Raw genomic sequence first — 71,270 nt, 5'->3', positions numbered from 1 at the left:
TAGGAGGTTTATCCTCGACTGGGTCTTCTTTATCATCGCCGTTACCCTCTTTGGGTGTGTCCACCATGTACATGTCATACGAAGAGGTGGCCATCCAGCGTCTGGTAAACGGTGGGTTTTCGGCCTGCTCCTCTCCGGCATCGTCGTCCATACCCTCGATGTCTTCGAAGCCGTAGTCGAGCATGTCAGTTAAGTCCTCGATAGTGGCTATGAAGTGGGTGGTGGGTGGGATGTAAATCTCTTAGCCCCTAGTCCGGGCTGGGCGTAGTTCGGACATTGCTCCTCTATAATGACGAGGGATCGCATCAAGCCTAGAGCCTCACTTAAAGGCGAGGTTTGGCCAGGGAGAAGAAAATCCGTGGAGTACGGCGGGAAGGAAACTTCTTAGCCGAGCTCACATGATGCTGACTCCAAGGGTTCCGAGCCAGTGTCCAGAGAAGAGTCCGGCTTCATAATGGTTGCGAGCGACACTACTTCCTCCGGCTCTCCCGTACTGGGTTTAGTGGCAGCAGATAGTCTGGCGGGCTCAGTAATCCCGTCTTCGAACCTGGCGATGCACTCCGGATCTAAGGCCAAAGCGGAGGTTGGGCTCGCGAACCCTTGGAAGATCAAGTCTCCTCGGATATCAGCGACATAGTCTAGATTTCCAACACTAATCTGGTGACCTGGGGCGTAGCTGCCGATCTGCTCTAGATGGCCAAGTAAGTTGGCCTGCAGTGCGAAGCTGCCGAACACAAAGATCTGGCGGGGGAAAAAACCTCCCCCAGGGCAGCATTGTTGTAGATGACTGATGGAGCCATTGAACCTTCTGATGACGTCACAGTGGAACTCTCAATGAAAGCACCAATGTCGGTGTCAAAACTGGCGGATCTCGGGTAGGGGGTCCCGAACTGTGCGTCTAAGGTCGATGGTAACAGGAGACGGGGGACACGATGTTTACCCAGGTTCGGGCCCTCTTGATGGAGGTAATACCCTACTTCCTGCTTGATTGATCTTGATGAATATGAGGATTACAAGAGTTAATCTACCACGAGATCGTAATGGCTAAACCCTAGATGTCTAGCCTATATGATTGTGGTTGCCTCTACGGACTAAACCCTCTGGTTTATATAGACACCGGAGGGGCCTAGGGTTGTACAGAGTCGGTTTACAAAGGAAGGAATCTACATATCCGAAAGCCAAGCTTGCCATCCACGCCAAGGAGAGTCCCATCCGGACACGGGAAGAAGTCTTCTGTCTTGTATCTTCACAGCCCATTAGTCCGGCCCATGTTACATAGTCCGGACGCCCGAGGAGCCCTTAATCCAGGACTCCCTCAGTTGATGGCAGAGGCGGCGCTTTGGTGGCTTGGCATTCTTGGAAAAGGTGGATGTGCTACAGGCTGCGCTTGTTGCCTCCGTGCGTTGCGTGCCGCCTAGGTTTATGCGCAATATTACTGGGTGGCGGGAAACAGGTGAGGAAATGGCGGGAAATGGTGGCATGTTCATAAAACACCATCGATTAATGGAAACTTAGCATAGAAGGAACATCGAGCTTGCACAAGAAGTAGATGATGATTAGATGATCATTTATCCTAGTTAATTATGCATGTAATAGTTTACTTTGGTGTGTGGAAATGTCATGTGTGCACTAGCCACCTATGTAATTGGATGCTTGCCGCGTATTACACACATCTTGTTTATCTGAAACGTTTCCGTTCTCTTGGCTCAACACAAATAGTTTATCGCAATGAATCGTATGCCGTATATAGAACACACCTTGATTTGGCTAACCCTTTCTTTTGTGTTGCCTAATCACAAACAATTCACCGAGTGAACTATATGTCGTATATCGCACAGACCTTCATCTGGCTGCCCGTTTCTGATGTTCCGCCTCATCACAAACAGTTCATCCGAGTGAACTGTATGTCGTATATCGCACACGCCTTCATCTAGCTGCCTGTTTCTGTTCTTCTTTCTCATCTCAAACAATTAATTAAACTAAACCATATGCCCTGCATCGCACACGCAACTAAAATCAGAACCGTGTTTGATGGCTCTGCCATCGCAAACATTTTGCATATTTTTTGACGGTTTTTTTACATCACCATTTGCGATTAATGCATCGCACGCAGTTTCGTCAAAGGGTCTCTGATCGTAGTGTCGCATTAGCAGCATCCTACAGTAGTGTACATCTCATCAAAATATCGAACGAATACCAAATTCACATGATTACTTATAACAAGACTTCTCCCATGTCGTCAAGAACAAACGTAACTACTCACAAAGAATACTCATGTTCATAATCAGAGGAGTATTAATTATCATTAAGGATCTGAACATATGATCTTCCACCAAATAAACCAACTAGCATCAACTACAAGGAGTAATCAACACTACTAGCAACCCACATGTACCAATATGAGGTTTTGAGACAGAGATCGGATACAAGAGAGGAACCAGGGTTTGAGAGGAGATGGTGCTGGTGAAGAGGTTGACGGAAATTGACCCCCGCTCAATGAGTGGATCATTGGTGATGATGATGACGATGATTTCCCCCTCCTAGAGGGAAGTTTACCCAGCAGAACAGCTCTGCCGGAGCCCTAGATTGGTTCTGCCCAAGTTCCGCCTTGAGACGGCAACGCTTCGTCCCGAAAGCTTCCTCTTAATTTTTTCCAGGTCAAAACACATCATATAGCAGAAGATGGGCACCGGAGGCCTGCCAGGGGGCCCACAAGGCAGGGGCACGCCCCCACCCTTATGAATGCCTGGTGGGGCCCCTCTGGTACTTTCTTCGTCCAATATTTTTTATATATTCCAAAATAATTCTTCGTAAATTTTCAGGACTTTTGGAGTTGTGCAGAATAGGTCTCTCAGATTTGCTCCTTTTCCAGTCCAGAATTCCAGCTGTTGGCATTCTCCCTCTTCATGTAAACCTTGTGAAATAAGAGAGAAAAGGCATAAGTATTGTGCTATAATGTGTAATAGCAGCCCATAATGCAATAAATATCAATATAAAAGCATGATGCAAAATGGATGTACCAGCCCACTCTCGACCCCATGTGTAAGCCGCCTAATTTTAGTTGAAAAAATACAATGATCCGACCTCGGAGATGGTATAAGTCTCACACATGTCGTCAAGTATATCTGAATAAAGGTCGATTCTACCAGGAATCTGCCAAGCCAAACCTTGACGTTAGCCTCTCCATCGTGTTCGTTATCCCATGTAAATAGCACACCATTAAACCCTATATCTTGGAAGTTACAGAAATCAACTACCTATGTGAACCCTTGGATTTTCCATTCCACTCTTTCATTGGCTCCAAAATACTCTGAGTTATCAAGTATCTAGTACAAATCTCATGCCACAAAGCCACGGGAGGTCACATTGCCCTTGTAACCATCTCAACAACTCCCAACTCTAGGATCGCTTGCTTCTTCGAGCTTTCGCATAAAAGCTTGTAAACGCCAAGTTTTCATATCTCCTCCCACATTCTGAACCTTTGCATCTATGTGTTGATTTTTTGTGATGTTCACAATTGTGACATCCACTTCTCCTGGCCGAAACAACGCCAAACCGCCACTTAAGCCATCACTTCTTGCGAGCATACAACCTACAAAACCCAATCTAAAAGTTAGGTCAGCTACTCATTTCCCCTCGATCTTTGTATCACACAAAAAGAACAATGTGGCCCGTTCAGCGTCACAATTTTTTGAAGCTCGCGAACTATCTCTTGGTTCTCAAGCCTTTGACATTTGCATGCTAAGTAACTCATTGGTCTTTGTGGGACTGCCACGCAACCTCCGTCAAAAAAACATTGTTCTCCTGCATATTCTCAATTATGTTCTTCTTTGAGTCTATGCTTCTATCTCCCGATTCATTAGACAGCTCATTTTCCCTCGCCATTTGTTATTTAGAGTGTATTGATGCACGAGCATCAATTGTGTGTTCGACTCTCCATGGCTGGCTACAATATTCCCATCAAGATCCGCAAGGCGATATACCTACTTGTTCCCAGGGCATGACCTCAGATATCATTGGCATCCCAGCCACCGAGACCTCCCTAGCATCATCATCTCTAACTGTGCTCCTGCCAGGTTTCTCTGGGAAGGTTACTTCTTCCCCTTGTTCAACCTTATCGTGATCCCACTCATCATTCACCTTACTCGCCCCGAAGGGCCAACCTGGTATCTTGGCGGCACACTCCCCCAACTTCTCCTATTTCTTTTCCAACGTAATTTCTCACTGTATGGGAGGTGGCTTTGTTCATCCCTCTCCGTTGGATTTGGGAAGAAACCATCTGCATGCCCAACTAAACTACATGAGAAGCGGAAGTATGGTAGATTTTCATCGGTTATCATAGAACACCCGCTCCCTCGTTCGAGCTAACTCGAGTTGCAACAATATTATAAATGGCTCATTAACATTGATTTTCTTACCCTCAATGACTCACCATAAGCGAATCCTTTAGCGCTGACATCGACTTTAATCACCTCACCTAACATCTCCACAATCTTCAATGGCAATGGATGGTACCGAAGATTAAAAGTCTGCTTAATAATTCTAACTCCTATCTACAATTTCTCAAATTTCCAGTCTGCTGGACAAGACCGACGATCAAAAATCTCCAACACTACTGCATACATCCATGGGCCTCCGTCCAAAATCCTATCTCTATCCTATTTTCCCTCAAGATTGGCCACGAACATGATTTCTCCAACTGAGTTGAATGAGAAACCTCTCGGATTACCCCACCCTAGGAGTAGGGGATCTATAAATATTGTGTTCACATGTAGCATTTTTGGTGCAGAAACTTGCTAATTAATCAGCGCTCACTGCGGGAGCCCCTGATCCTCCACCTGGTCATCCACTATCAATTTTGTGCTTTAGTTCTCCGGCAGATGCACCCTTCCCACCATTCTCTCCACTCCCTCATAGTCCTTGCCCCGATTATCCGAGCTTACCATGTCTATCGCCCTCCACCAAAACCCTAGCTCTCGACGTGCCCACCAAGGTTGGATGGGACAATAGGAACCCCCCAGAATCACCTCAAGATCGACAACCCAATGGATGAGGCAGGAATTGACCTAACCGGTCAGATAGCACTATCACATGAATCACGATTGTGCCCCAGAGATCAGAAATCACCATCCGTGTTGCCGCTCGGAACCGTAAGAAAACGGTTCAGGGACTTGCCTCTGGAAGAACCTTGTTGAAACTCAGAAACTTGTAGAAGCAGTGACTGAGAAGTCATCGATGTAGAGAAGACACTCACAACTGGGTTCTGGACAGACCGTCATCCTAGAGAAGCTGGTACCAAGGAGGGTCCAAAGCTAATTCGAACTCCGTGGGACACAAACCTCGTAAGTTCCCCGACGGGTCCATATTGGGTTGAGCTTCATTGAATGAAAAATGGAACTAGAGAACCAAAACACGTAACGCCATGCCCTCCACAGGGAGCCGCTGCCGTGGACAAGCTCTAATCACGCCAGACCGAGTGTCTGACGATGGACACCATGCTTCCTCTACACTCCGAGGAAGAGTATCGACATGGGGAAAGTTGAGGAACCATTATTCTCGTAGCACCTGTTGTCCCAACTTCATCGTCGATGAAGAGCACAATTTTTTTCGTTCCCCCATCCCCTCCCGCCGCCTTAGCGGCCAGAAAAGGGAGGGAACCCATGCCACCGCCAGCGGACCGAGGGGAAGTGTTGGGTGCTTCCTATCAGTGAAACCCTTGAAAGTTGATGTGTAACACATGACAGGTCGCCTCCTCTGGCGCCACGGGGAAACCCCAGCCGCCGTCGCCGGGTAGCCACCCCCCCGCCCGCCCACCACCGCTGCCGCACCCCGGGATGGCGGCGGCAGGGCGGGTCCATCTCTCCCACTCTATTCGCTTCCCCGCGCCTGTCTCGAGTCGAGATCCATTTGCTGCCGCCGCCGGGAGGCACCCACTCCTCCGCCCACTTCTGCCACGCCATCGCCGGAGGGTCGGCCAGCTAGGCTGCGCCGTGCCTTGGGCTGGCTGCGGCGGGGTGGATCCGTCCCTCCCGCGCTTCCCCAACACCGCCCCTCCCCCCGCGTCCCCGAGTTCCTCGCGCGTCGCGAGCGCACCCTCCCAGCTGCTGCGTTCCTGCTGGTCTGGCTACGGGTGCGGCGTGCTAGGCCATGGCCTTATGCGCCCTTCCCTTCCCTGTGGTCTCCCCTTCCCTCGGCGTGGTCCAGTCCTCCTGGTGCTACTTGGGCGTGATTTTAGTTAAGCTGCGGCCGGTCACAAGGGTGTTCGCAACCTGCCTTCTATGCATTGCCGGACCCCCTTGTCTTCGGCGGCCCTTCCTCCCCTCGAGCCGCGGTGAAGGCTCACACGATGGCGATGAGGCTACGGTGCTAGTGGCAGTACCGAGGCTCCGCAAGGCGGGTACTTGCTGGCGCTGCTCTGGCCCCGGCGACCTTGGACCCGCGTCTCTCCGGTGTCCATGGCTGACGGCGTCCCTTGCCGGGCAGCTCTGGCCTCGGCGACCAGGCAGTTGCGTCCCTTCCAGCTCGTCTGGCTCATGACGTCCCGACGTCTATGGCCATGATAACATGGATCTGCGTCCCTCCAGTCCCTGCTTGCCGGCGTTGCTGATCGCCGTCGCCCCATCCCCTCGTGGTTTGCTTCGCCACATGCCCTACTCTGTACGAATCAAAGCCCCCCGTTTTCGCCAGATCCAACGCTTGTGGGTCGGGAAGCGGTGCCACCTGTCGGTGTCAAAACCGGCGGATCTCGGGTAGGGGGCCCCGAACTGTGCGTCTAAGGTCGATGGTAACAGGAGACGGGGGACACGATGTTTACCCAGGTTCGGGCCCTGTTGATGGAGGTAATACCCTACTTCCTACTAGATTGATCTTGATGAATATGAGGATTACAAGAGTGGATCTACCATGAGATCGTAATGGCTAAACCCTAGATATCTAGCCTGTATGATTCTGATTACCTCTACGGACTAAACCCTCCGGTTTATATAGACACCGGAGGGGCCTAGGGTTGTACAGAGTCATTTACAAAGGAAGGAATCTACATATCCGAACGGCAAGCCTGCCATCCACGCCAAGAAGAGTCCCATCCGGACACGGGAAGAAGTCTTCTGTCGTGTATCTTCACAGCCCATTAGTCCGGCCCATGTTACATAGTCCGGACGCCCGAGGACCCCTTAATCCAGGACTCCCTCGGTAGCCCTTGAACCAGGCTTCGATGACGATGTGTCCGGCGCGCAGATTGTCTTCAGCATTGCAAGGTGGGTTCCTCCTCCGAATACTCCAAAACAGCCTTTGAACACAGAAACGTGTCCGGCTCTGCAAAACAAGTACCACACACACCCGCAGAGAGTATAATATTTCACGAGTCCAATCTACTGACAACTTTTGTAGCGTGACATCACGTCGCTGCCTGGTCATTATTTCGAACCGTTTTTAGCCTCCCGCTCCACGTTTCAAGATGCGGTTTTATTGGCACGTCTTCTCGAAGCAGAGATCGTGTCCCCTTATTGCAGGATCCTCAGCAACACGGGCGTGGGTAATCCAACCGCACCGTCTGCACGACCCTTGGGGAATAGGCGAGTTTTAAGGCGAATAGGGAGGCACTTGATATTCGCAGCCTTTATAAAGGGATAACGATTTCACCTTTTCACCCATGCCTTCTTTCTCTCTGCCCATCCATTCTCGAGCTCCAGCGCCCAAGCTTCCATCCTTTCCACCTCAAAAAAACACTCCAGCCATGTCCGGATCTGGAGCGCAAGGCAAGTGGATGGCCTCCTCCGCCAAGCAGAAGGACATTATGAAGCTCCGAGAGGCTGGGTACTTAGCCCAGGAAATCGCCCACCGGCTTCCAGCAAAGGGGTAGATAATCCTCACCCCGGAGCTCCATAAGAGGGTGGTGTTCATCCCCCACTTCGTCCGCGGGTTGGGATTTCCTCTCCACCCATTCGTCCGCGGACCCATGTTCTAATACGGGCTAGATTTCCATGATCTGGCCCCCAACTCTTTCCTCAACATCTCAGCATTCATTGTCGTGTGCGGGGCCTTCCTCCGCATCCCACCCCACTTCGGATTGTGGCTAAAGATCTTCAATGTGAAGCCGAAGGTGGTGGGTGGTCAACACGCAGAGTGCGGAGGCGCCATGGTGAGCAAGATGCCCAACGTCTCATGGCCCAAAGGTACCTTCGTGGAGACCGTCAAAGGGTGGCAGCAGATGTGGTTCTACGTCACAAAGCCCCGCGACACCACCTGGGCCGCGGCTCCCGAATTCAAATCCGGGGCCCTGATGCGGCTCACCTCCTGGCTAGAGAAGGGCCTATACTGGGCGTCGTCGGACGAGGTGTCCGTGCTGCAGACGCGCATCAGGAGCATGGTGGACAAGAACATCAAGCTTGTCTATGTGATCCAGGTGATTCTCTTTTGCCGGATCCTTCCATGCCAAAGCCGGACTTGCCATTTGTGGGAGTTCGATCCGGCCGAGCACCAGACCTTGCAACAGTTCTTTGGCACTACACACGAAGACATCTGGAAGGTGCTTTTCAAGGCCAATGAAACATGGCCGGAGACGACCGAGGATCATGGGTACAACCTGACCCATCCCGCCAGTTCGGTAAGTTTTTCGTATTCCAAGGTGCGTCCTTCACCTGTACCTCCAATAAGGATGTCTAAGCTTCCCTTATCTGTCTTTACAGGTCTGGACAAAGAGGGTGGAGCGGATCCAGTGTCCGGCTCCGCTGCCTGAAAACCCATCAATCCCACTTCTGACGAAGATGCTGGTTCCGGCGCCCTACCAGGCGCCAGAGAAGAAGGCCAAGAAGAAGGCCAAGGAGACTAGAAGTGGCCTCCTCCGTAAGGGTACTTCGGACATGACGTCCGAAGACACCAAAACCCACTCCTCCCCCACCGAGGATGACGAGGAGGAGGAGGAAAGCAACTCTCCCCCTGAGGGGGGAAGGAAGAAAAGGGCGGCCTCCACGCATCTGGAGGCAGAAGCGTCCAAGAAGGGGAGAGCCTCCCTTGCGGACAACTCCGCGATGGATACTGACAGCAGCTCGGAGTGGCGCCCCAGGGATAAGCCCCTGGCCGAATCGTAAGTAATCAAAGGAACTGACACACTCATATATCCAACTCCTTTTGTTTCGCAGTTTTAACATGTTAAATCATGCATTGCAGTCCGGCTCGTTCCCACCTCCAGCGATCCTCATCTTCGGGGAATTCGCTGGATCCCAAGGTGATGGACAACGGGTCCCTTCTGGCGGCCTCTTCTCCCAAGGCCATGGATGACACCGAGGTGCTGTCCCGAAGGACCTCCCCAGGCCAGGGACAGATGCAGGAGGCCGTCAGGGTGGCGCCAGAGGGTGATACCTCGGCCGCCGGATACATGGGGGAGCGAATCCCCCTGGAGACTACCGATGGGGTCCATATTCAATTCGGCCCCAAGCCGAATACAATTCCGAAGACCTATACGGCTCTAGAATCAGGCAAGCAGCCTCCTTCGAAAGGAGGTGCACCGATTCCACCGGTGACCTCTGTCCATCCAGAGGCACCGGATACTCTACTGGAAGCGCTGCAAAGCACTTCCATTGTTGAGGAACATCGTATCCTTATGGGTACGGTGGTTGAGAGGGTTCAGTCGTTAAGAGCGGACTGACCGAAGCCTGCACCAGCCTTCTAACAGGCTTTGAGGTATGCGACGTAATTATGCAAAAAGAATGTCATAGTATAGACAGTAGCCCCCGAGACTCAGTCCGGTGTTCAGAAAGAAAAGCTGGACAGAGTATCAAATAAATTTTAAAGGAGACTAACCATACATGTCTATGTGAATAAGCAGACGTCATTGCTGGCTGCGACCTCCCATTCTGCCGAAGTCTCCGGATTGAAGTAGAGTCTGGAGTGGACCGAGGAAGAGCTCGGCCGTGTGAAAAAACAGCTGGAGGACAATCAAGGTATGCAATGACCTTGTGTAGATTTAGAAAGGATGAATGATTTGTGTTGACCATAGTGCCATGATATTATGTAGGAGCGGCTACCGAGGTGGAGACCCTCAAGAAGGCGCTGGCCGAAGCCTAGGAGAGAGCAACAAAGGAACAAGCCGCTCGCGAAAAACACAAGGCCAGGGTCGGTGAGGTCCAGCAGAGCTCCAGGACACCGTGAAGAAATGTGAGTCCTTGGAGCGCAATTGCGGATCAAGAGTCTGAACTTGCCCACGCCCGCCAGAGCGCACAAGATGCCCGGGTTGAAGCCCAGGGCACCGTCTAGGAAATCCAGGAGGCCAGAAAAATCGGGGCGGGTAAGGCCTTTATTATGCAGAGCAAGTATGTGAAGAAAAGGTACCTCTTACTGACTCGGATTTGGAGTTCTCCAGGAGCGTTTGCGGATCTGCCGCGCAGTGTTGCTGACGCTGCGGATTCTTCCGAGCCGAAGAAGGGAGCTCAACGGAGAAGCTGTTCTGGTCGCAATACCTTGCACCAGAGCATCCAGTGCCCTTTAGCGATCAGCTGAAACAGCAAACCGAGCTGCATAGGGTGGCCGAATTGGCCATGAAGGATTTGATAATCCGTTTATGACCTTCCGAAGCCATACCCAGCAGCTACTTCGGGCTCGTGAAGTGGCTGGTCAATGCCTGCCCTCAGCTTGATGCCATTAAGCGGTCGGTCTGGATCGAAGGTGCGCGGATGGCCTTCCCCCGCATCAAGGTGCAGTGGGCGAAGATGGACGCCGTCAAGCTCGAGACCGAGGGACCGCCTGTGGGCAAGGAGCACTGCACGCCCGAGCGGTATTTTGATGATGTCCTGAAGGGATCCCGCATTGTAGAGGGCCAGTGTTCAAAAGACATTATCTTTAAATGAAGTCAGTCATGTTATCCCTTCCTGTATTATGAAACAAAGCCATTATGTAATATAATATTTGTTGTTTTAAAATTTTACCTCATGTGCGGCCGTTTTGTTAAATCTGAGAGTTGGCCAGTCATCGGCTTCAGCCCCCACGTAGGTAGTGATGACGATATGTACCTAGGGTAGGGTCATAGGCCCGACCTAGACACCCACCCCAAGGACATCACTCTAAAGTCAGAAGCATTCAAGGGATATCATCACACTCGACCCGAAACATCCCACTCGGAAGACTCAAGTTCATTCGACCAGAAAGTACTCACTCGACAGTAACAAGAATCACTCGACGGATAGAAGATCTAAAGCCACTCTGTATGGCAACGGCCAGGCGTTACTCTGTAGACTTAATGGTCATTCATGTATCTTTATTGCTGGCGTTATCAGTAATTCCCTATCTTTATGTACCTTAAACCCTGTGTAACTCAGGGCGGGAGGGGTCTGGCGAACTCTACATAAGCCACCCCCCTCCTCAGGGACAAGGGTTCGCACTCCCTGTAACTCCACACACATAATCTAATCGACCAACCTCACGAGCACCGAGACATAGGGCTGTTACTTCCACCGTGAAGGGCCTGAACTCGTAAACCTTGTGTGTACAACTTCACCATAGCTGGGATCTTGCCTCCTCATACCTACCCCCTATTCTACTCTGAGTCTTAGAACCACGATAGTTGGCGCCCACCGTGGGGCAGGTGTCTTAGCGACTTTTTGGCGAGGTTGCGATTTTTCTGATTCCCATCATGATGGTTTCCGGTGGTGGATTGGATGAGGGCCACGAGATCCGTCTCGGTGCGCTCGTCTTCGTCGCCGACGACTCCGCCTGGCTTCAGGAAGCTCCCCTCGAAGTCGAGACGCTCCCCGTCTGTGGGGCGACGCACTTTTGCGCGTGCGTTCGCAGCGTCCTTCTCCGCAGCCGTTGACCCAGTATCGGTCGGCTCCCGTGGTGTCCCCACTCCCCGCTATTTGCCGACGCAAGCGATCCGGTCGGTCGCGGCTTCAGTGGTGGGTGAAACACGCGGTGGCTCGTCAGTCCGCCACCCCACAAGTCACGGCAATCGAGCCCGACGAAACTCTCTACGGCATGTTCGACCTGTCGACTGGCTCCGTCGAGACCGCATCCGAGTGCAATAGCAGCGATCCTGCAGCTGAAGTCTTGATGGTCGACGGGCCATGCAGTCCGCCTGGTTTCCATCACGATGGCGACGATGATGGTGGCGGCGATCCATCGCGCGTTCACGAGGAGTACCACCCTGAAACCCTTTCTTCGCAGCAGAGGGAGGAGCTCCACCGCCGCAACATGGAGGCGCTCCACACACCCATCGTTGGGGAAACCTCTGAGGCTCGGGCCTTGGAGGAGGCGCGCCTTGCCAATTTGGCTGAGCGCACTCGACTGGAGAACCTTTAGCATGCACTCGACGAGCATGCTTGGCAGCGGATCCCTGAGTGTAGTCGACGACAGCGACAACTTTTTCCGCCTCAACCTCAGGTATACCGCACTCCGATTCAAAATCTCGCAGCTGCGGCCCGTATAGCGAAGTCAATCCAGCCTTCCCAGTCGGAGGCTGGTAGGGGTTTGATGCAGATCCGGGCCTTACTCCGGGCAGCAGGAGAGCAGAACACAGCGGTGTCTCAGTCGCGGAATAGGATTCATAGCAGATCTGTGATGGCAGATACAGTTCAGTCGGCCCATAGCCCAAGATCGCCCCCGCGGCGTGAGGGACGTGGGCACTGATAGGATCATTACGTGGGACGGAACCACGAGCAGTATGATCACCGACTCGGCCGTGATGACCGTCGTCGAGTGCCCACACCTCCCCCGAGGAGTGGATCATATGTGCCACGACAAAATGATGACAGACGCACGCACAGTGGCGAGCGAAGAATACCAGTCGACCCAAGGGAGCGAGGCTTTGATGCGAGATCTATTCTCGTTTAAGGTCTGGTCGACAGGAACAGAGCACATAGGGAGGGCCTTGACAGAGATTGCCCGACTGGCAGCAGAGTTCATGTTTCAGGTCCAGAGTGTTTCAGCAGAGCCATCAGGGCTGCAGAGATTCCTTCCAACTTCAGGTTGGCGACTGGAGTCAGCAAGTTCACTGGTGAGTCCAAGCCCAACACTTGGCTTGAGGATTACCGAGTGGCTGTGCAGATTGGTGGCGGCAATGATGAAGTGGCCATGAAGCATCTTCCTCTGATGTTGGAAGGTTCGGTTAGAGCATGGCTGAATCAATTAACCCTAGGTAGTATATTCAGTTGGGAGGAGCTTGCCCGAGTGTTTGTTAGAACTTTTGAGGGTACTTGCAAACGGCCAGCAGGATTGACAGAATTGCAACATTGCATGCAAAAAACGAATGGGACTCTGAGGGATTACATTCAGAGGTGGACCACTTTGCATCACACAGTGGAAAATGTATCCCAACATCAAGCAGTTTGTGCCTTCAAGGAAGGCGTTCGGTATCGGGAGCTTAACCTGAAATTCGGTCGGACAGGAGATATGTCTCTGACTCGAATGATGGAAATAGCCACTCGGTATGCTAATGGAGAAGAAGAGGATCGACTCCGCAGTGGGAAGAGCAAACCAGTCGGTCAGGACACCGGTGGAGGCAATTCCAATCAGAAACAGAAACGTAAAGCTGAGCTTGCAGGATGTGGAGAAACTGCGGCAGTGATTCAAGGAAAGTTTAAAGGGAAACCTAAGGGGCCCTGGACCCCCAAGAAGGTAAAAGATCAAGCAGGAATGATGTGTTGGATTTGCCATGTCACATTCACACCAAGAAGGATGAAGAGGGTAATCTGATTTATCCTAAACACACCACTCGGCAGTGTCGACTCCTGATCCAGCAATTCCGAGAGAAGCAGCCCAGTGAAAAGGAAAAGGAGTCAGACAAGGATGAGGACAAGGAAGAAGGTGATGATGGTTTTCCCAACGTCAATTCCACTCTGGTGATTTTTCCTGATGTTGAGAGCAAAAGTCGACTGAAAGTGATAAACCGAGAAGTGAATATGGTTGCTCCGGCAATGACAACATACCTAAAGTGGTCACAAACAACTATCACATTCGACCAATCTGATCATCCTGCACGTGTTGCCACTCTAGGGAGGCAAGCGTTGGTAGTCGACCCAGTTGTCGGAGGCACTCGACTGACCAAAGTATTGATGGATGGTGGTAGCGGCCTGAACATTCTTTATGCTGAGACCTTGAAGGGGATGGGCATTCTGATGTCCAAGCTTAGCGAGAGCAACATGAGTTTCCATGGCGTTATCCCTAGAAAGAAAGCCGAATCACTCGGCCAGATCTCTCTTGACGTGGTTTTCGGTGATTCAAAGAATTACCGTAAGGAAAAGCTGACATTTTAAGTAGTGGATTTCCAGAGTGCTTATCATGCTATTCTGGGTAGGCCTGCATATGCACGTTTTATGGCTCGACCATGTTACGTGTACCTCAAACTGAAAATGCCTGGTCCCAGAGGAGTGATCACGGTCACTGGCAATCGGCAGAAGGCAGAAGAGTGCCTCCAAAAGGGTTCAAAAATTGCCGATGCGCAAATGGCAGCAGTTGAAATGCAAGAATACCAGAAGAATGCAGATCCGAGTGATTTGTTGAGAGCCAAGAAGCCTGCCACAGATTCTGCATTTCAGTCGTTCTGTGAAACAAAGTCGGTTCATATTCATCCGACCGATCCTAATGCTGCTCCTACTCATATCTCAACTTCACTCGATAGCAAATAGGAAGAAGCGCTCATCCAGTTCCTCCGTGAGAACTAGGACATCTTTGCATGGAAACCTTCTGACATGCCGGGTCTACCCAGGGGACTAGCTGAGCACCGCTTGCGAGTCGACCCCAAAGTGAAACCAGTCAAAGAGCATCTTCGACGGTCCGCCGTACAGAAGAGAAAAGCAATTGGCGAGGAACTGGCTCGGCTTCTGGCAGCTGAGTTCATCCGAGAGATTTACAACTCCGAGTGGCTCGCCAATGTTGTCATGGTCCCCAAGAAGGACGATTCACTTCGTATGTGTATTGATTTCAAACATATCAATCGGGCCTGCCCGAAAGATCATTTTCCTCTCCCCCGCATCAACCAAATTGTCGACTCAACTGCGGGATGTGAGCGTTTGTCTTTTCTGGACGCATATTCCGGGTATCATCAGATCCGACTGTATGGGCCCGATGAAATAAAAACAGCTTTCATCACCCCATTCGGGTGCTTTTGCTATGTCACCATGCCATTCGGTCTCAAGAACGCTGGTGCCACATTTATGAGGATGATTCAGAAGTGCCTGCTGACTCAAATCAATCGGAATGTGGAAGCATATATGGATGACATTGTGATCAAGTCGCGTAAAGGTTCCGACCTGCTGACTGACCTTGCTGAAACCTTTGCCAACCTGAGAAGGTATGATATCAAGCTTAATCCGTCGAAGTGCACATTCAGAGTTCCAGGAGGAAAGTTACTCGGTTTCCTCGTTTCCGAACATGGGATCGATGCGAACCTAGAGAAAGTTGGGGCCATACTCCGGATGAAACGCCCTGTGCGTGTGCATGACGTTCAGAAGCTTACTGGTTGTTTGGCCGCCTTGAGTCGATTCATCTCTCGCCTCGGTGAAAATGCATTGCCTCTTTGCCGACTGATGAAGAAATCTGATAAGTTCGAGTGGACTCCTGAAGCTGACGCAGCGTTTGCGAAGCTCAAAGCCCTGCTTTCCACCCAGCCGGTGCTCGCTGCCCCAATCAGCAAAGAGCCTTTACTGCTTTATATTGCAGCCACTGGACAAGTTGTCAGTACAGTGCTCACGGTCGAGCGGGAAGAAGAAGGAAAAGCCTATAAAGTTCAGCGCCCAGTGTACTATATTTCTGAAGTCTTGACTCTGTCCAAGCAGAGATATCTGCATTATCAGAAGCTTGTTTATGGAATTTACATGACCACGAAGAAGGTTGCACATTATTTCTCAGATCATTCCATTATAGTCATCAGCGATGCACCATTGTCAGAAATTTTGAACAACAGAGATGCAACTGGTCGAGTGGCAAAGTGGGCGATTGAACTCCTTCCATTGGATATCAAGTTTGAGGCAAAGAAAGCTATCAAGTCCCAAGCAATAGCATATTTCCTCGCCGAGAGGGTTGTGCAGCAACAACCGACTCAGATTCACTCGGAGCATTGGACCATGTTCTTTGACGGATCCAAGATGTTGAATGGTTCTGGTGCTGGGGTGGTATTGGTATCCCCCCGAGGAGACAGGCTCAGCTATGTTCTTCAGATTCATTTTGATTCCTCCAACAATGAAGCTGAATATGAAGCACTTCTGTACGGGTTGCGTATGGCCATTTCACTCGGCGTCCATTGCCTAATGGTCTACGGCGACTCAGATTTGGTGGTTAATCAAGTAATGAAGGAGTGGGATGTCAGGAGCCCGGCTATGACTGGCTATTGTAATGCAGTGAGAAAGTTAGAAAAGAAGTTTGAGGGATTAGAGCTTCATCATATACCCCGACTGAAAAATCAAGCAGCGGATGATTTGGCAAAGATAGGTTCCAAGCGTGAGCCCATTCCCAATAATGTGTTCTTGAAACATCTTCACACGCCATCTGTCCAAGAGGATCCCTTCATGGAAGAGCCCCCACAACCTAAAAGCCCTACCTATCCGACTGAAGTTGAAATCCCAGCCGTGGTCGACTTGATCATGGAAGTTTTGGTCATCATACCCGATTGGACAGTGCCGTACATTGCATATATTCTCAGGAAAGAACTCCCAGAGGATGAAGAAGAGGCCCGTCAGATTGTCCGTCGATCTAAAGCTTTCACAGTAATGGGTGGACAGCTTTACAGAGAAAGTGTTACCGGAGTCGCTCAGAAGTGCATAACACCGGAAGAAGGCCGAGTGATCCTCAACGACATCCACTCAGGGACCTGTGGTCACCATGCGTCCTCTCGGACCAATGTGGCCAAAGCATACCGAGCGGGATTTTGTTGGCCACGAGCGAATGAAATGGCAAAAGACATAGTCGACAAATGTGAAGGTTGCCAGTTCTACTCCAACATGTGTCACAAGCTTGCATCAGCCCTGAAGACCATTCCACTCGTCTGGCCTTTTGCTGTCTGGGGATTAGATATGGTTGGACCTCTGAGGACTGGCAAGAGTGGCTTCACCCATGTGCTCGTAGCAGTCGACAAGTTCACCAAATGGATAGAAGCCAAGCCTATCAAAAACCTCGAAGCCAGTACTGCTGTCAGCTTCATCAGAGAGTTAACATTCAGATATGGTGTTCTGCACAGCATCATCACTGATAATGGGTCGAACTTCGATTCCGATGAGTTCAGAGCCTTCTACGCTTCCCAAGGCACTCGGGTCGACTATGCTTCAGTCGCCCATCCCCAGTCGAATGGGCAAGCTGAAAGAGCAAACGGATTGATTCTCAAAGGACTGAAACCCCGATTGATGCGCGACCTCAAGCATGCGGCAGGCGCTTGGGTCGATGAACTTCCATCAGTGCTTTGGGGATTGAGGACAATTCCTAATCGGTCGACTGGTCAAACTCCATTCTTCTTAGTCTATGGGGCTGAAGTTGTGCTACCGAGTGACTTGCTTCACAATGCACCCCGAGTCGAACTTTTCTCAGAAGATGAAGCAGAACAGGCCCGGCAAGATGCAGTTGATCTCCTGGAAGAGGAAAGAGAGATGGCTCTGATCCGATCGACCATTTATCAGCAAGACCTGCATCGATTCCACGCCAGAAACGTGAGAGGTCGAGCATTTCAAGAGGGGGACTTGGTTCTTCGAGTGGATCAGCAGCGACCACACAAGCTCGCTCCTGCTTGGGAAGGCCCCTTCATCCTCACCAAAGTGCTCCACAACGGAGCGTATAGCCTCTACAATGTGGAGCACAATAAAGACGAGCCACGCGCTTGGAATGTGGAGCTGCTCTGCCCCTTTTATACTTAAGCATTAAGACTGTTGAGATGTAATAAGAAATACCTCCTAGTTCGATTATTAAAGACACAATTTTACAGTCTCCTAAATGATTGTTGTTCCTTTTTATGTGTTCTAAATCCCCCAGTGGGTGCCTTAGCTGCGAATCCGCTTCATCTAAGTTCCAAAAAATCCTACCGAGTGGTGAGCAAGCCTCTCACTCGGGGGCTTAGCTGCGAATCCGTTTCGCCTAAGTTTGAAAATCCTACCGAGTGGTGAGCAACCCTCTCACTCGGAGGCTTAGCTGTGAACCCGTTTCGCCTAAGTTTAAAAAATCCTACCGAGTGGTGAGCAAGCCTCTCACTCGGGGGCTTAGCTGCAGTCTAGTACTCGCCTAAGTTTGAAAAATCCTACCGAGTGGTGAGCAAGCCAGGTCGATTCCATCAGCAATCCGAGTGGTAGCAGCAACGAAGGTTTCCATGAAGGATTGGAAGTCGTGCTTTTTGGTATTGGCAACCTTGATCGCCGCTAGCTTCTCTTCTCACGCTTCGTTGAAGTGGACACGAACCAGAGACAGAGCCACGTCAGCACCACATCGAGCAGAAGACTTCTTCCATTCCTGCACTCGACCAGGGACCTCATTGAGTCGAACCATCAGAGACTCGAGGTCATTTTGGAGCGTCGCCCCTGGCCAGAGTGCTGTGTCGATTCGCGACACCGCAACTTTCAGCCAAGCAAGGTAGTCGACAACACCAGCGACACGGGATTCCATTCGGAGCACGTTCATGGCAGCTTCGTCCTTAACAGGAGAAAGGATGGGGTCCAAACTTGTCTCAATCCGCCCAGTCTCTTCCTCGAAGTTCTGGCAAAATTCTACACACGCAATACAACAATGAGTCAATAGCTATATATCGAGTCGACAACAACAAGTCAGTCGGACAAAGGAAAGCACCTTCAAGCATAACGAATAACTTCTTGGCAAGTCCCCCCCAGATAATTCTCCAGCTCATCTCTCTTGCGGGCGATGTCTTCTACCTTGTCAGTCAGGGCCCTCTTGTCCTTCTTCAGACGAGTTGCCTCCTTGTTGGCTTCATCCAGGGCAGTCTTCAGCTTGGCATTCTCTTCCTCCAGTTTACCGACTGAAGCAAGCTTCTGGTCGGCGAGTGCGGTTTTCTCTTCTGCTGCTTTCTGTGCAGCTGCAAGGTCCAGATCCTTCTTCGCCAGAGCCTGGTTCATTGTTTGTGAAAGAAATAACACTTGGTTCAAAGAAAGGAAATAACACTTGGTTCAGAAACAAATCAGTCGACAAAATTTTCATACCAACGGCTTCATCCTTGGCCTTCTGCAAGTTCGTCTTGGCCAACTCCAAATCGAGATTGAGCTGAATTTGTTTCTACTCCAGGTCAGCAAAATGAGCTCCAAGTTCACAAGATTTCTGTGATCAGAGGATGGTTAGTCGACAGACGCGATGATTGGTTACTTCAGAACAATAGGGTGACAAATTCAGCAACTTCTAAGACTACTGCCGAATCAAACATCCAACAGTAGTCCCGGGGACTACACCCAGTGGGTGCACTTAGCGTGCCCCCACTGGTCCAGTTTCCACTCGACATGGTCCGTCCAGGTCGAGTGTAAAAAAGAGAAGAGAAGAGTAAAAGCTGTTCTTAGACCATAGTCGACTGCCCGCAGTCCACTACGGTCTCGGGGACTACACCCAGTGGGTGTACTCAGCGTGCCCCCACTAGTTCAGGTTCCACTCGACATGATCCGTTCAGACCGAGTGAGAAAGTTCTGATTCTCAGACCATAGCCGACTGCCCGCAGTCAACTATGGTCTCGGGGACTACACCCAGTGGGTGCACTCAGCGTGCCCCCACTGGTTCAAAGACTCAATTGACACAACCTAGTCGACCCACGAAGCAAAACTATTCAGCAGTAAGTTAAACACCCAGTGGGTGTACAAATGCAAAATGCAGACTGATGAAAAGATGCTCAAGGAAAGTTTTCAGGTAGCATATCCTAACAGAACAAGCGACAAGCTAAAGGATCAGTCGGTAATCAACCAACCTAGACGTTGCTCTGGAGAGCTGAGCTAGCGTCGTAAGCAGCTTGATTGGCCTCCCGAAGCACCTTCATCTGCTCCATCATGATGCCAGCCTGGCGTATAGCCTCCTTGGCAGCACCCACTTGGTCCTCTGGGACGTGATGCGCAGTGAAGAGTGAAGATGGGTCGGCTAGAATCTGTGCAGTCGACGCTGAAGGTTGGGCACTCGACAATGGTACGGCAAAGGTCACAGAAGCCCGGTTGGCATCGCCGGTCTCCTGGATCACCGGTTCTGTCACTTGCGTCGACTGAGGCGTCTTGCCAGTTGATGTTTTCTTGCTCCTCCTTCCCATGGGCCTCAATGGCACATCCTCGTCGTCGTGTGGAAGATCAATAACATTGGGAGGAGCTGCAAAAGAGTCAATCGCCAGAGTTCAGTCAACCAACAAAATGGCTGAGAGAGTGGAGACAAGATTACAAGAGTCATACCCGGATTAGAGGTGACTGCATCTCCCATTTCCTCATCTTCATCTCTGTAAACAGAAGTCCCAGAGGTAGCAGCACTGCAAATCTCAAATTTCAGTCAGTCAGATCTTCCGAAATGAGTCGACCAAAGTTCAATTCATGCCAAACTAAGAAATTGAGTCCAACTATTACCAGGAAGCAATGGGAACAGCCACTTTGATCTTGGGCAAGGCCTTCTGCGGTTTTGACGGCGTAGCTTTAGATTGCTTCGGGGCCTTCTCAGTCGGCGCTGGAGAGGACGTCTAAGGGCGCTTTGAGGTCTGTCCAGTCCGTGCAGTCGCTTTGCCACGGATACTTGCTGGGTCATGGGTTTGCTTGGATCGCCTTTCGGTGCGAGGTGGTGAGTCGACTTCCTCGCCGTCGCCAGAGTCATCGCTCTCATCGTCTTCTCCTCCGTCAGAGTGCCACTCACCGCTTTCACCTTCGCTCGCCTCCCCTTCCGAATCTTGCTCCTGCCCTCCGTTGGGCATCGAGTACATCTCAGTGAAGGCCTGAAAGACAACAAGTCAAACAAATGACAGTCGATTGACAAGAGAAATTACACGATAGATCAAGAAGACACTCGGAAATTCATAGTTGGACCTTGTCTGGTTCATAAGAGTTGTCGAGTGGAGGAATCCTCCTGGACCCTCTGGGGTTATCCTTGTTACCAGTGATGCCCTTCAGCCACTGCGCCACCGTATCCTCGTCGACTTCTTCTGGGTGGATCCGAGTAGTGTCATCAATGCCCGAATACAGCCACATCAGATGGTCACGAGCTTGAAGCGGCTGAATGCGTCATCTGAGGAAGACCTCTAACATATCCATGCCAGTCACGCCATCGCGGACAAGCTGGACCACTCGCTCGACCAACGCCTTCACCTCCGCTTTCTCCGCCGGAGTCACTTTCAAGGTAGAGGGCTTCTCGACTCGAGCCATGGAAAAGGGGGGAAGTCCAGTCGACTGGCCCGGAGTCGGCTGGTCTTTGCAGTAGTACCAGGTCGACTGCCACCCTCTGACTGACTCGGGAAGAATCATGGCTGGGAAAGTACTCTTACCCCCTCATTTGGATCCCAAGACCCCCGCACATCTGGATCACGTGCGTCCTCTCATCACTCGGGTTGGCCTTTTTGACCGACTGAGAACGACATGTGAAAATGTGTTTGAAGAGACCCCAGTGCGGTCGACAACCCAGAAAATTCTCACACATGGACACGAATGCGGCGAGGTACGTGATGGTGTTGGGGGAAAAATGATGAAGTTGAGCTCCAAAGAAGTTCAGAAAGCCTCGAAAGAAAGGATGGGGAGGCAAAGAAAAATCGCGGTCAACATGAGTGGTGAGAAGGACGCACTCACCCTCCTGCGGCCGCGGCTAGGTTTCGTCCTCCGGAAGCCGCCAAGATCCATGGGGAATCAGCCCCCCCTCGGCCAAATCATCCATATCCTCCTGCTAGATCGTCGACCGAATCTAATCGCCCTCAATCCAGCCGGGCGGCAAACCAGATCTCGACGAGGACCCTCCCTGGCTCGTCTTCTTCCCCTTTGCCTTCGTCGTTGCCTTCTTCGCGCGCTCCAGAGCCACCATCTTCTCCTTCCCCATTGTGGAGGGTGGAGCTCAAGCTGAGCGGCGGCGCCGAGGGAGGAGGCGGATGCGATGGAGGAACAGAGGAGGAAGGGAGGAAATGGGGCGCACTGTGTAGAAAACCCCAGCCGCGACGCCTTCTATAAGGTCTTCTCCCGAGTGGCTGACCCATGGGCCCAGGCGATCCTGTCAAATCCCGCAACAGTCGCGCGTGCAGTACGTGGCGAAAAAGGTGGCGCGGAGATCAAGGCACCCCTGCCTAATCCACTCTGGTTACCGCGGCCTCCTCCGTCGCGCGCGCTTCCCAAAATTTTGAATCCCGCAAGATCCGGAGACGGCAGATCAATCTGTCAGGCCGAATATTTTATACCGCATCGAAACACTCGAAGCTTATCAACAAAGTTCACTCGACAAACTAAGAATGGATCAAGGCGACTGAAAAAGAAGTTGAAGTCATCACATGGTTCATTGATCTCAGCAAAACGCTTCCGAAGCGTAAGAACTGAGTCGGAATCACTTTCGACTCCTCTTCCACACGAACCCTGAACCATTCGGGGGCTAATGATGACGATATGTACCTAGGGTAGGGTCATAGGCCTGACCTAGACACCCACCCCAAGGACATCGCTCTAAAGTCAGAAGCATCCAAGGGATGTCATCATCCACTCGACCAGAAACATCCCACTCAGAAGACTCAAGTTCATTCGACCAGAAAGTACTCACTCGACCGTAACAAGAATCACTCGACGGATAGAAGACCTAAAGCCACTCTATATGGCAACGGTCAGGCGTTACTCTGTAGACTTAATGGTCATTCATGTATCTTTATTGCTGGCGTTATCAGTAATGCCCTATCTTTATGTACCTTAAACCATGTGTAACTGAGGGCGGGAGGGGTCTGGCAAACTCTATATAAGCCACCCCCCTCCTCAGGGACAAGGGTTCGCACCCCCTGTAACTCCACACACATAATCCAATCGACCAAGCTCCCGAGCACCGAGAGGTAGGGCTGTTACTTCCACCGTGAAGGGCCTGAACTCGTAAACCTTGTGTGTACAACTTCACCATAGTTGGGATCTTGCCTCCTCATACCTACCCCCCATTCTACTGTCAGTCTTAGAACCACGACAGGTAGTACGGGGGTGTTCGGGATGGAATCTAAACACTCTTGATCCAAGAGTTTGGTCCTTGAAGGAGGTGTTTAGCGCAACGAACCAGGCAATCCGACTATGTGGCTTTATCACCCTCACTTAGCCATAGGAGTTTGACAATAGAAATGTAGGCGCAGCCCCTAGTTAGTATTTAATCTGGACTAGGGTGCTATAGACACCTGATCGGGTAGAGGCCGATTCGTCGCATAATGCGGAAAAAATCGCAAAAGATTTTTAACCTCCGAATAGCTGACCAGCTCTCGCCGCATCATGACAGTCAGTTTTCGGCTTTCTCTACCGAGGTGTTTGCTCGGATGAACCAGAAACACAATCGCAGTAGTTCTCCCTTTACTACCTTAGCCGATAGGACGGAACGTAAGGTAGCAAGCACAGGAGCCGGGCAACCCAACTATTGACCAAAGACATGATTCGGAGCCGATGCATATAATGCTAATTTCGGGGTGCCGAACTATAATCTAAAAAGTGTTCGGACTTTGTTGCCATAGTATGGAGCACAATGAAGCCCCTGGCGAATTAAAGCGTACCAAAGTGTACGAGTGCACTCGATAAGAATAGCGAAATAAAATGAAGTAGTAAGCTAATGCCACATAAGTTGGGCCGCAAACTGTTTCCATTATAATTTGATTAATACGTCAAAGCGTATTTGTACAAATGGTGCGATAAGCAACAGGGCTATTTAACATGCCAAGACCAAGGGGGAGCTACGTGCGGGTCCTGAAAACAGGTAGAATGATCGTCAAGAAGAACATCTAGAGATTCCCCCACACGTCTGTGCTGCTTGTCGCCTTGGTATATCCATCCTTCAAAAGGACCGATGATCAGGCCTTCGGGAGGGCCCTGTAGAGAAGAAGCCTGAAAAGGGAAAAAAAGAAAAGGGAAGGCATGTGTTCCCAGGTTAGGTTAATCCGTATTATGGGCCACCATCTAGTTATGCCCCCGTCTCTGCCCATGGTATTTTGAGTGCGTAGTTATGTACGCGTGGTACGTACGCCGCCATTTGGTCGAGACTGAGACGGAGGCCGAATTGCTTGTCTAACTCCTGACGAGCTGGACTGTTATGCTGCGGAGTAGTCCGGACTCGTTTGACAGTGTCCGGGAGCTTGGCCGCTGAATTAAAGTTCTGCTTGATAAGGCTGCTCTGTACTTCCACTGCCAGGGCCGTGGTGTGCTCCTCGGTATGGAGGAGCGCTCCGTGTTTCCATTGATTGTTATGACACCGCGTGGTCCGGGCATCTTGAGTTTGAGATAAGCACAGTGTGGCACCGCATTGAATCGAGCAAATGCAGTTCGTCCGAGCAGTGTGTGATAGCCACTGCGGAAGGGGACGATGTCGAAGATCAAGTCTTCGCTTTGGAAGTTGTATGGGGATCCGAAGACAACTTCCAATGTGATTGAACCCGTGCAGCGGGCCTCTACACCTGGTATTACTCATTTAAAGGTAGTTTTTGTGGGCTTGATCCTTGATGGATCGATGCCCATTTTGCGGACTGTATCCTGATAGAGCAGGTTGAGGCTGCTGCCACCGTCCATGAGGACTCGCGTGAGGTGCAATCCATCAATGATTGGGTCAAGGAGCAGTGTGGCTGAACCGCCATGACGGATACTGGTCGGATGGTCCCTACGATCAAAGGTGATCGGGCAGGACGACCATGGGTTGAATTTTGGGGCGACTGGCTCTATCGCATAGACGTCCCTGAGCGCACGTTTGCGCTCCCTCTTGGGGATATGGGTAACGGATATCATGTTCACCGTTTTAACCTGGGGGGACTTCTTTTGTCCCTTGTGTTCGGTGGACGGGGCTCCTCGTCGTCGTCCTCACTCTGCGACCCCTTGTCCTTGTTCTCGGCATTTAACTTGCCAGCCTGTTTAAAGACCCAACAACTTCTGTTGGTATGATTGGCTGGTTTATCGGGGGTGCCGTGGATCTGACATGGACGATCGAGTATGCGGTCCAAGCTGGATGAGCACGGATTGTTCCTTTTAAATCGCTTCTTCCGCTGGCTGGATTTGGAGCCACTGAATCCGGCGTTGACCGTCGTGTCATCGGTATTGTCATCGTTGTTTCGACGCTTGTGCCAGTTGCGTCGGGGCTTGTCGTTGCTATTTCTGGCTTCAGAGGTGCCAGGTTCGCTTGCATTATTATTGCTACGGGCTAGCCAGCTATCTTCGCCCACGCAAAAGCGGGTCATAAGTGCCATGAGGGCTGCCATGGACTTCGGCTTTTCCCGGCCGAGGTGTCGGGCGAGCCATTCGTCGTGGATGCTATGCTTAAAGGCCGCTAGGGCTTCGGCGTCCGGACAGTCGACAATCTGGTTCTTCCTAGTTAGGAACCTAGTCCAGAATTTCCTGGCTGACTCTCCGGGCTGTTGAATTATGTGACTTAAGTCATCGGCATCCGGAGGTCGGACGTATGTACCTTGGAAGTTGTCGCGGAAGGCGTCTTCCAAGTCCTCCCAGCTGCCAATTGAGTTTTCAGGCAGGTTGTTCAATTAGTGCCGAGCTGGTCCCTTGAGTTTTAGCGGGAGGTATTTGATGGCATGAAGATCATCACCGCGGGCCATATGAATATGGAGAAGAAAATCCTCAATCCATACTGCGGGATCTATTGTTCCATCATATGATTCGATATTCACGGGTTTAATCCCTTCTGGGAATTCGTGCTCCATTACTTCATCAGTGAAGTAGAGGGGGTGTGCGGCGCCTCTATATCGGGCCAAGTCGCGACGTAGCTTGGATGGAGTCCGTCTGCGGTTTTCGGCCCGGGCATGATTATGCTTGTCACGTCCGGCTAGATATCCGTCATCGCGCATCGGGGCACGCCCACGTGATCTGTAGATCGATCTGGTCTGACCTGCTCTACTGTCTAGGTCTTGCCGCAGGTCATATGTATATCCCCGAGCTGTTATATCTCTACCTTTACGGTGAGGTAGTATGGGCTGGTGTTCGGCTTGAGTTGCCGTTTTGTCCCGACCACGAGGTGGTCGGCCAGCCGCATTACGTGCTGATGGTGCGGGCTCGAGGGCCTCGTCGTCAAATTGGGGCAGCAATTTACGCTTTGGGTAACTTTTGGTTGGGCGCTCGAGGCCGTATTCCTCGGCTGCCAGGACATTAGTCCACCTATCGTTGAGCAGATCTTGATCAGCTTGAAGCTGTTGCTGCTTCTTTTTCAGGCTCCTTGCAATGGCAATTAGCCGGCGCTTAAAGTGCTCCTGCTCGAGAGGTTCCTCAGGTACGATAAAGTCTTCGTCACCGAGGCTCACTGTGACGTTCCCATTTTGACCGTACACTAATCATGCACGCAAATGTGTACGATCAAGATCAGGGACTCACGGGAAGATATCACAACACAACTCTACAACATAAATAAGTCATACAAGCATCATAATACAAGCCAGGGGCCTCGAGGGCTCGAATACAAGTGCTCGATCATAGACGAGTCAGCGGAAGCAACAATATCTGAGTACAGACATAAGTTAAACAAGTTTGCCTTAAGAAGGCTAGCACAAACTGGGATACAGATCGAAAGAGGCGCAGGCCTCCTGCCTGGGATCCTCCTAAACTACTCATGGTCGTCGTCAGCGGCCTGCACATAGTAGTAGGCACCTCCGGTGTAGTAGGAGTCGTCGTCGACGATGGCGTCAAGCTCCTGGGCTCCGGCATCTGGTTGCGACAACCGGGTAGAATGGAAAGGGGGAAAAGAAGGAAAAAGCAACCGTGAGTACTCATCCAAAGTACTCGCAAGCAAGGATCTACACTACATATGCATGGGTATATGTGTAAAGGGCCATATCGATGGACTGAACTGCAGAATGCCAGAATAAGAGGGGGATAGCTAATCCTGTCGAAGACTACGCTTCTGGCAGCCTCCATCTTGCAGCATGTAGGAGAGAGTAGATGGTAAGTTCACCAAGTAGCATCGTATAGCATAATCCTACCCGGCGATCCCCTCCTCGTCGCCCTGTTAAAGAGCGATCACCGGGTTATATCTGGCACTTGGAAGGGTGTGTTTTATTAAGTATCCAGTTCTAGTTGTCATAAGGTCAAGGTACAACTCCGGGTCGTCCTTTTACCGAGGGACACGGCTATTCGATTAGATAAACTTCCCTACAGGGGTGCACCACATAACCCAACACGCTCGATCCCATTTGGCCGGACACACTTTCCTGGGTCATGCCCGGCCTAGGAAGATCAACACGTCGCAGCCCCACCTAGGCTCAACAGAGAGGTCAGCACGCCGGCCTAAATCCTATGCGCGCAGGGGTCTGGGCCCATCGCCCATTGCACACCTGCACGTTGCGAGGGCGGCCGGAAGCAGACCTAGCCTAGTAGGCGTTCCAGTCCAATCCGGCGCGCGCCGCTCCGTCGCTGACGTCAAAAAGAGCTTCGGCTGATACCACGACGCCGAGTGCCCATAACTGTTCCCACGTAGTTGGTTAGTGCGTATAGACCAAATGGCCAGACTCAGATCAAATACCAAGATCTCGTTAAGCGTGTTAAGTATCCGCGAACGCCGACCAGGGCCAGGCCCACCTCTCTCCTAGGTGGTCTCAACCTGCCCTGTCACTCCGCCACAAAGTAACAGTCGGGGGCCGTCAGGAACCCAGGCCCACCTCTACCGGGATGGAGCCACCTGTCCTTTCAGCCCCCTCATCAGAATCATTTGCGGGTACTCAACGAGCTGACCCGACTTTAGTCACCACATGTGTCATGTATATAAAGTTTATAGTATATACCCGTGATCACCTCCCTAGTGATCACGGCCCAGTAGTATAGCATGGCAGACGGACAAGAGAGTAGGGCCACTGATGGAACACTAGCATCCTATTCTAAGCAGTAGGATAGCAGGTAAGGGTAACAACTGTAGCAACAATGACAGGCTATGCAGCAGAATAGGATTAACCGAAAGCAGTAACATGCTACACTACTCTAATGCAAGCTGTATAGAGAAGAATAGGCGATATCTGGTGATCAAGGGGGGGGGCTTGCCTGGTTGCTCTGGCAAGAAGAAGGGGTCGTCGTCGATGTAGCCGATCACAGGGGTATCGGCAACGGTCTCGGAGCCTACCGGAAAGAAGTAACGGAGGGGGAACACAATAAATAACAGAGCAATCAAATGTAACACAAAGCAAGACGCGGCAATACATTGTGCTAGGGGTGACGTAACGCAGGGATATGTGATACCAGCGAAGGGGGGAAAACATCCGGGAAAGTATCCCCGGTGTTTCACGTTTTCGGACAGATGAACCGGAGGGGGAAAGTTGTGTGTTTGCTATGCTAGGGATGTGTGGCGGACGAACGGACTGCGTATTTGGATCCGTCTCGACGTTCTGAGCAACTTTCATGTAGAAAGTTTTTCCATCCGAGCTACGGTTTAATTTCTATGATTTATCAAAGTTTTATGCATTTTTTTGACATTTATTTTATTATTTAAATCGAACATTATCCAGAAATGTGAAAGGTGATGTCAGCATGACATCACCATGATGTCAGCAGGTCAAACCCAGCTGACTAGAGTCAAACCTGGACTGTGGGTCCAGCGGGACCCACCTGTCATAGACTAACATGTTAATTAGGGTTTTATTAAGCAGGATTAAATAAGTTTAATTAATTGATTAGGTTAATCTAATCAGGATTAATTAAGTTAATTAATTCTTTAATTAATTAACTAATTATTTGTTATTATTATTTTTGGATTCTCTTTTTTTCTATTTTCGTTCTGGGGCTAGGCCCACTTGTCATTTGCTCACAGGGGCCTGACGGGTGTTGGGCGTAGCGGGTCGGGCGCTGGCAAAAACGGGGCGGAGCCCCGGGGTGGCAGTGGCCTCGGCCACCAGAGGGCTTGCACGCGTGGGCGCACAGAGGCCGGTCGGCATCCATAGCCAGGAGCTGCAGCGGCGGTGGTGGGCAAGGTCAGCCGGAGCGGGCGCGGCTTGGCGCTGCCCGGCGGAGGAGGACGTGGCCCGGCGTGGCCAGCTGTGGCCGGGCACGGTAGGCAGCAGGGGCGGAGGTAGGCAGCGGTGGGGCACCGGCGTCGGTGAAACAAGATGCGGGCGGCGCGAGCGCACGCCAGATGAGGGGCGCGCCCGGCGAGTGGGGCACGCGGGCACGAAGGCGGCCGTGACGGCTACGAGCGCGGGACGTGGTCATGGCACACGGGGTAGAGAGGGGAGGAGGAGGGCACGGCCCTCACCGGCATTGGAGAGCAGAGGTGGCGGCGAGGCTCGATGTGGTCCGGCGGGGAGGAGGACGGGTCGGCGGGGTCGACGATGGGGAAGAGGTTGAGGCGGCGAGGTCTCCGGGCGGCGGTGGTGTAGCGCACGGCTACGGCGCCGATGTCCAGGGGCGGCGGGGCGTTGGCGTCGCGAGGAGGGAGATGAGGACGAGCGACGAAGACGAGGTGGCGGCACCGACGACAGCGGGTGGCAAGGTGGCTCCGGCGGGGGTTCCGGGCGGCGGCGGCGTCGAGCACTGGCACCAGGGATCGGCTTGGGTGCCGATCCAGAGCTAGCGAGGGGGAGCTCCGGCGAGGTGGTCCGAGGAGGCGCTCGGGAAGGCCGGCGGCGTGGCGTCAGGGGACGCAAGGGCGCGATCCAGATCGTGGCTGGGAGAGGGAGAAGTAGTGGGGAGAGTGGGGGATCGGGGTGGTTGGAACCTAGGGTTCCTGTCGGTGGGGGGTTAAGGGGAGTGCGGGTTGGGCCGGTTGGGGCCAGTTGAGCTGGCCGGCTGGGCCGTTTGGCCCAGTTGGCCGGGGGGTATGTGATTTTGTTTCGCCCTTTGCTTTTTATTTATTTTATGTTTTTATTTTACTTTAGTTTTATAAACTATAAACCTAGCCCCTAAATTAGTACTAATACTAATAACACTGCCACAATTAATTTGGCACCCTAAACAATTATTTTATATTTGTTTAGTATTTAAAAGGCATTTAAATATTAGTCTTACTATTGTTTTAATTAATTTAGTGCAGTTAAGTATTTTATAAAAAGATGTTTTCTCCACCATAATTACCTATGCAATATCTCGTTCACTCTGAACATTTTAGTTTTACTACTTGAAAAGTTTTACTGTTTGCTTGATTTTGAATTTGAATTTGAATCGGTTTCGAACTGACGCGAGATCATCAACAGTAATTGAAGTGACGTGGCATCATTAGCAGAGGGTTGTTGTAGCTTAGTTACCCAGGCGTCACACTCACCTCGTCCTCGGAGAGTGGGAGATAATTACTGTCCTCCGAGTCTTCGTTTACGGCCTGTTCGTCAAGGCTAACTTGCCCATCTTCCCGATCGTCATGTTCGAAAGTTGGCTCGACGGGGTCTTCTTTGTCTTCGGCATCTTCCGGAGTGTTGTTGTCTCTTGTGCCGGTATTGCTGTCTTTTCCACGGCGTGATTTAGAGCGGCGCCGCCGACGTCGGCGCTTTGGCTGTGTCTCGGGAGGTTTATCCTCGACTGGATCTTCTTTATCATTGCCGTTACCCTCTTTGGGTGTGTCCACCATGTACACATCATACGAAGAGGTGGTCGTCCAGCATCCGGTAAACTGCGGATTTTCGGCCTGCTCCTCTCTGGCATCGTCGTCCATACCGTCGATGTCTTCGGAGCCGTAGTCGAGCATGGCAGTTAAGTCCTCGACAGTAGCTATGAAGTGGGTGGTGGGTGGGACGTAAACTTCCCCGCTCTCAGCACCTAGTCCGGGATGGACGTAGTTCGGACATTGCTCCTCTGTAATGACGAGGGATCGCATCAAGTCTAGAGCCTCGCTTAAAGGCGAGGTTTGGCCAGGGAGAAGAAAATCCGTGGAGTACGGCGGGAAGGAAACTCCTTGGCCGAGCTCACGGATGCTGACTCCGAGGGTTCGGAGCCAGTGTCCGGAGAAGAGTCCGGCTTCATAATGGTTGCCAGCGACACTACTTCCTCCGGCTCTCCTGTACTGAGTTTAGTGGCCGCAGATAGTCCGGCGGGCTCAGTAATCCCGTCTTTGGACCTGGCGATGCGCTCCGGATCTAAGGCCAGAGCGGAGGTTGGGGTCGCGAACCCTTGTAAGATCAAGTCTCCTCGGGTATCGGCGACATAGTCCAGATATCCAAAACTAATCTGGTGACCTAGGACGTAGTTGTCGATCTGCTCTAGATGGCCAAGCGAGTTGGCCCGCAGTGCGAAGCCGCCAAACACAAAGATCTGGCCGGGGGAAAACCTCCCCCAGGGCAGCATTGTTGTAGATGACTGATGGAGCCATCGAACCTTCTGATGACGTCATAGTGGAACTCTTAATGAAAGCACCAATGTCGGTGTCAAAACCGGCGGATCTCGGGTAGGGGGTCCCGAACTGTGCGTCTAAGGTCGATGGTAACAGGAGACGGGGGACACGATGTTTACCCAGGTTCGGGCCCTCTTGATGGAGGTAATACCCTACTTCCTGCTTGATTGATCTTGATGAATATGAGGGTTACAAGAGTTGATTTACCACGAGATCATAATGGCTAAACCCTAGATGTCTAGCATGTATGATTGTGATTGCCTCTACGGACTAAACCCTCCGGTTTATATAGACACCAGAGGGGTCTAGGGTTGTACAGAGTCGGTTTACAAAGGAAGGAATCTACATATCCGAACACCAAGCTTGCCATCCACACCAAGGAGAGTCCCATCCGGACACGGGAAGAAGTCTTCTGTCTTGTATCTACACAGCCCATTAGTCTGGCCCATGTTACATAGTCCGGACGCCCGAGGACCCCTTAATCCAGGACTCCCTCACCACCGTCCGACAGTAGGTGCAACCCCGCCAACCCCCTTCTGACATGGTGGCTCCGACCAGCGTGGGCTTCCTCATCTCCGACTGTAGATACGGCGGCTATGGGATTGTTCAGCCTCAGGCCAAGGAGAAATCCTTCCTCGGCTTGCCGATGCTGGCAGCGATGGCGTCTGCGGATGTTGTTTTCCTTCTTGGAGGCGCTGTCAACGCCCTCAGTTGCGTCCCTCTTCGAGCTCAGGGGAAACCCTAGGTCTGGTTCCTCCGGACCGGATGGCGACGGCGTCTCGGCGTCGACTTCCTTCTTGAAGGCGCTATCTTGTTCGCTCGCGGTGTCCCCGGTTTTGGCTTAGGTGATGTTGGAATTCTTGCTGGTTCAGCATTGCCATTCTTGGTTCGGGTTTGGTAGGTTTAGCTGTGATGTATCCTCTGTTCGGGCTGAGCATCCCCTGTCTCTTTGCTCCGGACACCATGTTCACGCCTGTATGCATTCGTGTCATGTATTGTACCTTTATTTGTACTCATTCTACTCCTTCTATCAATGCAATGATACGCAAGCTTTGCGTATTCCGAAAAAAGTAACACATGACAATACGAGGAAACAGCATGAAACCATCACAATTTGTGGTTGAAATCGCGAAAACCCACCGTTTCTCATTTGTTTTTCTAGAAAAAAATCTACCACTCAGGGGCAATGACCGAGAAAATTTTCTCACAACTGTCAGGCTAGAAGAGGTAAAATTGCATATAGCAGTTTGGAAAAGGAGCTCGGAATGCTACGGGGATCCCCGTTGCCGTCGGGCTCTGTGATGGGAAAGACCGGGTAGGGACGTGTAGGTGCATGTAGCACGGTAGCAGGATGCCCGCCCTGGCCCTGCCCACCCGGCTGTCTTGCGTGCACAAGCATGTGGCGGATCATGCGTCCATGTGCATGTGCTGCTGGTGCTTCCGCTGGATGGCACTGGCAGCTGCGCAATCTCACACTCACAGTGGAAAGAAGTTCCCGAAGAAAGGCAGGCAGGCAGGCAGGCGCACGACGCCGTCGGAGCACCACCACATGGATCCCCTCCCTTGATCGATGCCGATGCGCCGATTCCTGGCCGCAGAAAGGCAAAGAAGGCTCTTGAACAGATCGACGAAGCCGAACCCGACCTTTTCCCAGAACTGACGCCGAATCGCTTTCCGTGCCTGCCTGCCCAACTCGCGTCCCTTACAATCCTCCGTTCCAAGCCATCCTCGTCCTTTCTGAAAGCTTCACAGGATTGACCACACGAGCGATCTAGGAGACCGCGCGAACTTGAGAGATGAGAAATCCGGGCTCAGGGCAACTCCAACGCATGACCCCAAACAGACATCTGTTTTGCCCGGATTTCGTTCGGTTTGGGCAGGAAAACGGACACGGTCGTGTGACCGTCGGTGCACCCAACGGGCCGACCGCATCCCAAACTGTCCGTTCATGCAGACTTGAATTTAACCCCTCAAAAAACCCAAATAAACATTGCAAATAACATTAAGACGTTAAAACGGACAAGGTAGACAAGTTCACCACATTAATATAAACAAAAACATATATAAAAAAACTAGATAAGCCCCGTCGCCGCCGCGGCCGCTGTCGTCTTCCATAGCCGCCGTCTACTCGTTGTCGTCGCCGGTGAGGTTGACGTATGGAGGTGGCTGCTACGTACGGGACTGCCCGACCAAGGCCAGGTTCCATCCCGTCGGCGCCTCCTCCGTCGGCGCCACCTCCATGGCCTCCTCCTTGACGAGGGTGTCCAGCTCCGGGAAGGCGATGTCACCGACCGCTGGCAGGGCCATCATCTCCTCGAGGCCCTGCCATTGACGCTCATCGTGGGTGCGGACGGAGTCCTCCATCACCTGCCTCATGAGCTCCTCCTCCTCGGGCGTCATTGGAGTGGGTGGCAGCAATGACGGCGACGTCGTCAGAGTCAGGCCGCAAACCAGCCTACGCCCGCGCAGTGTCAGGGCTGACCAGAGGGCCCCATCGGCTAGTGAAGACGAGACGTACAAGGGGCGAGAAGGCGAAGCCTTGACGGCCAAGGAAGGCGCGTAACTGCCTGACGCGGGGGACCCAGCATCTAGGAGAGGGTGTGTGTGTGTGGCCTGCGGCCGTGAGGAGATAAGTAGAGGCGAGCGAGCAGAAAAGGGTATCAAGTATTATTGTAATCTGTGAACCAGGAACGAAGCTGCTCTTCGTCCTCCTCCTAACCCGATCCCCTTTCCCCCTTCCTTCCCTCGCCCCTACAACCCTAGATCGAGGTCCATAACAAGTGGTATCAGAGGTCAGGCGATCTGGAGACGGCCTACCCCCGACTGCGCTACACCACCAAGCAGGCGCAGAAGATGGCGGCGATGGAGGAGCAGATCGCCGCGCTCATCAAGTCCGTCAACGAGGGCCGCGCGGCCAACGACGCCCGTCTGGAGGCGATCCAGGCCTCCCTCGAGCTGTGGCGACCAGCGGTGACGAACCTCCAACACCAGCTCGACGAATTGCGTACGCAAGTGGGGCGTATCGCGCTCCATCCTGCGCTGGCCGACCCGGCCAGCCAAGAAGGGGATCCAGTAGCGGATCCGGTGGCGCGTTCCCCGACGGCACCCCTCGCGCCAGGCCGGACGCATCACGGGCCAGATGGCCACGGCGACATCATCGACTCCGGGGGATCGGCTCACGGGGTGGTCACCACCCTGGCATCCGTTCTCGTCTCCGGTGATGTTGGTCAAGAAAAAAGACCAAACATGGCGATTTTGCATTGACTTCAGGCACCTCAACACTATCACTCTGAAGACTACCTACCCGTTGCCGGTTATTGACGAGTTATTGGACGAGATAGCAGGGTCGCTCTGGTTCTCCAAGCTGGACCTCCGAGCAGGATACCATCAAATCAGGCTGCGACCGGAAGATGACCACAAAACGGCCTTCAAAACCCACACTGGCCACTACCAATTCCGAGTCATGCCGTATGGCTTGGCATGTGCGCCAGCTACATTCCAAGGAGTGGTGCATGTGGTCTTGCGTCCAGTTCACCGCAAAGGGGTCCTTGTGTTCATGGATGATATCCTGATCCATTCTGAGGACCTGGACACCCACAAGCAGTTGCTCACTCAAGTATTACAGTTGCTGAACCAATACGGTCTGAAAGCAAAAAGAACCAAGTGCACCTTTGGCCAACATAAGATCAGCTATTTGGGTCACATCATCAGCGAAGAAGGAGTGGCCACCGACAACAAGAAAGTGCAAGCGGTGCAAGAATGGCCAGTGCCAACCAATACCAAAGAATTGAGGGGATTCTTGGGCCTCGCTGACTATTACAGAAAGTTTGTCCGTTCCTTTGGAGTGATCAGCAAACCACTCACCAACTTGTTGAAGAAGAATACACTGTTTGTATGGACACCTACAGCAGACGCCGCCTTCTCTGCCTTGAAAAAAGCCCTGAGTGCAGCTCCGGTGCTAGCACTCCCTGACTTTCGTCGCCACATTGTGGTGGAAACAGACGCAAGTGCCACAAGAATCGGAGCGGTACTGATGCAAGACAACCAACCGGTGGCTTATCTAAGCAAAGCGTTGGCTCCTAGGAATCTTGGCCTTTCAGCATATGAAAAGGAATGTCTGGCACTGCTGCTAGCCATCAACCACTGGCGTCCCTACTTGCAACATGTTGAGTTCATCGTCCGCACGGATCAGAAAAGCCTTATCCATTTGACAAACCAAAGACTCAACACACCCATCCAGCAGCGAGCTTTTACAAAGTTGATGGGACTGCAATACACTATCTAGTACAAGGGTGGCTTGACTAACCGCGCCGCGGACGCACTCTCACGGCGAGCGCACCCTGATCAGGAGGAGCTTGCTGCTATTTCCGTGTGCAAGCCGGTTTGGCTCGAGGCGATCAAGAACAGTTACCAACAGGATACAGCGGCACGACAACGTCTGACCAAGCTGGCCTTGGATCCCAAGAGCGAGCCGGACTTCACCATGCAGGAAGGGATCGTTCGATACAAAGGGCGCGTGTGGATCGGTAGTGACACCGAAATTCAGCAACACCTCATCCAGACGCTACACGCAAGCGCAGCAGGAGGCCACTCTGGCTTCCACGCCACCTACAAGAGGATCAAGAGGCTCTTTGCTTGGCACGGGATGAAAGAGCAAGTAAAAAACTTTGTTCGCAATTGTATGGTCTGTCAGCAGGCCAAAACGGAAAGGATCTCGCCGGCCGGACTACTCCAGCCCCTGCCGATCCCAAAGAAACCTTGGGCAGTGGTGTCTCTGGACTTCATCGAATGATTGCCCAGGTCAGGAGGCTTTGATACAGTTTTGGTGACTGTGGATAAATTCTCAAAGTATGCCCATTTCATTCCCTTGGTGCATCCATTCACGGCCCTCCAAGTTGCGAAGCTGTTCATGAAGGAGATCTTTCACTTACATGGCCTGCCACTAGCTCTTATCTCCGACCGCGACAAAGTGTTCACAAGTAAGGTGTGAAAGGAACTGTTCAAACTATGCCGTACCGAGATCCGACTCAGTTCTGCATACCACCCACAGACGGACGGCCAGACGGAGCGCGTGAACCAATGTCTCGAGGCTTATCTCAAGTGCGCGGTGCACTCATGTCCTGCAAATTGGTCGAAGTGGCTACCGCTTGCCGAGTACTGGTACAATACGTCTTTCCATTCAGCCCTGGGGAGGACTCCGCTTGAAGTAGTGTATGGCCATCTACCAAGGGAGTTTGGAGTTACCCAAGTCGATGAGTGCACAGTGCCGAACTTGGCTGCCTGGTTGCATGAACGGGAGATTATGATCGACCTGTTACAGCAACAACTGAAGCAAGCTCAGGACCGGATGAAACGACAGGCAGACAAGCATCGCATGGATCGCGAGTTTGCTGTGGGCGACGTGGTACTGCTCAAGCTACAACCCTTCATTCAGTCATCAGTCGCGCAAAGGCCACACCAGAAACTCGCATTTCGCTACTTTGGCCCCTACAGAGTGGTGGCGCGGATTGGCGCGGTGGCATACAAGTTGGACCTCCCACTTACAAGCAAGATTCATCCAGTCGTCCACGTATCGCAGCTAAAGAAAGCTCAAGGGGCCGTGGTGCCAGTGAGTCCTGCTTTACCACCTGATCACTCTGTCTTGCAGGCGGAACACATACCAGAAACGGTGCTGGAGAGCAAGATGGTTCGCGTCGGAGGCGAGTCAGCCCTACGCCTATGCATCAAGTGGAGCGGTCTGCCTCCATGCATGGCCACCTGGGAAGAGCCACAACAACTGCAACGGCGCTTTCCTACCTCTCCGCCTTGGGGACAAGGCGAAACGCAAGAAGGGGGAGATGTCACGGCTGACCAGAGGGCCCCATCGGCCAGTGAAGACGAGACGGACAAGGGGCGAGAAGGTGAAGCCTTGATGGCCAAGGAAGGCGCGTAACTGCCTGACGCGGGGGACCCAGCATCTAGGAGAGGGTGTGTGTGTGGCCTGCGGCCGTGAGGAGATAAGTAGAGGCGAGCGAGCAGAAAAGGGTATCAAGTATTATTGTAATCTGTGAACCAGGAACGAAGCTGCTCTTCGTCCTCCTTCTAACCCGATCCCCTTTCCCCCTTCCTTCCCTCGCACCTGCAACCCTAGATCGAGGTCCATAACACACGGCTGGGGCGCCTGGGAGCGCGCGCACGGCGCTCAGATCACGGCCACGGTGGGCTCGGAGCACGACCGACAAAGAAAGATTGCCGACGTATGGTGTGCTTGTCGCGGAGCCAAGTATCTTACAGGAGGGAGTCGACGGCGTACCTCCAATCGTCGATGAGGTCCGGCGGCAGGCAGGCCCGACGTCGGTTGATCTCCTCCCGACGGGCCCGGCGGCTCACCGGGATCGTGGGAATGGGCATCCGATCCGCGGAGAGGTGCCAGTTATTGGGGAGGTGCACATCCGTCCACGGCAGCGACGTGCGCGTCTCCCAATAACGCCTGCATAACTCCACCTTGACATACGGCCGCGAGCGAGATCCGGTCGCCGATGGCGCGATGTGGAAGGCGGGTGGTGGAGGTGGAGGTGGAGGTGAAGGAGTAGAGCGGCAGCGATGGCCGAAGGAGGACCCGGCCTCGCGGTCGTGCTTGCCCTTGCGGCCAGGGATCCAATGACATCCCATGGTGACCGGCGGTCTAGGGTTTGGATGTCGGGGCTCGAGGAGGGACGCGTCGCCGGGAGTGGAAATGTGGACTCCCACCTGTCCACGGCTTCCCCATTAAAAAAGACAGCGACCACTCGGCCGAGGTGGATGCTAGGTGGGGCCTCCCGCCCGTGCGTAGTCAATGTGGCCCGTTAGATTTAGGTGGCCGGCTGCCAAGCGGGCCTGAGGCGGCGCGTGCGCGTCCATTCAACGTCCGCGCGGCCGTAAACCGGGCGCGGGTTTGCACCGAAAATGGAGCGGGCCGGACGCCACACAGATGAATTATGTGGATGCGGTCGCGTGTTGGACCGTGCCGTCTATCTGTTCCGACCCAAATGAACAGAGGCGGACGATTTCGGGTCCTTGCCCTCATACACCACACGGGCCCGGGCGGATCGACACGTCAACATAAGAACTGAAAATGCGGGTCTGCGGATCTGCGTCGTGACGTGCGAGTGCGACCGATGATGTTTACCGGGCGGCTGGTCAAGTCTGAAACGGCTGCGGGTGGCGCTACGCTTGTTCAGAGAAGAAAACGCCGTGTCTCTGCTTGATTGCAGACAGTCCAGTCCAGCCAGCCGGCCTCGTTTGTTGTCGTGCCAGAGTGACGTGACGATGGGCCGGGTCAGTGGACTGGGTGTGGGAGATGGCGGCTTCGATGATTGCGAGGATGAGAATATGACATGAGAATATCCGTTTGGCAGGGCGCAGATGGTATTTGGTAGCGACTAACGAGAGCAGCATATCCTGATCCTCCATTCCTCCTATGTGCCCAGCTTCTTTCCCACGCCTGGAAGTGGAGCAGGACGGGCCGGCCAATCGGTGCGGCGCAGAGATCCGTGCGCCTGTGTTGTTTACTCGCTTGGCACCCTGTTCGTAGTTGTTCCTGCGCAATCTCCAAACTGGGGGTCAATCAATGGCAGCACCGAAGTTTCTCTTTTTCAAAAGAAGCCAAAAGATTTGCCTCATCAATTAATTAAGAAGTAGCGAGTTGTCCAGTCGCGCGTACCCCTTCGCTACTCCTGTGAGGCACGCGATATTAGGGTTTTCGTTGCCTCCTGTTGTGCAGCCGCCGGGCTGCCTCATCTCTCGTGGCCTCGGGGCCATGGAGGCACGGTGAATGCCGGTCCTTACTGGCAGGAGGATTTCGTTTTTAGAGTTTTTTTTAGTTTTGGTATGGTTTATGTCGTGCTTAGGAAGAGGAGGCGGCGGCGACTCTGTGAAGATGGAATAAGTTTCTTCCCGCCTAGCCCCCGTTTCGATGATGCTTCTAGCGTCAACGGAGGGCATGTGGAGGTTTATCTCCGGCGGATCTCGCGGATTCAGTCGGCGTTTGTCTTTGATGGATCCAATCTTCGTTCGTCTATGTTGGTGTGTCAACAAGTTGGATCCTTCCGATCTACGATTCTCTTCATCGGCGGCGGTTACTGTTTTGGTGCGTTGGTCCTCTGGGGCCTTAGCACGATAACTTCCCCACTGTCTACTACAACAGGTTTTGCCCCGCTCCTTTGATGGAGAGGCGATGACAGCGGCGCGCCTTCGGCTCGCTCTAGTGCTTGTAGTCGTCGCTAAGGCTCTAACTTGCGTAAGGAATCAAGGAGCTACAGGAGTATACCGCCGAGTACTTACTATCTTGGATAGCTTTTTGCCTGGTAGTCTATGAAGCTGGATGTAATTTTTACCTCTGACGTTTTTTGTACTACCTTGATAGTTGATGAATAGATCGAAAGTTTTTTTCGCAAAAATAAATTTTACGGAAAACCGGTACAGACAACCCATAGACGGGTTTTTTTAAGATGGAAGCACCGGAGTACTATTATTTCATTATTTGTAGTTGTTTGGTACCCTGTTCGTAATTGTTCCAAGTCACCTTGATTATTTGTTCTACTGTAGCTCTTTTTTTTTTCTTGAGCGGACCTCACAAAACTAGTAGCTGCTTGACGGCTGTTACACAAAGCATCAGACTTCAGACAAGAACCTGCGTTCAAGCATATGGAAGGCCGGAGACGGATGGCCCAGGCCCAAGCCCAAAAGATGAAAAGGCCGGCTACGTGTCACAGTAATCCGTGAATTTTGCTCAAGGATCAGATTCGTTGTTCACTCACTGTCAAGTCCCTTAAAAAAAACTAACCGTGCAATGTTCGGTTAAACTACTACTCCCTCCATCCCATAATATAATATAAGAACATTTTTAGCTGTTACTAAGAAAAAGAACATTTTTAGCTTGAAAAATGTTCTTATATTATGGGATGTAGGGAGTGCTGATCTAGAAAAAAGTTCGACTCCTAAGTTTTGCTTACCAAAATTTCAAGGGCTAAATACACACCAAGTCACTGTCAAGCACCCAAACAGAATTATAAAGTAGCGCAGTATAATTCTAAATAGCTGACAATGAGTCCAAATGTAAGCATGCCGCGCCTAAGCGCTTTTCGGGATAAATTTTATGCATGAAAATAGTGCAATTGCGACTTCAAATAATGGGCGATCTTGAGCCTTCACATACAATGGAACCTTATTCCTCCGACAGAATGTCCACAATACAGCTGAGCTACCAGTTCCTCCGCAAAATGGGGAGCGTCACGTCAAAAAAGATCTAACCATTATACACTGACGGTCAGGGTACACACAAGGAACACACACGGTGTGGGAAGAATTTCCTATAGCTATGTGCACTGCAAAGAGAGGCGTAAACTATCAACAAGCAGGGGCAAAACTTTACGCGTTGAACAGCTTACGGAACGGCCCGTCCTTCCGGTCTTTGGCCGCCTCTGTCAATGCGAGGAACCTCTTGAACCCCGTCGTGGCAGCGCCGCGCCCGAGCGCTGCGGCGCGGGCGAGCACATCCTCCCGGTTGGCCAGGGCGCCCGTCAAGGCGGTGGACATGCTCGGTGACGCTGCGACGGCTTGGGTTGGGAGCGGGACTGGTGCCATCGGGACTGATGCTGTGGCTGTTGGAACTGGTGGCGCGGCTGTGGGGGTAATGGTAGGGTGCTTGATGCTGGGGCTGTGCTTGTTGAAGTCTTCCAGTATAGCTTGTTGGTCTGCTTTCTTCAAGCCCTGTGGCAACGCGCAAAGAGCAAGAGAAACAATGAACTTGTGTTAGGGCAACCATACTGATGGAAAGCTGCACCTGCCGCATAAAGGGGTTCAGGTTTTTTAAGCAAGAACCTTGAGCTCAAGTATCCGCTGAAACTCAAGAGGCGTGCCTTCTGGAAGGAGCGCACGGTAGGTACTAGCAACAGAATCAACTGGTGACAAAATAACCTGTATTGAGTGTTATTAGCTTGATCCAATCTGGATGTAATGCAAAGTGCCTTTCCACAGTACTCATGTTGACCATCGAAACCTAAATTCATTTTCCCAATTTACCTTGAGGAGTGCTTCAGCTTTGCTCATTTCCCGGGTTACAAACTTTGAGTAGCTAGCCGCAACTGTAGTCTGTTACATGCAATACAAAGAAACCAAATGTGAGGTACGGAAAGTAACGCAAAAAAATGTCTTTTTGCAACCAAGTATAAAGTGCAAATATGCTGCCTTATGAAGCCAACAAAGCAAATTTATTGCATTCATTGGCTGCCAACCTTCTTTGAGTAACATTTTGAATTTGAACAATTCTAAACATATTTAACTATTTGCATGGCCAAATTTCTTTCAAAGATTCAATGAAGACTTAGTACAAAATAATTAGTTAATTACTACTCCACCTGGCTGGTTTCCTAAACCAGTCACTGTTAACTGAAAACACGTAGGCTATGCAGTATGGCATGATGATTTTTGTTCTGATAAGACAAGGTTACCTGTTTCCCAAGAGCTGGGATGTCCAATAGAACAGTCTTAACCGCTTGAGTGTCCAAAAGCATCTGAAGAAACAATGCAAAGTGATGAAATCTTTGCTAAATAGTAGTACTAAATAGCTTTGTTAAATTCATACACACCTGCTGTGCACCAGTTTCCGATATGTGCTTGCACTTGTATATATTGAGATAAAACCGAGGACCAAGCGAGGCAGCCAGCTGCAGCACAACAATGAAAAAAGTATAATAAACAACGCTGATAGAAACAAGTGATAAGGACCTACAAGGTTTTATCTATAATAAAGAAAATGCTGAACTTACTTTGTCGAGGAAATACTGGAAGTAAGTAGGTGAAAGCAGGCTACCTAGCGCAGGAACGGTACTGGACAAAATAGAGCTGATACCATTCACGTACCTGGAATGGAACAATGTAAAACTTAGCTTCAAATAGAGTAGGGGAAAACTCAGTGAAACCACTTAGCAGTTACTCCCTCCGTTCGGAATTACTTGTCACAAAAATAGATGTATCTACAACTAAAATACATCTAGATACATTCATTTTTTGGACGAGTAATTCCGAACGGAGGGAGTATTTATAAAGTTGAATAAACTGAAGAATACAGTGTTCCAAACTTTCAATGAACTGATTTTTATGACAATAAATATGTAGTGCAAACATATTTGTGCTCGAGTGTGCTAGTTTTAGCATGAGCCATTGGTTGGACTATTTAGAAAAAACCCGATGGGGCAATAACTTTGAATTTTAGGGGATTGCATGCAAATTGTGCATCCATGCTTCTGCCATGAGAGTTGGTGTATATGCATCTCTTTACAAGTAACGGCATGCCTCTTCCCATAATACAGACCCCAATTGGCAGTTCATAAGTTATCAAATATCCTCTTCTTTTCAGTCAGAGAAAAGTAACTACATCAGCTATGAGATATGTGACATCATTGCAATTTTAAGGAACAGATACATTTTTCACAGCCCATGAAATATAGGCCATGGGGCAGTGAGTGGCTTAGCATAACTTCATATTACTTTCAAATATTAGTGGGGTGTGTACTATAAAGGGGATTTGGCAAAATCCTACTCAGATTGATCGCCGACACTTTCAAGAGTCGACCATGGAACGCGAGTCATTGCAACCATTTCAGCGTCAAATTTGGTTTCTACGCCATGCACAAGTGTCATCAATGCTTTTGTGATCACAGCTGAGAATTCATCCTGCAAGCATTGAAGTATTAAGGTATTTCCTGAAATCTAATAGTGATATTAGAATCAGGTAGAAAGAAGAATAAAACAGAAAGATCAGTCACCTGAACGTCAGACATGTCCACCTTGTCAGAAAACTGAGAACTAATTATCTTAGCAACATTCTCAGCTAGCTCACCAGACTGCCAAATTTACAGAGAAGGTTGATTCACATGAGCATACAGAGGCATCACACACATGCAAGCACAGACATAAGGAAAGATTAGGTACATGCTGCTCCGTACTAGGCTTCCCTCTCCTCCCACCAACTTTGCACCGAGACTGACAACAGGCCAGCTATGCTGACAAACCAGCATATATGATGCCGTTTTTTGCTCAATTGCAATCAGAATAGTATACCATCTTTTTTTAATCAAGAAACGTAAAGCTATTGAAGGGACTTTCACCCAGGAAGCACTGTGCGGCCCATCTCTGGTGGAACCCACTTCCAGTGCCAGCTTTCCGATGTGAAATGCATGGTGGCTGGGTCTTATGACGAGGGACTGGAAAAGTGCCAGGTGTTATGCTATGGGCATCACAACATGGTACGCTTGGAGAACTGTGGAGAAGGGCTAGGTAACTGAAAATATGTAGGGGTCCGATTCCAAAAGTAACCAATGTTGGCAGCATGTGTTACACACTTGTTTGCGGTGGCTTTTTTTTTTAAGTGCAGTAACAATTTATGACACATAGCTAACTTTCCCCAGAAGGGGAAGAAACGTTTTGGTGAACAGCAGGGCTGTAAACATTTACTGGAGAACAGAACACTACTACTTGAATGCATAAACCTAGAATTTATTTAGTCCGAACATGTTGTTTCTGTCTCTCCAAGCAAGTTCCATAATTCTTGTCGTGGACAGTAATTTCTTTCTGTTTTCTTCTACACCTACCAGTTATGGCTTAATAGAAAGAAAACTTACCGTTTGGTGACAATATTCTGCGGTATTTACAATGTAACATATCATTTTCTCGTCCCTGTCAGAGGTCTGCAGCGCCCACAGAACATAAAATGCTGTTACCAGATGAGAAAAACAAGTGATCGAAAAGCAACCGGTGCAATGATGATTGTCATACCCTGATCTGCCCGTCGGTACCAGTAGCAGCTGCAACAATGCCAGTACCACCTTTTGGTAACCTGGCATATAATTTTGCTGCATAGGCCTTAAGTATTCTTTGAAATACCTAAAAACAAATGTATTTCATCAGCAATGAATCTGTTTAAATTTATCAGATGTGATAACTTATAAAATCGGCAGACAGAACCATAGCCGCTGAACTAATAAACATGTGTTCAGTTGAACCATATGGTTGATTATTCAAGGTTATTTCATGGCGCATTCTTGTTCTGTAGGATGATACCTGTCCTATACTCTTTTTAACAATTGAACAATGGATAAGAATCAATGTTAGACATTGAAAGCAAACATATATGGTTCTCCATCGCATGCAGCAATTTTCAGTGATGGAAATGCCAAATCACCTAATGTCGAGTCCATATTAAATTAGCACACCTGGATCAAGCATCATTATACATAGCAAAACAAAATGCTCAACAATCACATGTGTAGAAAGTCGATGAAATTGGAAAATAAAGAAAATCTGAGAGGTGCACAAACAGTATGCATGAAGGCATAACATTTGGAAAGAACATGGAATTATCCATACAAAGGAAAACTGTTAACAAAATCTGGAAACACTGTATACCTGAAACAAGTTGAATAATGTTTGGTTCTTTGTCAATGCACTGCACCTCTTTAAGCTTCTTCTAATTACCAAGAACACCTGCATAAGGGAAATTGCAAAGCAGATTAACATAATGTGTTGAAATATGCTGTGGACCATCAAATGCAGATTTGCACATGAGATCTGCTACGGACGGCTTCAGGAAAACCTAGCATAGTTATAGCATACTGGCAAAGTTTTGACCAATCCTGAATTGCTATTTGCTATCAGTCACATGTAGTAAATTTGCCAGAAACAAGATTTCAAACTAGCAAGAATTATTTCCCATACCTGCATGCTGCTTGATAGAATGTTTGTTTGACTCCCTTCCTCGGTTTCCCATTTTTCTTCCTGCCAGCATAGAAGGGCGAAATCAAGTTAAGCAGGCTCAAACACCAAGAGTTCAAACTTTAAGTACGTCTATACTTGTCTAGCGTACCTGCATAAGTTTATCTAATTGTTCGACCAAAGATTTCTCCTCTAGTTCTGTGTACACAGCCATGTATGGCTCAAAACAAGATGATATAATCCCATGAAAGTTGAACTGCCAGAGTACAGAGCAAAATATAATATATATGAGTATATGACACATAGCTCGTAATTCAAAGAAGTAATAAACATGCACTGGCTCATAGTTGATAAACTACTAACCCCAGCACCAGGAACTGACAAATCTTTCTGCTTCTCTTTGTCCTGCCAGTAAAAATTGCAGAAGAGTTGGAAAGAAAATATCAACAGAGGAAGAAAAGAGTTGAGACTAAGCAAGTAAGCAGCAAATACTTGTTCAGCTTCATCATTGGGCACTCCCAGTTTCTTCTCGTATTTCTTCCGTATATCTGAAACAATTTTATTGTGTTCCGTACCCTCATTTTCATCATCACTTTCCAGCTCTTTATTCCGAGCAGTTGTGGTTCCTCCACTGAATTTCTCAGCCAGTTCTTCCTCAAATTCAAGGGTTCTTTGCAACGCCTGCATTCAAGAATCTCAGAGTGTTTGGCGCAGAAGTTCCATATCGTAAATGAATGATTGCACACTCAGTTAAAACATTCGGCATATGTAGTATGACACAGCTCATAATCCAAGATATAAGCTGCTACGGCATTAATGCATTATGTTGCACATAATTCCGTTACTTCATCGATATTTTGTCGCATTAAAACCAACAGAAATCTAACAGTATACCAGAAGCAAGATGAAACCAATAGAAAAATCATCCAAAAGATAAAATGATTTGATATGATATAGGTATCGGTCGTCTGCACAGAATGGTAAGACAAAGGGCACATAGTAATTCCCATCTGTCACCCATACTTCCAAGAAATAACAAGCAACTCACCAATAACAAAGTTGCAACATCTGGCTTTTCTTTGAGATTATTCAGGATATCGACAAGCTGGGTCCTGGAAAAGAAGCAATTTGTTACCAGTAAATTAATTCGTCCAGCAGAAGATAATAATTGATCTGACATCTGAGTGGTCAAATATAATTAACGACATCATAAAAGAGGATGTAAACTAAGTTAAGTGATGGTTGCTTTAGTTCTATGTAAAAATCCGTGTTTGGCGAAGAAAAGTAGGAAGTTCATAAAATGCAAAAGTGGAGAAGCAAAATCAAACCTTGTAATCTTGCAGAACTGGATACACAACAGATAATCAACATGCCAGGAAGGTGGAAATATTTTCCAGGTATCTTCATTTGACCGCAATCGACGCTTAATCCATGCATATCTCCTTTCAGTCTTGTCTAACTTGGCCAATTCTGTTCCCCCCAAAGAAGTATCAGAATAATAATGGAGCAACATGTACACACATTTGTAATAAAGTGAAATAGACAACCGATGTATGTAACATATACAAGGTTTTGACCTGCTCCGTCAAAGATCTGCTTATACGAGATAAGCTCCTTGCTGCAAAAATTCTTTACTAGTTCTTCCCTCACGGACGGTTCCAGAGCATCAACCACCAAACAAGCATCAGATAGCTGCTGCAATAGATCCTCATCTTCTGTTTCCTTCCCAGTCCCTAAGCTGCAAAGTTATACTAATTTGTGGATCTGTTTCATAGTTTGAATTATATAGCAAACAAAACAGTTGGTTAATAAATACTCCCTCAGTCTAAAAATAAGTGTCTTTGATTTAGTACAACTTTGTACTAAAGTTGTACGAAAGCGAAGACACTTATTTTGAGATAGAAGGAGTACAACTTTGCAGTGCTTCAATGTGTTCCCATTTCTCAGGCATGAAATAGTCAGGATTCCCAAACTGTCGGTCCAGCAGGGAAAGTATTTGAGAAAGTAGCCTATTTAGGGAATATAATTTTTTATGGCTTTTTCAATCAAGTTAATTGCTATTCACTGCATTCGAACTATACCCGCTGATAAAACCTCACTTATTGAGTGATAATACTTGAAAAATGACGAGGAAATGAAAAGGTGCCACTTCCCAAGTTTGGCCACCTGTTTCTAGCTAACTCAGGGATTAACTGTCATTTGCATTGATCTTACTTGCAGTACCTGACTGGTTTACTACTCCAGATAGTGTTGCTACCAAGGACAAAATAAAGTTCATTTGTTGTGTACCTTGTAAAATCTGAATATACATGAGATTTGAGGATTTTCTTGATGTTCTTGAGTTTCTCTCTGAGCTCTGATATTTTTGGCACATCCCGATAGGCTTCAAAATGACTGCACAACTGGTTCACTGCCTGAAGGAAAAAAAGGGTAATGAACTTTCCTGAATAACATGCCAATTCAAAATGGTTACAGTAAGAGGTAGCATGGAGATCAACGCTAGAAAGTTTGCAGATGTATCGCCGATTAATGTGTCTTACACGCTTACCTCGAGTTGTGCAGCTGCTTCTTTGTACTGACGCTTTGAGGCCATGACCTGAAGTTGCTCGACAGCAGAAACTGGACATGACGTATGCACATTATGAATTAGCTTGGGTGGATGTATTTTTTCTACTGAACATTTATTTTTAAGCACAATAGCACAAACCCCAAATAAAGTGAAGTAAAGAAACTAACCAAGCATAGTAAGGCGGTGAAGAGCCGTTATTGTAGTTGTTATATGCCTCTTGGCGCAATCCAACTTTTTAATGTCTCGGCAGATTTCTTGAACCATTGTTTCACTTTGCTCAGCCTTTGTTTTTATTTCACGTATCTTATACATTAGTTCCTGTTAGTACACAGCAAAGTTAAACTCCAATCATTTCATTAAGTGTGCACTCCAGTACCTGATTAACATCCTACCCTTTTCCCCCCAAATAAACATCCTACCGTTTCCAGAGCTAATCTAACTATAGCTTAGTAAGGCTTGCCGCTCAATCAATTATGCAGTAAGTTCATTGTGATTAATATGCAAATCACAAGGAAAAGGGAAAATATGACCTGAACAGCATTTGTGGCAGCAGCAAGTTCTTCCTTGGCCTTGGTTCCCGAGTTACTCTGCAGAGTAGCAATATCTTCCCGTTGTCAGATATAGTATAGCAATAAGCAATAATAAGCACATACCAAGCAATTCTGGGGCTTCCAGCCACACATTCTCATTGAGTGCATATTCAAAGTAAATTCACTGCAATTGCATCATCGCAATACCACACTACCTACTTGCACCAAAGTGCACAACCCATCAGTTTGGGCACATTAACCAGCTCTGATGCAAAGAGTGAAGGTAGTGCAAATCACACCACTGCGCAAATGGAGCACGGGATCACGAGTCCGAACCTGCTGCCGGACGGCGGCGAGGATGCTGGCGTCCACCCGGCGAATCTCGCTCTGAATCTTCTGCATCAGCGGCTCGACCCCCGACAGCGACGCCTCTGCCAAGCAGCAGAAAAACAAACGCAAGCTGTAAACCCTATAATCCTCTAGCAACCAATGCTAAATCCCGGGACAGCGAAGCTCGAAGCGAGCGCATTGCCGCCGCAGCAGCAGCATCGCGAGCGAGCAGCCTATAGCCGAGGAAACGGGAATCGAAATCGAGCGGCGCGCGTACCGGTGGGGAACATCTGGTTGATGTACTCGAGGGCGCTGGACTTGTCCATGCCGGGCAGAGATCTCGCCGCCCCGAGCGCCGGCTCCCCGGGGATCTGGAGGGTTCTAGAAGGATCTGGGAGCAGGGGAGCGCGACTAGAAGGGGGCCGATCCGACGGGACCCGGGCGGTTGGGGAGCCGGGCTCCCTCTCGCGTGCGCGGGAGAGGAAATGGAAGGCGGGGGCTCGTCGGCGGGGTCGTCCGCGTCGGCGTCGGCGTCGCCCGCTCGACCGATTTGTGCTCGGCGGCGGTGGGCGCCGAGTCGTGACGAGTCGGTTGCTGGCAGGTGGAACCCCGGTATACCCGCTTTCCTGCTCTGAACCTGAACTTCACTTGGTAGTTAGGCTATTTTAAAAAAAAAAACTTGTTGGTCGAGTAGAATGAAATGCACATAGTGACTTTCTTGCTAGTGAGGGGGTCATGCAGAATTAGTGAGCTAATAATAGTACGAATATTCAAATATACACAAGCTTCTAAAACCTACGCTTAAGGTTCAAATTTCAAGGTTGGCGAGTTCCAACGAGGTTAGGGTTTGGTGGACGAAGAGCCGAACACGTAGCTTCGGACGCACTGGCAAAGTAAGGGGGAAAGCCGATTACCACAACATCATCAAGCCCTCGCATGAATGCGTTGTTGATCAATGCTACCGCAACTAGGATCATATAGATGGTAACAAATCCGCCTGTTGCGCTCGTCGCTTCCCCACAATAGTGACTAGGCCCTAACAGTGACTTGGTCTAATTTTTTGAATTTTGCATGAACTGCAAAGCAGGTATTTGGTGGACTTGGCTTTGCTCATGTAATTGTTGTCTGGTCATCCAAATCTCAATGGTATAGTTGATACAAGTTTTTGTTGCTGCTGATTGTGTACTTCATTTGGTTATTGTTGATTGCTCTTGTTCACATAATTGCTTTCTTGTTGATGTGTGTAGTTGATGCAGAGGAGAAACTGTTTACTGTGTAGTTGACTATTTCACTTTTTACTGTTGTGTAGTTCATGCAAGTCTTTTTGTGCAATTTTGTTGTAGCTTCACAGGTCGATCGGATCTATGATATGCCGTGATTTTTGTGATATATGATGATCGCTGTCTATGCAGGCAAGTTGTAATGCCAGATTGGAACAAAGATTAACTAAAATAAAATCAGTGAAACATGGCTAAAATAGTGTGAAGTCAATATTATCAGTTAAACAACACACCATTTCAGTTCAGTATAAAACTCAGACGACAATAACCAAAAAGGACTGGGAACTGGACTTGGTGTCAAATTAAAAGAGCAACAAAGATGTTTTGGATATTTCAATAAGGACTACATACGGACTGAAATGAGTGAACACACACACCAAAACATGTCTATATACATCCTATTCAGAAAAAAGGTTAGAACATCTTATAATTGTGAACAAAGGAAATAGTGGGGAACCGGGAACTCATACAAACTCTCAAGTGATACTACTGAATACTGATACTGGTGTTAACACAACTTCAAACCGGAGATGGTGTCGCACAAAAAAAAATGGAGACGGCGTCGTGACAACTGATCTTACAGTGAAAGCGAGTTGTGTTTGTAGCTAAAACTTTGAGGTGTTATGTACAGGGTACAGGTACAGTCGTTCATGTTCATGTCACATGCCTGTTACAAACTTACAGTCAAATTCTACTCCAGAATTTCTTCGAACTCTGCCCTTTCCGAATGACCGGCCAGAGAAAACCTACCAGCACAGCAACTGCGGAGCCTGGGGGCTGATCCGCTGCACGGATGGCAGCAGCCTTAGAGTCACCAAGCATAGCTTCTGAGTTGGCCCCTTGAAAGTTGACATTCCAGATCCGAGGTTTGCATGGACAGGTCCTTCCTGTTCGAAGCTCCAGCGCAATGTCTGAAAGGTCATCACCGTTCATCATCTCTTGCTCTATTGTTTCTTAGCCAACGCAAGGGCTTTTGCCAAGTTCGATTTGGCAGCATCAAGCAAGTCGTCAGACTTGACAGCCTTCTCGAAACAGCTTACAGCATCCTCCCAACGGCCCTCCGCGACAAACACAAGCCCCAGGTTGTTGTTGGCTGGTGCATACCCAGGACAAATTTCCAAAGACCTGGATAACATCTTTCTTGCAAGTTCATACAACCTGTGCTGCCGATAAAGGATCCCAATGTTCGAGAGGATTGCGTACGACTGCTGGCTGGACGATAGCACTAATGCCCGTTTATACACAGTTTCAGAGGACGGATCATTCGATAACTGCAACGCAATACCTGTGTAAACAGCCATCAGTGCATACACATTAGTCATGTAGTTAATGCAGAAATAATGTATAGGGAAGTACAGATAATGATTGGGGGTTCCGGTAAATCAATTATGGTGGTGAAGTTCCTTTGTCCAGAGGTATGACTTAGAGCATTGCTAGACTAATTAGATAACTTGATAAAATTTGAAGACTGATGGAACTTTAACCAAGTATACTAACAAGAAAATGTTAGACGATTTTTTAAGCATATACTCCCTCCGTCCCAAAATAAGTGTCTCAAGCTTAGTACAACTTTCTGCTGGCTTGCTGGCTTGCTTACTCAAGATATATACATGACTGAACTGAGCTTCAAACTTACCGAGATTAGACCAAGCATAGCAGCATTCTGGGGAACGAGCTATTGCAGCTTTGAGAAAATTTACAGATCGACTAAACTGAGTCGTGCACATATTGTATAAGCCAAGCTGATGCCATTGAACAGCATCATCTGGGTCCTCTTGGATTGCCTGCGAATAAGATGTCAATATAATATATTATTTTAGTTGCTGTTTTCCAATGCCCATATTTTGCACTTGTCAGTTCAGGATGAAGTGAATGGCTTCGTGGTGGTGATAGTTTGCAAAATTCACCTGCTTTAGTGTATAAAGGGCTCGCTCTTCTGCCTCATTTAGAATTGCCTGCTCACCATCATAAGCAGCTGCAATTTCATGTTGTGCCCTGTGAGCCATTGCCAACCCCGCCCATGCAACCGGGAGATCAACTACTGAAGTGTCTCCTTCTTTTAGAACCGTTGCCATCTCATTTGCAGCCCAGATAAGCTGATCATCAGAACATTGCGATCTTACAGCATCTCTGATACGGTGAACTGCAATAGCATACCGAGCAGGCATATGATTGGGTTCAAATTTTGCTGCCTGCAAAGAATGGAAGAAAAAAGAATGTGATATCTACTTTGCCCATTTACCAAACCATCAGCAACTTCGTCACAGTGAAATGTAACACTGGGACTATCTAGTACCATAACAAAAAGTAAGTACTTCACGGTATTGAGTAGCTTCAGTGTTCGGCAATGGTGATGCTGGAGGGAGATTGACTGGTGGACAAGCATGTTTCAACTTGAATATAGTAAATTTCATTGAAGTTCCTAGACCACAAACTCACAGTGATAACACAGTCAGGATCCACGGTTTAAACCACATAAAACCAGTTGGAAGCTCTGTGACTCGCCCAGTTTGAGGTACTGGTAGGGCAAGCGCCAAGAACTAGCTAATAACCGAAAAAGGGTTTCCCCCCGCTTTGTATTCCAAAGCAACCAACCGATACATCCAAGGATAGGTGCTGGGGCGGAAGCAGCACAATCACACCCAAAAGAAACGAAAGAGAAACAACAAGAGAAAAGAATGCCGACAACGGCGGATCGACGGAAACGAAGAAGCTTCACGACCACTGCGCCCACCGAAGATCTCCCACCAAGCTCCAAGGCTCCGAAGCACCGGTACCAATCAGCACCTCCAAGAAGGACCGCGACGATGACGACGCTGCTGCCAAGGGTTTCCCCCGGTACACGACGAGGCGAGAGGAAGGGGCGCCCCGACGCCCTCCAGGAAGGTCCGGCGGCACCCACCGGCGTCGCCGCGTCGGTGTCGGACAGGCCGACAGGGGTTTCCCCCGATCCCAACCTTCACCTCGGGTGCTCCAGAGCCTGCCACCAAACCGACCACCATCTTGCGCCACCATGTTCAAGAAGCCTCCACGCCGTCTCACCACGGCACCACGGAGTGAGGTCTGCACAACAAGGGATAGAAGCCGGGACTAGGGGCCGCAGCACCGTCGGCACGCGGGAGGGCACAACCTCCACCGTCAACGACGGTAGCCGACCGGACACAATAGCAGGAGCATACCAGGCCCGTGGGCCCACAGGCCCGGCCGGGAACTCCATGCCCGTAAAGCTCCCGCCATCGCGCTGCAGCAGGCACGCCGTCGGCATCGCCGCCCCCCGTCCGAGCTGCTCCTCCTCACCACACAGACGACGACGAAGCCACGCCGGGGACCGGCCCGCTAGGACCCAGATGGGGCCGGGAGGGCCCAGATCTGGGCCGGGGACGCGCCGCCGGCCACCGCACGCCACCACGCCGCCCTGCTGCCAAGGGCAGCACCGCCACCGCGCCTACCGCCGGCGACCGCCGCCGGGTCGCCGCCCAGCCGAGCATCACCGCCGCCGTCACCAGCCCCGGGAAGGAGATGAACGCGTGGGTACAGAAGGGCCCGCCGCCGCCGGCAGCACCCGGGCCAGCGGCGGGGGAGATCTCACGGGGGTGGGGCCGAGGGAAGGGGAGGGGCGCGCCGCCCCGGCCACCTCCCGGGGAGGCGGCGCAGGGGCGGGAACGGGAGGGGGAGGGGGAAGAGGGGGGCGGGGAGGGCCGGGGCGCGCGAGCCGGCGGCCTGGCGGCGGCGGGAGGGGGCTAGGGCGCCGGCGGCGGCGGCGGCGGAACCCTAGCGGGAGGGAGCGGGGACAATTCTTCATCACAACTAGCTAATAACTCCAATATAACAAGCTCAGGCCATCATGTCACAGCACACGCGGTAACCAGCTGGTAAACAGGCCACAGTTTATTTGGATGAGCCATAGTAGTGTTCTTAGCAGTGGACTTCATGCACCTTCCCTCCCCCCACCCCCAAAAAACGCACACACAGAAATTCACACACGTAAAAGAGACAAGACACATCGAAGAATGAATCATCATTAAAATTTTACTAAAAGCTGGTACCAAGTGCTTATAGGATATATATAGTATCAATGGTAAATAAGTGTATATGACAGCTAATTTGAGCAGCACTAAATTCCCCAGAAATAATGTTAATAAAAGAAAAAAATAACAACAGTTGTTACCTGCTCCAAACACCTCTTTGAATTTCTATGTTCACCAGCCATGTGATATGCATTTGCAAGATTGACCCATATCGATGCGGCTTTAGGATCAGACCTCACAGCTGCAAGTAAGCACTCTTTTGCAGCAACTAAGGCTTCTTTCTGATGCAGATAAGACCCAGCATTGACAGTACCACTCGCCCCTGCTATGTGACAATTGTATTAGGCAGCAACTAAAAGTAGTATCCACTCATCCAAATACCATGATACAGATTAGCTTGGTTCTAAACTGCGACCGCACAGCTTTAAGATAAGATATGAAAAGACTAAAGAAGAGAAGACTATGCCAAAGACGTTGCTCGTGTACCTGCGGCCAAAGACCCATATTTACATAGAAGGAGAGCACCGTAGTTCACCAGAGCAGCTGGGTGACTTTGATCTTTCAGAACAAGCTCTTGAAAGCATTTTGTTGCCAGTTCTAGATCCCCACTGAAAATTGATAAATATATTATTAACAGTGTGAAACAAAGGAAAATTGGAATGGTAATTTCACAGTTCACACCTTTGAATATATGCAACACCAAGATTGGCAAGCGAGTCCAGGTAATCTGGAGCAACAGTCGTGAGAGTAGAAAAAACTGAGATAGCACTCTGGACAGGGTGAACAATCAGGTAGTATTCCAAGAAATTTCTGTTTAGGCACTGACATGTGACAAATGGAAAGAATCGCATCACAATCAGCATATTGGTACCTGCAGTTGACCACCCCGAAGAAGAACTAAACCGAGAATGTTCCCAAACAGCGGCCTGCCTGGGGTCCAATTCAACTGAACTCTTCAGCTTAACAAGGATTTCACTCAATTCACTAGCATCAAGTTCTTCGTCAAAACTATCACCCATGCTTGCTTGCAAAATACACTGCATGAGAAATAACTGCATCAGGGGGGGGGGGGGGGGGGGGTTACACAACCAGAAGAAGAGTTGCAAGTAGGCTGATGAACCTGAGCATGGTGAATCCTCACTGACGAGAGTAAATCAGGCCTCCGCACTTCTTGTTCATCTTGTAGCAATATTTCAGACGACTTATCATATGCTATTATTGCCTGGCAGATTTCAGGAGTCGATTAAGCTCTATGGATATGTTACAGAGTTTAATTTTCCGAAGTGAAGGACCATTTACCTTCTGTGGCTGACCAAGCCTTTGGTACATCAAACCCAACATAAAATGGGCATGAGCATTCTTAGGCATCTTCCGGGCAACATTTACCAGAGCCTGCAAAACGAACATTAAGTTCGTAACCATAATCATACTGAAAATTCCCCTTCAAACCACCAGCTTACACTCAAAGCAATGGGATGACAACCCCGTGGTCGATACAATATTAAATGGTATCTAAATACAGTTTCACCTTTTTATATTAGAGATATAAAAAGGAACTACGAATGCTCATTCTCCAGTGGCATTAGGACTAATAACTCACAGCTTTCAAGTTGCTAACTTTCTCCTCGCGTGAAACGGAAGCCCCTGGACAATGTTGCTCGACATCTGTTCACAAAGAATCATAAGTAGTCAATTCACAACAGAAAACTTTCCTTCTACTGCTTAGCATGCCCTCACCTTCGCATTCAACAGTATCAGGCTCCTTCGTCGTGGTCATGCTTTTTGCCAAACTACCCTCATCGTTGCAACTCCTGCAAGTAAAATATATAAATTATCAATGCCTAAGGCCTAAGCACTCAATACAGAACCAGGAAATTACCAGGCAAGTGATATTAAAGGCCATCTAGTGCTGAAGAGATGTGTGCTAATTCTAAAAGACTGCCAAGCAAGCTTCGAACTTCGTTGGATGAGCATGTGCAGTAAATCTAGCAGTCCATGTACAGGGATCGTGCTGAATTCAGCACGATTCGCCAGAGAAGTTCAATGCTATGGCAGGATCACCCTCCCACGCAAAAAGTAAAAGAGACCACATCCTAGGGTTATGACCTACGAGTGACGACCGTGAGTGCGCGAGGAAGAACGCCCAATTCGAAACTATTTGCAGGGGGGGTGAACCCACGAGTGGCAGCAGTCCAGCACAGTCAGATCGAATTCGAACTCTATGCTCGTACCTAGTGGAGGAATCGACGGCGACCACCGGAGCAGCGGCGGCGATGGCGGGGTTGGGCTTGGGGGTTGGTGGGTGATCCTCGCCGTCGCTCTCCGGCGGGTCGACGTTGAGGTCGGCGAGCATCATCGCCCTCGGGGGCGGCGGAGGCTGGGCCTCCAGCATCGTCTCCGCCCGTGTCTCCGGCGAGGGGGCGAGCTCCGGCCCGCGGATGCGCTGCCGCGTACAGTAGAGACGAGATGTCCTCCTCGCCTGTGGGTCGATGGGAGTGAGGCCGGGTCTGCGGTGGTACGTCGCCGTGGACTGCGTACAGTGGGCTGAGTGAGACTGCTACGGCCTGTATCAGTGATGGGCCTCACTGAGGCAGGCCCAGCTACTCTTTGAGGCGCGGCATGGGCGAATGGATCTTAGGCTGGTCACAATGGGCAAGAACTAATAACTTACACACTTTCCTAGACTATGTTACTACCTTCATAATGGGTAGGAACATCTATGTAGTGTCATGCAACGATGTATTTATTAGGTTATAGACTCATTATTTCTTGGAGTGTGTGATGTTTCGGTAACTTAGCTAGTTACCACAAGCACCTCTCTCTTCATTAAATATGTGCTACATAAGCAAAGTTGTATTGAAGTGTGTGATGTTACTCCTAAGTTCGACCAGCCTTATGCCAGCAACTACTGCCTTTTATTCCAAAAAAAAAACAACTACTGCCTTTTTCATTTGTTGTTCACAAATTTTCTAAAAATAATTTGTTGTTCACAAATGACAGTTTGCTGTTTTCCAAAGCAACGCGGGCAGCAGAAAAAAAAGTCTAAAAAAAAGCAATGCGGGCATAGTCGGAAGAAGTATATTTTTTGTTGGATTTTTATGCAAATGCTTCAGGTCAATGTATACATCGAGGAAGGTCCTCCATTTTCTTCCGTAGGAGTTGCCCTAACAACATCAATGAAGAGGTATATAAAATATATTCTGTACGTATGCCAGATAAACAACTTAATGAGAAGTACCTTGGCATTCCGACGGATATGTGTAGCATGAAGGATGGGGTGTTTAAATATATCAAAGATAGGCTGTGGAGCAAGGTCTTCGGTGCTATAGGGTGGGTGAAAAAAAACGATGTCTTTTGTTGGGAGATGTGTCTTGATTATTCTGTTGCACTTTCATTCGCATGAGGGAAAGTGTTATCGCATGCAACTTTCACTCGCCTGGTAATTACTCAATCAACTATTTGGTCGACAAGGCAAAAATTAATTCATGAACGGACCCATTAGAGAACTCTGTCTACCCATCTATTCATCGTTCGATACATTGTCGAGCTTGATCACATGAATCACTTCCAACGCCTCATGAGTAACCATTTATTGGGGACTACTGCTCAGCTGAACAGGAGGTGGATTCCACCGCCGGTCTTGTTAAATTCAACGATGGTCCGAAGTATCTAGAGCGAGTGAAGATTTCTTTTGCCGGGACGAGACAAGAGTGTATTTGGGTTCTTCTTTTGTAATCTACACATCATATCAAATTCTTCTACTCTTGAGGCGCTTTCTTGTCGGGAAGCACTCTCACTAGTTGATGATCTTGGTGTTCATCATCTCTATATAGCGTTGGATTGCTTGAGCATCATCAAAAACATTAAGGAAGGAGGGGTGGCCAGTATAGGGCGATCATTAAGGAAATCACAAGTCGGAAGGTTTCTTTTGCTACTTGCATTTTTGTTCCAGAATCTAGGAGCTCAAACTATGAGGCTCACCATATTTTTAGGCATGTGTTTTCTCTAGATCAAAGCCGACATATTTGGCCAGGTCAAACATTATCCCTGTAACCATTGGTATTGTCAATAAAGTAACACATGTTGTTCTAAAAAACTACTGCATGTTCCGGTTCTATTCGATTGAAGATGCTCCTAGCGAGCTTGTTTTCTTTTGCTATATGATGTAACTATGATTACAAGTAAATAAAGAGGAGGTCTTAGTTATAAAAACACAACAATTGCTCAAAAAACACATACATGTCATATTACACACTGACTCGTCTTGATGTCCAACAGAAGTAGCGACTCAACTCAACACGAAGCCGATCCAGGCACTCCTTAGGTTTAACATGAATCCACACTAACACATGTAGTGACCCACACTGAAACTAATCAAGATCCTAATGCACAAGACTTGCTTATTTATAACGTTCACCATGCACATGTCTCGGCCGACATCGTACAAGGCCTCGGGAGTGTGTTCCGGAGCTAGCCAACAATCGAGGAGGGGGTTGAAAATAAAACAAACTTTGGGGGGAGGGGTGAAAAAATACTTTGTTTTTTTCTATTCCATTTCCTCTAAGGCTAGGGGGCAATCCCCCCCCCCCCCCCCCCAAAAAAAGTACACATAACTTTAGCGTTGTTGTGCTATCGGCAACCCGTTGGACGTAGACCCATTGGATGGGGTGAAAAGAAAACAACCCTTTTTGGCGTTTAGCTCCACCATCACGTTGTCGTTGAACAACAGCGCCACATGTGGTATCGTGATGTTGCTCTTACCAGTGAAGTTGAAGCACGTGTCTCGGGTGCCGCTCGATGGCCCCGTTGAGTACTGCGTCATCCTGTCCTTGAAGATCGAGGAGAGCGTCCTAGAGTCTAGCATCGACCCGATGGAGAAGCAGACGAGGTCCAACAATAGTTCGAACGGTGTGTCAGCCTGGGTATCACAGCGCACCGAGGAGGTGTCGCTGTCGGTATGATGAGGAATGTCGAGGACCCAATCCCAATGGTCACCAAGTACTCCATCAAGCCTAGCGCAACTCCCAGGAGGGTCGGCACGCTCACGTTGACTGGTGCAACCGGTCGGCAACCCATTGGATGCAGCCCTCTCGGGCGATGTCAAGGCGCAGCCGCTCCGCCAAGCTTCACTCTTTAATGGATACATATGAATATGTGTTCAGTTCGCAAGCTGTTGGAATTTCACAGTCTCTCTATCGTGTGAGTATTTCCTTGTAATTCTCAACCATGTTAAGATATTAGCATTCTTGGGCCATCTGTACGTGTGAACAAGCCTTAGTGTAGACTGTTTGTTTGCTCTAAGTCTATATAAGCTTGTTCTTCGCTATCTAATAAAGGGTATATAATCCGGTATGTGTTTTTAAGACATTGGATGTGTTGTATATTGATGTTCTCTTATACTCTCCTTTTCTTTCCCCCTTCTTTTTACGAAGTACATTTCCTTGGCAAAATTAAGCAATGGCGTGCACCTTCAACTCGCTTGGAAGGTTAGGGCAGAAAGAAAAACTCAGATTTTTGCTCTTGTTGCAAATCTGTTTTTGCCGTAAAGTGAGACGTGCAATTTGTGCTTCACACCTAAAGATGTCTTGCCTTTTCTCCAAACAAGTTTGGCCTTCTTTTCAAGCTAGTCACCCGTCGGTATGTCATGTTGCGACCTATGTGCAAGTGTGGGAACAACATTTTCACGGGCAAATGGGACGATGAGAATAAGAGAAACCACAATCTGCTTGTTTATTCTACCTGCAAAAAAAATCTGGTTGTTTATTCATAGTGGCATTTATGGAAGGAACGAAACAAAAGAATATTTGAGCACAAGGAAGGCACTCCTCCCGCGATAGTTGCGATGATCAAGGATGATATCAAAGCTCTTGACTCTTGAGGACGCGTTCACTGCGTAATTAAATTGAGTTTGTGTGGGTGTGTTAGCACGCGTGTTCCTTCTTTTTCTCCTTTTTCTTGTGGCCTAGCGACACCTCGGTAACAGTAGTAATTTACAAATATCCAGCGATTTGCTGGGGTTCATTGATTTAACAGATAGCAAGCCGGAAAAACATAGTTTGATCAAGCGACCAGTGAATGGTTAAGAGAAAGAAATGGAAAGAAAAAGGGAAAATGCCCGTAGGCACCTTGTAGTCTAGTTTCTCACGCTATGTCCCCAAACGGCTCTCCATGCATTTTGCACCTGCAAGGCGGCATTTCTCGACGTTTCTTGCCAATGACATCACTTTGGGCCGGCAGCTTCTCTCTCTGAATGTGCAGTTGTTCCGCTCATGCCAAATTTCCCAGGAGATCAGGATCACCATGGATCTAGTACCTCGTCCTGCAGATGTGTCAGTGCTGCAAACGATTGCTCGGATCGCTGCAGTTGTTTCTTTTATCTCGACCCCATCCCGTGGTTCCAAATGGCGATCGCAAAACCGCAGTTCCAGAAGAGGTGCAGGGAGGATCCGAGGTTACGCATGCACAAAGGGCAAGGCATCCATTGATCCAGCCCCTCCGTTGCAGTCTGTCATTGCACCGTAGGTGGTTTTGGTGGAGTTGTGTGCCTAACCGGTTGGGCATAGACTATGGCCCAGTTCTTTTTAGCTTTTGATTCTCCAGAATCAGCTTTTGGAAAACTTCCTCCAGAATCAGCTTCTCCAAGAACCAGGCAGAATCGGCCGTCGAGTTCTTTCTGGCTTCTGATTTTCCAGACCCCGATTCCCCATAATCGTGTCAAAAGAACTGGGCCATATTCGGTTTTGGTGCAACAGCCATGTGAACAACTTTGCTTGCCCCGGTGCCACACGCTTTCCAGAAGATCTTCTTGTATCCCGTGGCCTGTGTCGTAGCCACTTGCAGACGGTAAGCAGAACTTGCCGTGTATGCAGAACATCTTATGTCCCTCTGAAGAACATGCAAAAGCAAGGCTCCTGCTGGTTCGGGTCAAATGACATGTTTTCTTTTTTGTTTCTGTATATACAAATCATATATACATATATTCCAGTGACCGCAAAATGCTTTCTGCTGCAAGGAATTAACACCCTCAACACAAGAAGTTGTTTAAAATTCGTCGTTTATCTTGACGGATCCACTTCCATTATAGGCCGAAGACCCAGAGTGGTGAGATCAACAAGAGAACCATAATCTTGGCACGCCTCCACTACGGTGTCGTACGTTTTTGCAGAGAGCTTGAGCCCTTGGTTGGAGGCCCTGATGTACATCTCATAGGCAAGTTTGGGCTTACCATCTTGCACAAGGGCTTCGATCAACACCTGATATGTGACCTCACTCGGCTCAACGTTGTGCATCTTCATCCTGTGGAACCACTCGAACGCCGCGCCGCTCCTCGCGCAAGCGGTGATGATCGCGTTGAAGGTCACGACGGTCGGCTCTATCTTCGCGGACACCATGTCCCGAAGAACTGCGTCCGCCTTATCATGGTCGCCCTTGCCGGCGTGAATGGACGCGAGGATCGTGTACGCGTGGAGGTTCGGATCGACGCCGACCTTGCGCATGTGCTCCCAGACCCTCAGCGCCTCGTCGTACAGCCTGCCCTTCTCGAGCGCGCTGAGCAATGCTCCATAGGAGACCACGTCAGGTTTCAGCCCCTGCTCTATCATCTTCTTGAACGTGTCCACTGCAGCGGACGACTCGGCCGCTCTGGAGCAGGCGAGGAGCACGGCGTTCCACTCCCGGCCTCCGGGATCCAGGCCCTTCTCCTGCATCTTCCCGAGCAGCCTCAGAGCCCACCTCCAGATGCCCCTCCTCTTGGCAGCGCTGAGCAGGACGTTGAAATGTGACCTGATGAGCTCGCGTGACAGATTGTTCGGCTTCGGGCCTTTGTCCAGCAGATCCTCGTAGATCTCCAGAGCCGCCCACCACTTCTTGGCCCTGCCCATGAGCCAGATCAGGTGGTTGCACACTGACAAGCTTATCATCTCCCCGTCGTCGCGCTCGCGGATCCTCTGGTACAGCTCCTTGGCAATGGTGTAGTGCTCCTCCCCCGTGCAGGCCCAGACGAGGCGCTCGTAGTAGCTCCTGTCCGGCCTCACCCCTGCCTCGTCCATGGCGAGAAGGACCTTCAATGCCGCACCGGCTGGGTTGTCCGCACTTGCGAGTGACCGCCGCATCGCCATGTGACATACCCGGATGGCCAGCTTCTCATACTTGACAAAGTCTTGCTCCCAATCCGCCGGGTTCCCCATGAGCTCGCCGTTCTTGTGCCTCTCCCTGAGCTTGACGAAGAACTTGAGCGCGGCGAACCCGTCCCCGGCGCTCTTGTAGGCCGACATGACCGTCGAGTACGTCGCGGCGGTCGGCACCAGCCCGCGGCCCTCGATGTCGTCGTACACCCTGAAGACCTCCTCGATCTTGCCTTGCTCGACATAGACGGACATCAGGGTGTTGAAGGTCACTATGTTCGGGGAGATTCCCTGCGCCTCCATGTCCGCGAGGACATCCTGGATCCTCCCGAATTCCCCGGAGTTCTTCACCGCGCCCAGCAGGCAGTTGTACACGAACTGGTTGAGGCTGCTGCTGCCTCCCCTTCCTTTGAGATGCTCCACGACGGCGAAGGCGGCGTCGAGGCGCTTCTCCTTCCCGAGCCCCCGAATCACCGAGGTGTATACCTGGAGGGGCAGGCGCTCGTCGTCGTCGTCGCCGCCGCCGCCGCCGAGGAAGTCCTCCACCGAAAGCTTCACATCCTCGGCCGTCTTCGCGTCCCGTAGCGCCGCGGCGACCGCGACGACGTCGACGGGCCCTCCCCTCCTCCTGCCGCCGCCGCCGCCGCCGACGGCTGCGGACTCGGTGGCGAACCCGCGGGGGCGGCGGGGCGACGCGGAAGCCGGGAGATAGAGGAGCTTCAGGGACGTGCGCGGGCATGCGGGGTTTCGTGGACGGCGGGGAGAGTGGAGTTGGCCGGCGGGGTGAAAGACGGCGAGGGAGGAAGCCATTTGGCGGGTTGCCGCCGCAGTGCCCGGACGCTGGTGACCGCGGAAGGTCTAGAGGGCTCCCACGTGGCATGGTTTAGGATTTTTTTCAGGATAACGCGAGATCCTATTTCTCCACCGAGCACTGGCTCGTCTTACGGCGTGCTCACAGCTCGCGCGCGCACGATCCAAATCGTGCGGTGGAGGAGATGCGTATGAGGAAAGTAAAGTATACTTTTCCCCCTCAAATTCTTCTGATGGATCAAATCCCTTCTAACCGAGGTGTTTGGTTCAACTCTGTTAACGTAAACAGTACTGGAATCAGATCACGGGCGGTAACATTATCTGTTTCCGGAGGGGATCGACCGGTATCGAGATTGACTTACCGTACAACTCGATTACGGGGGATTTGTTTCCGCTCAAAGTGAACCAAACAAAAGTTAATGGTATGAGGTTGTGCTGTAATTAGATGATGGCTGAAAACGTACGAACCAAACACCTCCTAAACTGAATAAATCACCCCCTGAACTAAACTTGTTAAAACCGGGTAAATGGGCCTCTGGATGGAGTTGCACAGAATTGGAGGTGGTTTTTGGTGTAATGTTGCTGACTGGGCTTGCTCGTCATACAAACACAAACCAAAGAGACTTAGTTTAGAAGTTGCACGTGCAGCAGCGAGTACAAATAATTAAACACGCAGGCCAACAACCTACGCACTAAGGGGACGACACTAGCAAAGGACTGCAAAATGACAAACCATGCCAAATGATCTTGATCATGCTGGATGAGAGAGAACGATGTTGGCCGAACAAGAGAAAACAGAAAGCTCCGTGGCATCCAGGTCGCAAGCTTTATCCAGCGGCTTCCGTTGCTGTAAAATGATGAGCAATTTGAAAATGCAGTCGGAAGGTTTGTTAGAAAAGACACCTTCAATAGTGAACTTGTTTCTAATGGTCCATAAAACCAAGCACATTGCAGCGAAGCCAAACCAAAACATATTATTGAGTAATGTGATTGTACTAGGAAACATAGGTTAGACTAGGAAATATTCTGGCTTGCCTTGTACTCCAAGTAGATCATGTACTCACATATATATGCCCACGAGGCTCAAGCAATACAACGAACTATTCCACCAAATCTCTCTCTCTCCCTTCTAACATGGTATCTATCGCAAGTCGATACTAAACCCTAGCCACCGCCGCTTCCGCACCCGCGCGCCGTCCCCGGGGCGGTCGGCCTCCATGACCACCGCCGGGGGCCGCGCCGCCCGTACCTAGGGTTCGTCCGCCGGTCGTGTTGACCGGCTGCCCTAGAGAGACTTTTCCCCGAGCCTTGCTCCGGGGTTTTCTCTCACCCGCCGGTTGATGACCCACAAGTATAGGGGATCTATCGTAGTCTTTTCGATAAGTAAGAGTGTCGAACCCAACGAGGAGCAGAAGGAAATGATAAGCGGTTTTCAGCAAGGTATTCTCTGCAAGCACTGAAATAATAGGTAACAGATAGTTTTGTGATAGGATAATTTGTAACGAGCAACAAATAACAAAAGTAAATAAAGTATAGCAAGGTGGCCCAATCCTTTCTGTAGCAAAGGACAAGTCTGGACAAACTCTTATATAGAGAAAAGCGCTCCCGAGGACACATGGGAATTATCGTCAAGCTAGTTTTCATCACATTCATACGATTCGCGTTCGGTACTTTGATAATTTGATATGTGGGTGGACCGGTGCTGGGTGCTGTCCTTACTTGGACAAGCATCCCACTTATGATTAACCTCTATTGCAAGCATCCGCAACTACAACAAAAGTATTAAGGTAAACCTAACCATAGCATGAAACATATGGATCCAAATCAGCCCCTTATGAAGTAACGCATAAACTAGGGTTTAAGCTTCTGTCACTCTAGCAACCCATCATCTACTTATTACTTCCCAATGCCTTCCTCTAGGCCCAAATAATTGTGAAGTGTTATGTAGTCGACGTTCACATAACACCACTAGAGGATAGACAACATACATCTCATCAAAATATCGAACGAATACCAAATTCACATGACTACTAATAACAAGACTTCTCTCATGTCCTCATGAACAAACGTAACTACTCACAAAGCATATTCATGTTCATAATCAGAGGAGTATTAATATGCATATAGGATCTGAACATATGACCTTCCACCAAATAAACCAACTAGCATCAACTACAAGGAGTAATCAACACTACTAGCAACCTACAGGTACCAATCCTAGACTTGGAGACAAGAATTGGATACAAGAGATGAACTAGGGTTTGAGAGGAGATGGTGCTGGTGAAGATGTTGATGGAGATTGCCCTCTCCCGATGAGAGGAGCGTTGGTGATGACGATGACGATGATTTCCCCCTCCCGGAGGGAAGTGTCCCCGGCAGAACAGCTCTGCCGGAGCCCTAGATTGGTTCCGCCTCGTGGCGGCGGAGTCTCGTCCCGAAAGCTTGCTTATGATTTTTCTTCGGACGAAAGACTTCATATAGCAGAAGATGGGCACCGGAGGGCCAACAGGGGGCCCACGAGGCAGGGGGCGCGCCCAGGGGGTAGGGCGCGCCCCCACCCTCGTGGCCAGGTGGAGGCCCCCCTTACGTATTTCTTCCGCGCAATATTTTTTATTATTTCCAAAAATAACTTTCGTGGAGTTTTAGGACTTTGGAGTTGTGCAGAATAGGTCTCTAATATTTGCTCCTTTTCCAGCCCAGAATTCCAGCTGCCGGCATTCTCCCTCCTTATGTAAACCTTGTAAAATAAGAGAGAATAGGCATAAGTATTGTGACATAATGTGTAATAACAACCCATAATGCAATAAATATCGATATAAAAGCATGATGCAAAATGGACGTATCAACTCCCCCAAGCTTAGACCTCGCTTGTTCTCAAGCGAAAGCCGATAACGATAAATATGTCCACATGTTTAGAGGTAGAGGTGTCGATAAAATAAAATACGGACATGAGGGCATCATGATTATTCTCATAACAGCAACATATATGGATATTGTCATATGATTTCTTATGCTCAAGTAATAATCTATTCATAATGCAAAGTATGAATCAGAAACTTTATTGTGAACTAACAAACTATAATCTCAGTCATTGAAGCAATTGCAATTTATCATAACATCAGAAATAGTCCATGTGAGAGCTTTCTAGCAAGTCCACATACTCAACTATCATTTAGTCTTTCATAATTGCTAACACTCACGCAATACTTGTGGTTACGGAGTTTCAACCGGACATAGAGAAAGATAGGGGCTTATAGTTTCGCCTCCCAACCTTTTACCTCAAGGGTAATGTCAACAATAATAGTTCATGCTAACCCACATCCAATTAGATATATATATCAGGATCTTTCCAACATCCTGTGCTTGCCAAAGGATAAAATATAAAAAGGAAAGATGAAGATCACCATGACTCTTGCATAAGGTAGAAGATAATAATAAAAGATAGGCCCTTCGCAGAGGGAAGCAGAGTTTGCCATGCGCTTTCAGGGTTGGATGCACAAAATCTTAATGCGAAAGAACGTCACTTTATATTGCCACTTGTGATATGAACCTTTATTATGCAGTCCGTCGCTTTTATTTCTTCCACATCACAAGATCGTATAAAGCTTATTTACTCCACACCAATCAATCATACATATTTAGAGAGCAATCTTTATTGCTTGCACCGATGACAACTTACTTGAAGGATCTTACTCAATCCATAGGTAGATATGGTGGACTCTCATGGCAAAGTTGGTTTAAGGGTTTTTGGAAGCACAAGTAGTATCTCTACTTGGTGCAAAGAATTTGGCTAGCATGAGGGGGAAAGGCAAGCTCAACATGTTGGATGATCCATGACAATATACTTTATCTCAGATATAAGAAAACATAACCCATTACGTTGTCTTCCTTGTCCAACATCAACTCTTTAACATGTCATACTTTAATGAGTGCTCCCAATCATTAAAGATGTCCAAGATAGTATATTTATATGTGAAACCTCTCTTTCTTTATTACTTCCTATTAATTGCAACGATGACCAAAGCTATGTTTGTCAACTCTCAACAATTTTTAATCATCATACTCTTTCTATGTGAAGTCATTACTCTCAATAAGATCAATATGATCTCTTTGTTTCTTTTTATTCCTTTCTCTTTTCTTTTATTCACTCAAGATCATAGCAAAATAATCAAGCCCTTGACTCAACACTAATCTTTATTATATATAGCTCACGGACTCGATTACATAGAGGGATCATAAAGCAAAACTCAAAACTAGATCATACCAAAACTTTATTCTACTAGATCAAGATATTACTAAAAGGATTGAACTAAGAAAACCGGTAAAGATAGGAGTGTGATGATGATACGATACCGGGGCACCTCCCCCAAGCTTGGCAGTTGCCAAGGGGAGTGCCCATACCCATGTGATTATGTCTCCTTTGTTGGCAAAGAGGATGGTGGTGATGATGGGTAGTCGCACATCGAGCGTAAGAGATCCTCCAGCTTGCGAATAATGCCCTTGAGTGCAACAATATGCTCCTTCAACAAAATATTTTCACGTGTGAGATACTTGTTTTGTATACGAGCTAGCTCAATCATCTTGAAAGCTTCGATCTCAGTTGGGGTAAGAAGATTGTGATCAAGTTGAAGGATGTCTTCTGTTGCCGGAACTTGGTCCTCCATGGCCTTCTTGATCCCTTCATCCTTGTTGATCTCCATGGGTTCTTCCCTCTTCAGCTCTATCTTCATTAGCCAAGCATCGTTGTCACCATTGTTGGAGGAGGGGGACGACATGATGCCTGTCCGTGACAACCCTGACAGAAAACAGCTCGAAACAAGAATAGAGGACAATTGCGTTATACAGGAGTCAAAACCTTCGGGAGATTATATAATGAATTTTTACCGACCGAAATACGTATCGTGCAAGAAAACAGAGTCCGGAGAGCACACGAGGTGCCCACGAGGTAGGGGGCGCGCCTAGGGGGGTAGGGCACGCCCTCCACCCTCGTGGAGGCCTCGTGTCCTTCCCGGACTGCTTCTTATTTTTTCTATTTTTCTAAATATTTCAAAACGGAGAAATATTGCCATAAAAACTGTTTTGGAGTCGGTTTACTTACCGTACCACATACCTATTCCTTTTCGGAGTCTGAAACGTTCCGGAAAGTGTCCCTTATGTATTCCTCCGGGGTTACGGTTTCAATAACATTGGTTTCAACATTTATAGGATTACCTCAGATATAATGTTTGATTCTTTGACCGTTCACCACCTTCGGATTTGTGCCTTTGAAGTTGTTGATTTTTATGGCACCGGAACGATAGACCTCCTCGATAACGTAAGGGCCTTCCCTTTTAGAGAGAAGTTTTCCTGCAAAAAATCTTAAACGAGAGTTGTATAGCAATACATAATCACCTACATTAAACTCGCGCTTTTGTATCCTTTTGTCATGCCATCTTTTAACTTTTTCTTTAAACAACTTGGCATTTTCATAGGCTTGGGTTCTCCATTCATCAAGTGAGCTAATGTCAAATAACCTCTTCTCACCGGCAAGTTTGAAATCATAGTTGAGCTCTTTAATAGCCCAATATGCCTTATGTTCTAGTTCGAGAGGTAAGTGACATGCTTTTCCATAAACCATTTTATATGGAGACATACCCATAGGATTTTTATATGCAGTTCTATAGGCCCATAATGCATCATCAAGTTTCTTGGACCAATTCTTTCTAGATCTATTAACAGTCTTTTGCAAAATTAATTTGAGCTCTCTGTTGCTCAATTCTACTTGACCACTAGACTGCGGGTGATAAGGAGATGCAATTCTATGATTAACATCATACTTAGCAAGCATTTTACGGAAAGCACCATGAATAAAATGTGAACCACCATCAGTCATTAAATATCTAGGGACTCCAAACCTCATAAAAATAACTTCTTTAAGCATCTTAATAGAAGTGTTATGATCAGCAATACTAGTTGGAATAGCTTCTACCCACTTAGTAACGTAATCAACAACAACTAAAATATGTGTATATCCATTAGAGGCAGGAAAAGGTCCCATATAATCAAAGCCCCAAACATCAAATGGTTCAATAACAAGTGAATAATTCATAGGCATTTCTTGACATCTACTAATATTACCAATTCTTTGACATTCATCACAAGATAGGACAAACTTACGGGCATCCTTGAAGAGAGTAGGCCAATAAAAACCGGATTGCAATACCTTATGTGCAGTTTTGTCTCTAGCGTGGCGTCCTCCATAAGTCTCGGAGTGACACTTGCATAGGATCTGTTCCTGTTCATGCTCAGGTACACAACGTCTAATAACACCATCTACTCCTTCTTTATAAAGATGTGGGTCATCCCAAAAGTAATGTCTCAAATCATAGAAAAACTTTTTCTTTTGCTGGTATGTGAAACTAGGTGGTATAAATTTAGCAACAATATAATTAGCATAATCAGCATACCACGGAGCAGTACGAGAAGTATTTATAACATTTAATTGCTCATCAGGAAGCTATCATCAATAGGTAGTGGGTCATCAAGAACATTTTCTAACCTAGACAAGTTGTCTGCAACGGGGTTCTCAGCTCCCTTTCTATCAATAATATGCAAATCAAATTATTGTAACAAGAGAACCCATCTAATAAGTCTAGGTTTAGCATCTTTCTTTTCCATAAGATATTTAATAGCAACATGATCAGTGTGAATAGTTACTTTAGAATCAACAATATAAGGTCTGAACTTATCACAAGCAAATACAACCGCTAAGAATTCTATTTCAGTAGTAGCATAATTTCTTTGAGCATTGTCTAGAGTTTTGCTAGCATATTGGATAACATTTAATTTTTTATCAACTCTTTGCCCTAGAACAGCACCTACAGCATAATCGCTAGCATCACACATAATTTCGAAAGGTAAATTCCAATCAGGTGGCTGAACAATAGGTGCAGAAATCAATGCTTTCTTAAGTATTTCAAATGCTTCTACACAATCATCATCAAAGACAAATGGTATATCTTTTTGTAATAAATTAGTCAGAGGCCGAGAAATTTTTGAGAAGTCCTTAATGAACCTCCTATAAAAACCGGCGTGACCAAGGAAACTTCTTATACCTTTGATGTCCTTAGGACATGGCATCTTTTCAATAGCATCAACCTTGGCTTTATCAACCTCAATACCTCTTCCAGAAACTTTATGCCCCAAGACAATACCTTCATTAACCATAAAGTGGCACTTTTCCCAATTCAGGACAAGATTAGTTTCTTCACATCTCTGCAAAACTCGATCAAGGGTGCTCAAGCAATCATCAAAAGAGGATCCATAGACGGAAAAATCGTCCATGAAAACCTCATAAATCTTTTCACAAAAGTCAGAGAATATAGCCATCATGCATCTTTGAAAGGTAGTAGGTGCATTACATAAACCAAAAGGCATACGTCTATAAGCAAAAGTACCAAAAGGGCAAGTAAAAGTAGTCTTTGATTGATCATTGGCTGACACAGGTATTTGAGAGAAACCAGAATAACCATCTAGAAAGCAAAAATGTGTATGTTTGGATAATCTTTCTAGCATTTGATCGATAAAAGGTAAGGGGTAATGATCCTTTTTAGTAGCCTTATTTAATTTGCGGAAATCAATTACCATCCTATAACCTGTAATAATTCTTTGTGGAATCAATTCATCTTTATCATTAGGAACAACGGTAATACCTCCCTTCTTAGGGACACAATGGACAGGACTTACCCACTGGCTATCAGCAACGGGATAAATTATACCTGCCTCTAGAAGCTTTAATATTTCTTTTCTTACCACTTCCTTCATCTTAGGATTCAGTCGTCGTTGATGATCACGAACTGGTTTGGCATCTTCCTCCAAATTTATTTTATGTTGACATAGAGTGGGACTAATGCCCATAAGATCATCAAGAGTATATCCAATAGCAGCACAGTGCTTCTTCAGAGTTTTCAATAATCTTTCTTCTTCATGCTCTGAAAGGTTAGCACTAATAATAACAGGATATATCTTTTTCTCATCAAGATAAGCATATTTAAGAGTATCAGGTAACGGTTTAAGCTCAAACACGAGATCACCCTTAGGTGGAGGAGGATCCCCTAGGATTTCAACAGGCAAATTGTGTTTCAGGATAGGTTCCTGTTTAAAGAATACTTCATCTATTTCCCTTCTTTCATTCATAAACATATCATTTTCATGGTCTAGCAAATATTGTTCTAAGGGATCACTAGGGGGCACGGCAATAGAAGCAAGACCAATTATTTCATCCTTACTAGGCAATTCCTCTTCATGGTGTTGTCTACTAAATTTAGAGAAATTAAACTCATGAGACATATCACCCAAGCCTATAGTAACAACATCCTTTTCGCAGTCTATCTTAGCATTAACCGTGTTCAAGAAGGGTCTACCAAATATAATGGGACAAAAGCTATCTTGTGGGGAACCAAGAATAAGAAAATCGGCAGGATATTTAGTTTTCCCACACAAGACTTCAACATCTCTAACAATTCCCATTGGTGAAATAG

General features: G+C 48.9%; 4 protein-coding genes across 4 annotated transcripts; all 4 read right to left on the bottom strand.

The window, feature by feature from the left end:
* Positions 1-37,617: 37,617 nt before the first annotated feature.
* LOC141043059 (uncharacterized) lies at positions 37,618-38,001 on the bottom strand. Its single transcript, XM_073511976.1, has one exon. The coding sequence runs from the start codon at positions 37,999-38,001 to the stop codon at positions 37,618-37,620; it is 384 nt and encodes a 127-aa protein (XP_073368077.1).
* A 2,460-nt stretch (positions 38,002-40,461) lies between these two features.
* On the bottom strand, positions 40,462-49,144 carry LOC109754005 (vacuolar protein sorting-associated protein 53 A). Its single transcript, XM_020312934.4, has 24 exons — positions 48,788-49,144; positions 48,517-48,611; positions 48,181-48,237; positions 47,818-47,968; positions 47,630-47,700; positions 47,371-47,495; positions 46,659-46,819; positions 46,410-46,551; positions 46,130-46,193; positions 45,574-45,762; positions 45,445-45,486; positions 45,233-45,337; positions 45,085-45,144; positions 44,776-44,853; positions 44,146-44,253; positions 43,992-44,057; positions 43,137-43,214; positions 42,911-43,044; positions 42,138-42,231; positions 41,958-42,035; positions 41,820-41,882; positions 41,392-41,460; positions 41,191-41,286; positions 40,462-41,079 (listed from the first exon to the last, which is right to left on the bottom strand). The coding sequence occupies exons 1-24, from the start codon at positions 48,834-48,836 to the stop codon at positions 40,738-40,740; spliced, it is 2,517 nt and encodes an 838-aa protein (XP_020168523.1). The 5' UTR covers positions 48,837-49,144; the 3' UTR covers positions 40,462-40,737.
* Positions 49,145-50,367: 1,223 nt separating this feature from the next.
* On the bottom strand, positions 50,368-56,321 carry LOC109754007 (uncharacterized). The gene is given in 13 exon segments (XM_020312936.4): positions 50,368-51,075; positions 51,427-51,574; positions 51,698-51,982; positions 53,959-54,140; positions 54,305-54,426; positions 54,500-54,588; positions 54,690-54,731; positions 54,733-54,855; positions 54,939-55,040; positions 55,118-55,210; positions 55,419-55,483; positions 55,556-55,629; positions 56,050-56,321. Coding segments are annotated over 13 exon segments (1,827 nt in total). The 5' UTR covers positions 56,211-56,321; the 3' UTR covers positions 50,368-50,734.
* Positions 56,322-59,807: 3,486 nt separating this feature from the next.
* On the bottom strand, positions 59,808-62,843 carry LOC109754006 (protein LOW PHOTOSYNTHETIC EFFICIENCY 1, chloroplastic). Its single transcript, XM_020312935.4, has one exon. The coding sequence runs from the start codon at positions 62,749-62,751 to the stop codon at positions 60,874-60,876; it is 1,878 nt and encodes a 625-aa protein (XP_020168524.1). The 5' UTR covers positions 62,752-62,843; the 3' UTR covers positions 59,808-60,873.
* Between the last annotated feature and the right edge of the window lie 8,427 nt (positions 62,844-71,270).

Source organism: Aegilops tauschii, chromosome 3 (assembly GCF_002575655.3).
Source record: "Aegilops tauschii subsp. strangulata cultivar AL8/78 chromosome 3, Aet v6.0, whole genome shotgun sequence".
Classification (NCBI taxonomy): Eukaryota; Viridiplantae; Streptophyta; class Magnoliopsida; order Poales; family Poaceae; genus Aegilops; species Aegilops tauschii.
Note: the sequence above shows the minus strand (reverse complement) of the source record. Positions and strands in the feature narration are given on the sequence as shown.

Coding starts and splice junctions, on each gene's coding strand:
- LOC109754006 (XM_020312935.4), bottom strand. CDS start 62,751: ATGGCTTCCTCCCTCGCCGTCTTTCACCCCGCCGGCCAACTCCACTCT.
- LOC109754005 (XM_020312934.4), bottom strand. CDS start 48,836: ATGGACAAGTCCAGCGCCCTCGAGTACATCAACCAGATGTTCCCCACC. Junction 45,487..45,573: donor CCAATGATGAAGCTGAACAA/GTATTTGCTGCT, acceptor TTTTACTGGCAG/GACAAAGAGAAGCAGAAAGA. Junction 41,883..41,957: donor CGGAAACTGGTGCACAGCAG/GTGTGTATGAAT, acceptor TTGTTTCTTCAG/ATGCTTTTGGACACTCAAGC.
- LOC141043059 (XM_073511976.1), bottom strand. CDS start 38,001: ATGGGATGTCATTGGATCCCTGGCCGCAAGGGCAAGCACGACCGCGAG.